Source organism: Zootoca vivipara, chromosome 1, assembly GCF_963506605.1.
Source record: "Zootoca vivipara chromosome 1, rZooViv1.1, whole genome shotgun sequence".
Taxonomy (NCBI): domain Eukaryota; kingdom Metazoa; phylum Chordata; class Lepidosauria; order Squamata; family Lacertidae; genus Zootoca; species Zootoca vivipara.
Window position 1 is genome coordinate 113,183,804 of NC_083276.1, and position 72,089 is coordinate 113,255,892.

At 42.1% G+C, this 72,089-nt stretch overlaps 1 protein-coding gene across 3 annotated transcripts; it reads left to right on the forward strand.

Annotated features, from left to right (window-relative positions):
- Positions 1-16,857: 16,857 nt before the first annotated feature.
- CWC22 (CWC22 spliceosome associated protein homolog) lies at positions 16,858-51,198 on the forward strand. Of its 3 annotated transcripts, none has more exons than XM_035133810.2 (20): positions 16,858-17,058; positions 18,182-18,306; positions 20,118-20,185; positions 20,614-20,730; positions 20,907-21,146; positions 22,878-23,006; positions 25,740-25,908; positions 27,604-27,657; positions 28,816-28,951; positions 29,047-29,253; positions 29,380-29,442; positions 29,997-30,101; positions 32,095-32,176; positions 34,237-34,297; positions 38,324-38,401; positions 39,783-39,935; positions 40,568-40,695; positions 42,703-42,804; positions 43,415-43,623; positions 48,161-51,198. In XM_035133810.2, exons 2-20 carry the CDS (start codon positions 18,280-18,282, stop codon positions 48,694-48,696), a joined length of 2,664 nt encoding a protein of 887 aa, XP_034989701.2. In that variant the 5' UTR covers positions 16,858-17,058; positions 18,182-18,279; the 3' UTR covers positions 48,697-51,198. The 3 variants fall into 3 exon arrangements, with proteins under 3 accessions (XP_034989701.2, XP_034989709.2, XP_034989694.2); XM_035133818.2 differs by having other exon boundaries at positions 17,014-17,058; positions 18,247-18,306; XM_035133803.2 differs by lacking the exon at positions 16,858-17,058 and having other exon boundaries at positions 17,065-18,306.
- The last annotated feature ends 20,891 nt before the right edge of the window (positions 51,199-72,089 follow it).

The following is a 72,089-nucleotide window of genomic DNA, read 5'->3' on the forward strand; positions in this document are numbered from 1 at the left end:
ACGCTCAACAACTTTTGGGGTGATGCATCAGATGCAGAACACATGCAGATGAGCATGTGATTAGAGCGCTGCTCCCTGACACTCTGAAAAGTCCTGCAAGCTGCCAAGTTCAGCCTGATACAAGCTGCGATCTTTGTGTGTGAAAGCACCCGGAGCGTTGTTGTTTTTTGCAAGCCCGGGGGGGGGGGAGAGAGAGAGAGAGAGAGAGAGAGAGAGAGAGAGAGAGAGAGAGAGAGAGAGAGACTGAAGTGTCAGGGAAACAAATTAAGTTATAGCCAGAAAGACATACCGGTAGATGTTTCTCCAAGATTTGTTTGTGGAAACTACTGCCATCTTGTGGAAAATTCCAATCATTACAGGCACTCCTTTTGTCTCTAGAGAAATGATGGAAGAATTCATTGCATACCAGCTCCTGCCAACCTAGCAGTTCGAAAGCACATCAAAATGCAAGTAGATAAATAGGAACCGCTACAGCGGGAAGGTAAACAGCATTTCCATGTGCTGCTCTGGTTTGCCAGAAGCGGCTTTGTCATGCTGGCCACATGACCTGGAAGCTATACGCCGGCTCCCTCAGCCAATAATGCGAGATGAGCGCGCAACCCCAGAATCGGTCACGACTGGACCTAATGGTCAGGGGTCCCTTTACCTTTACCATTATTATTATTCCCCACCCATCTGACTAGGTTTCCCCAGTGACTCTGGGTGGCTTCCAGCATATATAAAAACCATAACATTAAACATTTAAAAACTTCCCTATACAGAGCTGCCTTCAGATATCTTCTCAAGGTTGTATAGTTACTTATTTCCTTGGCTCACGGGTTGCATAAGTCCATACCCTCCAACATTTCTCCAATGAAAATAGGGACATCCTAAAGAAAAACAGGACATTACAGGATCAAATAAAAAACTGGGACGGCTTCTGCAAATATGGGATTGTCCTTGGAAAATAGGGACACTTGGAGGGTCTGGTACGCTACTCAGAACTAATAAGGAAGTCTCACCCAAAGGCTTACAATATAAACAAGTTGTGTTGGAAGTAGGTCTGAAAGCTTCATTGCTCATGAATATTAGAAAAGGGATTGAGTTTCACTGACTGCAAGAACCATCTGAACGGCCAATAAATAATCAAGTCCATATAAAAATAACAGAAGAAGGGGGAGAGATTGAGTGAGACCAAGGAAGATGTAATTTCCTTAGGTTGTAGCACCATCTATTGGACATGCTGACATGACCATGACACAGGCCTCGTTTCTCAGAAAGACGTTTTGGGTAAAATGTGGAGAGCATTTCCCCATTATTACAAAATCTGTACAAATTAGGAAACTGACACTAATTTCAGACTTGCGTTTCAGGCTCACTTCTTAAGAAAGTGAGTATACCAGCCATTCACACAACATGAGGTGGAGGAATTGTCAAACACAGCAGAAGAAAACATTTTTTTAAAAAAAATAAAGTATCATTGGTAGGAGAAAGCTAGAGAGTTCCAGAAAAATGTCTACTTCTGCTTCATTGACTATGCAAAAGCCTTTGACTGTGTCGACCACAGCAAACTATGGCAAGTTCTTAAAGAAATGGGAGTGCCTGATCACCTCATCTGTCTCCTGAGAAATCTCTATGTGGTACAAGAAGCTACAGTTAGAACTGGATATGGAACAACTGAGTGGTTCAAAATTGGGAAAGGAATATGACAAGGTTGTATATTGTCTCCCTGTTTATTTAACTTATATGCAGAATTCATCATGCGAAAGGCTGGACTAGATGAATCCCAAACCGGAATTAAGATTGCCGGAAGAAATATCAACAACCTCAGGTATGCAGATGACACAACCTTGATGGCAGAAAGTGAGGAGGAATTAAAGAACCTTTTAATGAGGGTGAAAGAGGAGAGCACAAAATATGGTCTGAAGCTCAACATCAAAAAAACCAAGATCATGGCCACTGGTCCCATCACCTCCTGGCAAATAGAAGGGGAAGAAATGGAGGCAGTGAGAGATTTTACTTTCTTGGGCTCCTTGATCACTGCAGATGGTGACAGCAGTCACGAAATTAAAAGACACCTGCTTCTTGGGAGAAAAGCAATGACAAACCTAGACAGCATCTTAAAGCAGAGACATCACCTTGCCTACAAAGGTCCGTATAGTTAAAGCTATGGTTTTCCCAGTAGTGATGTATGGAAGTGAGAGCTGCACCATAAAGAAGGCTGATCGCCAAAGAATTGATGCTTTTGAATTATGGTGCTGGAGGAGACTCTTGAGAGTCCCATGGACTGCAAGAAGATCAAACCTATCCATTCTTAAGGAAATCAGCCCTGAGTGCTCACTGGTCGGACAGATCGTGAAGCTGAGGCTCCAATACTTTGGCCACCTCATGAGAAGAGACAAATCCTTGGAAAAGACCCTGATGTTGGGAAAGATGGAGGGCACAAGGAGAAGGGGACGACAGAGGACGAGATGGTTGGACAGTGTTCTTGAAGCTACGAACATGAGTTTGACCAAACTGCGGGAGGCAGTGGAAGACAGGAGTGCCTGGCGTGCTATGGTCCATGGGGTCACGAAGAGTCGGACACGACTAAACGACTAAACAACAACAACAATCATTGGTAGGAAGCAGAATAGGAGGCAACAGAAGTCCTTTGAGTCCTCCAGGCAGCCTTGGCAATAAAAGATGGCGGTCCCCATTGGCCAATGCGGCCAAATTACCAAGCTGCTGAGGGGAGCCAAGACACTAACTGAAAACTCTCAACAATCTCATGTTTAAATGTAAGGCAACCTACCCAAAATTTCTTAGACCCCCCATGGGGGGGCACGTTGCCCCAACTGTGATTCTGGAAAAAATAGTCTGGGCCATATTCAGCTCAATACTAAGAAGCAAATTTGTTAGGATGCCCTCTAAGTGTATGTCAGCTTGCTGGGTATTTTATTCCTTTACTACTCCCACCCCCTGGGGATTTTTGTACCTTTATGCCGGTAGCAGAAACAGAAGGTTTATTGAGAACTTGGTGGATTGCTGTTAGACATGTTAGTTCACCAGTAACACAGGCCTCATATTCTTAGTTAGGGACTTTGGGGGTGGCATGTCATGCAGGAAGTCGTGTGTAAAATTGCCACTGACTCTGGAAGATACTGGGCATGCTTATACGTTTCTGATATTTCTACAGCAAATCATTCTCCAATCACCATTTGCTGTGGTCAGGCAGATGGAGAATACCAAATGTAGCTGTTCAGGAGACTAACACCCCAAAAGTGACATTATTTGGCTTGGATGTAGTGAATGGACATAAACGTACTTAGAGCTGCAGCCTTGCACTATACAGTGGAACCTAGGTTTATGAACACCTTGGTTTACAAATTTTCGGTTTACGAACGCCGTGGACCCATCTGGAACGGATTAATTCACTTTCCATTACTTTCAATGGGAAAGTTTGCTTCAGTTTATGAACGCTTCAGTTTATGAACAGACTTCCGGAACCAATTACACCCATGCTTCGGGTTAAGTACGCTTCAGGTTGAGTACTCCGCGGACCCGTCTGGAACGGATTAATCCACTTTCCATTACTTTCAATGGGAAAGTTCGCTTCAGTTTATGAACGCTTCAGTTTAAGTACTACGCGAACCGTCTGGAACAGATTAATCCACTTTCCATTACTTTCAATGGGAAAGTTCGCTTCAGTTTATGAATGCTTCAGTTTATGAACAGACTTCCGGAACCAATTGTGTTCATAAACCGAGGTACCACTGTAGTCCTATACAAGTTCAATGGAACTTGCTGCCTGGTAAGTGTGCATAGGACTGCAGCCTCTGCAGCAGAGGACCCCATATTTACTTACTTCCACTACCCTACTAATGATCTGTCTTGTAACTATCATTATCATGTAGCAGCACAAGTTTCCAAATGACTCACTGGTGTGGGGGAGAAGGCAACACATCTATTAAGTAAACATTACTTCATTTCCATGGCGCCTGAGCTTCTATCAATGTTTTATTGACATTTTAATTACCAGCACAAGCATAATGCACACCCCATGTTTTTTACAGCTTTCTAATCCACACCATTAGCAGTGTCCCATTGCATTCATAATTTTACAAAAAATAGAGTCAAAGAGCAAAGCAGGGTGGCAGGCCGGGGGAAGAGAGAGAACGGGCAGGGAGGGCAAGGTCTGCACCTCTGCTTTCAGAGCTGGAAAATCTCTAGGGTCCTTAGACTCCTTCTCCCAGCAGCCCCATCTCCCATCAACCCCACCCACCCAGTCAGCATGACCAATGGATAATGGGCTACAGGTTCCCTGCCCTTGACCTTAAGGCTGTTTCTCAGATACATCCCCTATGGACTTGCAGCATCTGCTAAAGGTCTTGCCTATACTGTAGATCAAATACCTGAAACAGAACCTTCAAATCAAATCAAACACAATGCTTTCAATGCATTTGGGATTAAGCCAGCCCTGCACAGCATCTCCTGGTTCAGATGTTAAGAAGAAATAGAGCTAAGTGTCATAAACTTGCTGAAGGCATCTTGCCCGCAAACTCCTAATGACCACTCCCAGCAGCTTCGTGTGGGTATTAAATAAAATTGGGGACAAAATAGTGCAGCACCCCCAACTGCCAGGGGACAGAAAAGCACTCCCCCAATGCTACCTTCTGGACTCGGTCCCGTGCTGGTAGGACCAGATCCACTATAGCACAGTTCCCCCCCCCCCATTCCCATTCCAGGAAGATACCATAGTTAATGGCATCGAAGGCCTCAGAGAGATCAAGAAGAATCAAGACATGCATTTATTTTGCTGGCAAGTTGGCATCAATTGCCTAATAATTCTTCAGAGAAACATACATTCTCTCTGTATGTGTGGCTGGTTGAGGATAGGGAGTATTTAAAGTACAGTATTTATTATATAGTCCCATTCCTAGTGAAGCACACAAGGGCAGCATTCCCCCCCCCCCAAAAAAAAGCTCCAACCTTTTTCTAAATCTTCTCTCACATCTGCTCTTATGTAGAAGATAAAATACAAAACCACAATGTCAGTCAAGAAGACCACTGGAAAGACTAGACAAAAAGAGGAGGTGGGCTAGACAGAGAGCAACTATTTTATCAGCATTGATTTGAATTGATTTCTTTGGTTGCAGACCTTTGCAATTTGGCTATGTTATTAAAAGGATGTAGTTATGTAGCAAAAAAACAACCCAAAATCCACCTTTATTATCTATAGTTTTTAAAATGACACCTGTTAACCTAATAACCTAATAACTTGGCATACACAATGTACCTGATGAAATCTATAAATATAACAGACTGACCCCAGAAAAATTGCAAAAGATACCGCCTATTAAAAATTGTTGAAAACTAACACATTTCCCATTTTTTCCTCCAGTTTTTGAACAAGTATATCATACATTTCTTTCCAATTTTGGCAAAAACTGCTGATGTACTTTATTCCGGTTTACCATGGAAGACAATCTTTCATTGGTTTGGTGAGCCTTTGAGCAGTGGTTATTATGGTTTTCCTGCCTCCATTAAAGCCTATGGCAGTAGCTACTGGTAAAATAAAATTGCATGGAATTTAAATTTTGAAGCAAGAATTTTGCCAGTACGTGTACTACAATGCTTGCAGAGAGAGCCACCTATCTGATGCTACGTGTAATGCCTACCCTACCAGTTACTGATATAAGAAATGAACAGCCGTGGGTTCTAAAAAGTGCCCAATCTAGTTCCACTTCTGTAGCTGGTTCAGTATGCCGTGTGGAGCTCCTTTTTAGAAAGGGCAGATGCTAAATGTAGCAAATCAATATTTTCTATAGAGGTAGTTTGAATTTTGCTTGGAGTAGTATAGAGGCATTCCCATCAAGCAGAAAACTTGCTTTTGCCTGAGGATTGAGCCAAAGATAATGTACACACCTTCAAAATGTTCTACATAAAAAAAGAAACATATGTAAGAGCCCAGATCTTTTTTTTGCTTCTAACATTACACAGCATAAACTCTTTAAGAGGTTCTTGATCTAAGACTGAGCCCTTATATGAACCTTCTGTCTTAGTATTATTTACCTTTCCTTTCCTTTCCTTTTTCAGGCCTTTTGTTAATTACAGAAACGAGCTGCCCTTGGCTTAACCTAGTTTTATTGGCTGAATCATCGTTTCGCCCTGAAAGCTCCACCGAGACTTCAGACATAAAGCCAATTTATTTCTAACCTGATCTTAATTTTTTTCAGAAATTTGCCAAAGGCTTACTTGAAAATTATCTTCATTCTGCATGGGGACTAAAAAAGGAAGAATTTTTGTACTTTTTGCAGAGACAGTAAAAGTTATGCTCAGACTATAAAAATGCACTGCAAAATGTATGGTATGGAGCTCAAACTGGAATGAATGAGTTCTGAAAGAGCAAACATGGCTTTGTAAACAATACAATAATTGAAAACCCAGTAACTTAAGCACGCCCAAAATGCAAGTAGATAAATAGGTACCACTCTGGCGGGAAGGTAAACGGCGTTTCCGTGCGCTGCTCTGGTTTCACCAGAAGCGGCTTAGTCATGCTGGCCACATGACCTGGAAAAACAAAAACTGTTTGTCTGTGGACAACCTGAGAGTCATCTGCAAATGGACTTAACTGTCAGGGGTCCTTTACCTTTACCTTTTTAACCTTTGACAAGATTTCTTTGTGAAAGTTATTTTTAGTGTTTTATTCAGTTTGCCAAAGCATGTGCAGGGAGATTTGTTTTCCAATAAGCCCTGCATTAATTGCACACAGTACTGTTTCTATTCCACTGCGGTCCAACTTCCACCAAAAACTACATTATTCATCTCGTTGTCCACTGCTGTAAAATTACATAAATTATGTTGTCATTAACTTATTCAATGCCATCAACTCCATTCCTTTCAGTGTAAAGGAAACTCAATGAAAATAGGGGGGGGGGCACAATTGCATATCATTTGTAGGCTGAAAGCAACAACAGCAAAAACCAGTCATATTTACTGGATTGATCTCTGGAACAAATACCGTAAGAGAACATATTCTCTTTCTCTCTCGGAATCGGGAGAGGCTATGTGGGTCTTGGACTGGTATCTAGGCAAGTAATTGAAGGAGAACCATGGCTCAGTAGACTCTGTAGTACAGCATACAAAGATTCCTGGTTCACTGCCTAGAATCTTAGATAGGGCTGGGAGAGACCCCTGTCCGATACCCTGGAAACCCATTGCCAGACAGTGTCAGCAATACTTGGTTAGATGGAGCAATGAACTGCTTCAGTATACAGCATCTTCCTGTGTCCTTGAAAACTTCAAGACAGAAAGCTTGTAAGTCACAATATTTGGGCCAAATTAAACACTCAGGCCCCACATGGCCATTAAAATTGTTTCTGCATAGCAACAGTCTAGCAGGGAGGGAGAGGAATGTTATTTGCAAGTTTTTACCATCAGCCTGGAGAGTCTACTTTCCAATGCTAACACACACTGTCATGCATAAAGGGTTTTCATCAGCAGCTTCCGCTGAAGTGGTAACATATGAAAGAGCCTTGAGTAACACATCAAACAGCCAAGAAAAAGCAATCCATTTGGCCCACCTCCCTGTTTCTTACTAGCAGATCAAAACATTTCAATTTAGGAAGGCCTTTTGCAAAGGTGTGTTACTGACTGGTTAAATACTGATGGTGGTTTGGGATTACATACTGGATGCTGCCAATTTGTCCTTTTTTATAAAGTAACTTTTATAGCTTTATTTATCTATTTGGTTTTGGGGTTGGGGGGGAGTTGTAGGGTTTTTTGTAATTTTGTATTTTTAACGCTACCTTCAACACTTTGGAGCAGAAAGAGTAATGGCATGCAATGCCATTCTAGTCATATTTACTCATAAGTAATCTAACTGTATTTGTTTGGAACCAGTTAAGAGTGGATAGGATCACGTAATAGTCACTTCAATTCTATGCCCCCCTGCCCCATTCCTAACCTTTATTAAGCTATTCTTTCCAAGAAGGGAGTAATATAATTTTCCAGTTTCAATCCATTAAAAATCTTGCAGCTGCAGATAGGATGTTTTCTTTATGATAGGTGGCATATAGTTCAGCAGCAGCAGTACTGGATTCTAAGGAAACTTAATATTTCAATATTTTTGTTATTATTCTAATAATTATCTTCCAGTATTTGGGGAACTGGGCCAAAACTAACAAAATAAATGTAAAAAAGGAAAAATGTAAAAATGTAAAAAGGAAAAATGTAAGTTTCTACACTTAGGCAGGAAGAATCAGCTGCACAAATATAAGCTGGGGAATGCCTGACTTGCATGTAGCACATTTTAAAAGGATCTAGATTTCTTAGTAGACCACAAACTTAACATGAGTCAACAGTGTGATGCAGCAGCAAAAAATGCTAGCGCTCTACTAGGTTGTATCAACAGAACTATAGTGCCCAGATCATGCTGGAATGTGTGCAGAGGAGGGCAGCCAAGATAATCAAGGGCCTGGAAAACAAGCCTTATGAGGAATGGTTGAAGGAGTTGGGTGTCTTTAGCCTGGTAAGGAGGAGACTGAGAGATATACTGTTATAGCCATCATCAAATATCTCAAGGGCTATCACATGGAAGATGGAGCAAGGTTTTTTTCTCCTGCTCTGGAGGCTAGGACCCAAACCAATGGATTCAAGTTACAAGGAAGGAGAGTCTGACTAAACATCAGGAAGAAGTTTCTGATGGCAAGAGCTGTTCGACAGTGGGACAGTCTCCCTCGGAAGCTTGCGAGTTCTCCTTCCTTGGAGGTTTTTAGCAGAGGGTGGGTGGACATCTGTCATAGGTGCTTCAGTTGAGAGTGCAGGGGGTGAATTAGATGGCCCTTAAGGCCCCTTCTTGCTCTACAATTCTGATTCTATGTATACCACAGTGCAATATGTTCTGTTCTGCTTTTTGCATATTTTTTGAATACAATTAACTTAATACACCAATTATTACAAGAGGCAGGTGCCACTGTAGCATAGCTTTGAAACAATGTTCTCTTACATTTGTGTTCAGCAACGATTTGTGGTGCTTTCTCTATCATTTCTCCTGCACGTCTATGTTTTGTGTTGTTCATGTCCTGAGCCCTCCTTATCATGTATTATTTTACTTGTTCCTGTTCACTATCATACTTTGGCAAGAGGTTATATATCCTAGATAATTGATGTTTGCTTTTCTTTATGATTATATTTTCTCCCTTATAAATCTTAAAACTTTATTTCAGATTTGGAAATATCCATACCAACGTATCTTATCATTCTGTATTGCTTCTTTGACTACTGAAAATTGAATCATTGTTGAATTGTTGTGTGCAGACACAGAAAGCAGTGCACCAGGTCAAGCATGATCTATTTCTTCAATGCGGCTGCGTCCCTAGAGTTGCTCATGCTACTCTTTATAAAGGAACTGACAAATATCCAATCTGTCCTGAGTGTTTGCATATGTGCCTGTAAGGAAGCTTGAAATTAATTTCATCTTCTTAAGCAATGTAGGAAGAATTTTCAGGATTTGGATTTCAAACAAATTTTTGGATGATATCATTCCTCGGCAATGAAAAGTAATACCAGAACTCATTACATAAAGATAGAAAATATCTATGGGTTACCCTTCTTGTACATATATTGTTTACTCTTTAAAGGTTTTGTTTTGGGGGGGAGAGACAGAGATTACTTTTAATCACCTTTTAAACCTCATTTGAAAGAGTACTCTTTTAAAACATTCTCGCTATAAACTTCTGAGAATCGATGGTGGGATTTGTTGTTTGTATTTTTCCATGTTCTGTGTGATTTCTTTGCAAGGGCAGATGAAAAGCATAATCTATAATGTCTCTGAAGCAGTGGGGAAATTGCTTGAGCTTCAGTGGCAATCAAGATGCAGAATCAAATAAATTATAGACACTGATTGGAGACAAGGCAGACCACTTTAGAAATCTGCACTTTGCAGTGAATTTTAATGGTCCTGTTCAACTCCCTGCTTGATCAAACCAAAGACCCATCTAGTCCAGCATTCTTTTCCCACAATGGCCAACCACAATGACATATACCGTGTTTCTCCTAAAATAAGACACGGTCTTATGTTTATTTTTCCTCCCAAAAACACACCACTGCTTATTTTCAGGGGATGTCTTATCTTTTTAATCTTGCCAGGTCCCACTGCACCTCTTGCCAGGTCCAGCTGGGCCGCGGCGCGCTGCGCCTCTTGCCGGTCCTGCTGCAGCTCTTGCTGGGTTGTGGCACGGCGGGTACGGCTGGGTCAGGGCTTGGCGCAGCGCACGCTGCTGCCCTTGCCAGCTCCCGCTCAGTCGGGGCTCGGCACGCTGCGGCTCTCACTGGGTCAGGGCTTTAGCACGGCCCGCGCTGAGGCCCTTGCCAGCTCCCGCTCAGTCGGGGCTCGGCGCGGTGTGCACTGCGGCTCTCACCGGGTCCTGCTGGGTCGGAGCTTGGCGCAGCGTGTGCTGCAGCTTTTGCCGGCTCCCACTCGGTCTGGGCTCCACGTGGCGCACGCTGCGCATCCGGTTCCGGCAAGGACAGGCATCTTTTCCTCTTCCTTACGGAAGCGCCATCCAGACCTGCTCGCACCACTACCCCGGTACGGCTTATTTTTGGGGTATGTCTTATATTTTGTTGCCTCAAGAAAATCATGCCATGGCTTATTTTATAGGCATGTCTTATTTTATGAGAAACACGGGTAGTGACATAAGATGCTGATTTCTAATAAGTCAAACCATTAGTCCATCTAGCTCAGTACTGTCTACACTGATCAGCAGCACCTCCTCTGAGCTTCAGGCAGGGTTCTTTAATCTGGGGATGCCAGGAATTGAAGTTGAGACCTTCTACAAGCAATAGAGACTATTTATCAATGTGCTGTCCAGCTGGTGTTCCCCAGCAACTGGCATTCAGAGGCAATATCTTATACATCTTATACAGAGGCAATACCATCAATGACTGGTAGCCATTGATAGCCTTATCCTCTGTAGCTTTGCTTTCAGACTGTACAGCAGGGTCTTTCGGAAGTGAATGAATATACAGACAGGGAACAGACATGACACAGCTGAGACTGCTTTGCAGACATCTGATTTGTGGGGAGCAGGTCTGGTGGCCACCTTTGACAGGGTTGTAGGTTTGAGCCAGACGTTGGGCAAAATATTCCTGTACTGCAAGGGAATGAACTAGATGGCCCTCATGGTTCCTTTTCAACTCTACAATTCTTTGATTCTTGGCCGGGACAGAATGAGCAGCAAGCCAACAAGAAAAGTTTTCCCCATTTTATATGCCCTTTCCAGATGAAAATACAGCTATTTCAATTCTAGTTGGTAGAACCTTAAGTGCAACCTTCACCGCCCTGACATGATTTGGGCTCAAACTATCAGCTTGGATTTCTCTTGAACTGAGGCAAGCTCATCCAAATCTGAAAACAGCTGTGTTGCGTCAAAAATATTGCTTCCTCCACCCTCATTGATCATGTAATATTTCAGCTGTCAAAACATTTAACTCCAAGCCACCAAGTAAATCATCAAAACAGACAGAACATTAACTAGACCGTCCATAGCTGCCAAGTTTTCCCTTTTCTCACGAGGAAGCCTATTCAGCATAAGGGAATTTCCCTTAAAAAAAGGGATAACTTGGCAGCTATGAGACCGTCATGTGAGGTTAGAGACCAAAAATGGTTAACTGCCTTTACCTGAATCTTCACGCTCATCCCCATAATGCAATGCTCCCCAGTTTAAAGGCAGCAAATGCAGATATTGTTTAGAGTTCTCCAAAATTGCTTTATTCCTTTTTCTTGCCCCATGCTGCGAACAGGTGTCCACAGATATAGGGCCATATGGCCATCAGTGAAGCAATTTCATTTCCCAATAAGGGTTTCCGCTTGGTGTGGGTGAAAAAGAGACATACAGTGTTTCCAAGCTGTCCAATCCAACGTCAGAGAAAAAAGGAACAAACAATTTCATGAAAAAAACGTAAGGACATAACAGTAGCCCTGTGACTGATTGTGAGTCTTCCTTTCAAGAACTGATTATAGTTTATATGGGGTTTTCAATCCAGGCACTGATGAGGTTAGTCAATGGGAAGGAAGCATAATGTGCTATAATTAGCTTTACCATGAGTTATCTAGAAAGAAAAATAAATTATCATTTGCAAGGTCACCAAGCACCGGCCAGAACCATGATTTTTACCTGACTACATTGTTCAGCCTCCAAGTTCTTAAATTCTCAGGGATGCAAGACCCACCAAACTGCACTGGCTCTACTCAAATACAGTATCTCAAGGTTGCCTCATGCAAATGTGGCTCACTGAACACCCTAAAAGCTGGACAGTCAGTATTCATCCCAAACAAAGGTGCAGCACTAAACTGGAACAGACAAACCTGGATTGTTCTAATGCAGGCTTCCTCAAACTCAGCCCTCCAGATGTAGGCCAAAAACATCTGGAGGGCCAAGTTTGAGGAAGCCTGTTCTAATGCTTCTTAAGCTGCAGCTGCAAAGGGGTCCATGGCTGCCCTCACCAAAGCCGAACAATCTCCTTACAATAAGCACCAGTACAGCCAGTACAATACAACCACTTCTCCTGCAGCATTGTCATCATCACAATACTTCGTAGAGACTGACCAGTGGTCTTCTTATACTATCACATGAGACCTTTATGCCTCATCACTGCTTGCTCATAAGCTCCCATTTAATTCAACAAAACTGAACCCATTATGCAGAATTATTGATATTTGTTTATTCATTTACGAGTCTTTATCGCATTCTCAGTCACTGCCCTCTGGCATATGCGGCTTCCCATTTCACAGATGCAGAGCTGTAACTTCCCTGCTAGAATGTTGTTGTTGTTCAGTTGTTTAGTCGTGTCCAACTCTTCGTGACCCCATGGACTGGAGCACGCCAGGCACTCCTGTCTTCCACTGCTTCCTGCAGTTTGGTCAGACTCATGTTGGTAGCTTCAAGAACACTGTCTCTCACTGCCTCCATTTCTTCCCCTTCTATTTGCTAGGAGGTGATGGGACCAGTGGCTGTGATCTTAGTTTTTTTGATGTTGAGCTTCAGACCATATTTTGCACTCTCCTCTTTCACCTTAATTACTCCTCACTTTCTGCCATCAAGGTTGTGTTATCAGCATATCTGAGGTTGTTGATATTTCTTCCAGCAATATTAATTCTGGCTTGGGATTCATCCAGTCCAGCATTTCACATGATGAATTCAACATATAAGTTAAATAAGCAGGGAGAGAATATACAGCCTTATTGTACCCCTTTCCCAATTTTGTTTCCCTGCTAGAATAGAAGGTTGTTATTCAGCCAGCTAATGCTATTTTAAAATTGCATAGAAGCACTCTCTTCCTTTTAAAAATGCACAAGTCAATTCTGCCTTCAATTACATCTGCATAAATCAGGGGTGAGGGCATTATCCTGATAAATCAGAACTACTCTGGTATAAAATCAGCAGAAAGGTCAGAAACATTGGGATTAAATGACACAAAGGATTGAGGATAAAATGGGAACCTGTTTTAATTCCAGGCCAGGGCACCATTTCAAAAGTAGGCCATTAACCATCTAACTGCAGCTCCACCAGCCTGTGGGAGTGACCTGATGTTTCATTAACGACGAGCAAAGTCATTTTGCTTCCTTTCAAATTTACTTAAACTTACTTAAAGCATCACAGTTAAAAACCTAGACACAAACTAGCAGAATGGTACATTTTATGTTACAGAATGTTGTTTGCCTTTCAATCTGTTTTCAATCAAAACATCTGGCTTTGCTAAGTAAAATTATGTCCTTCTGTCAGAATATTTGATTTGACGTGACACAGTACCAGGTGGTAGAGCCAAACTCATGTTAATACAACATGATTTAAATAGGTTAACATGGCGAATTCTATATTAATGCATTTCTGTTATCCCCTGAAGAAGCATGCATCATACATCAGAGCACACTGTTTTCATATCAAATAAGCGCAGCACTGGACTTGGAAACGTAAAAAATCCAAAAAGCAGCAAGTGTGTTGAGCTTCCTGTTCCTTAGATCTTTATTTTGTCTGAAACAGAATTATCACATGTTCCCCTTACCTGGGATATGGTCATCTCCTATGACAATTCTATATAAATCCAGATGGAGGTGCAGAGGAACAGGAAGCACAATACACTTGCATTTCCTGTTCCTTTGAAAACACCATCTCACTGAAAATGACTGAAGCTCAAAGCCCAGTGTACCACATGGAGAGCTCTAGTTGCCTTGAATGCTAAAGTCGCCTAGCTAAGCGGTAGGCAAATTGCTCTCATCTGGATACTAGATAAAGAAGTTGTCAACATGACTAGTTAAATGAGCAGCACTGAGTTTTTAATAATGCAAGCCATTTTAAAGGTCTTCAAGTAGAACAGTAGACTATAAATAAAGAATATTAGCTTTGACCACATCCATATTCTAAAACCAAGATCTAAGTATTTGCCTCCCAGCTAAAGCTAGTTAGACTGTAATTAAGAGAACAATCCTTACTTCATTTTATTTTGCTGCTCTTTTTCTTATACATCTTTCTTATACATCTTTCAGAGAATCAAGAAAAGCACCACTAGTTTCAGAAATAAATATACTTAAATTTATGGGGTTAATTCTTAGAATCATAGAATCATAGAGTTGGTTTTGCTGCTCTTTTTCTTATACATCTTTCAGAGAATCAAGAAAAGCACCACTATTAAAGTTTCAGAAATAAATATACTTAAATTTATGGGATTAATTCTTAAATTGATTCATTAAAAGACAGAGTATTATTCAGCTAAAATTTATATAAATGGTTGGCACTGTAATTTAAAAGCCTACTCCGTCCACAGGAATTCATGAGCAGGTACCAACTTTATTTGAATAAAACATGACAGAAAAAAACCTAAATTTAGTTATGAATAACTACCAGGTTATACAGTTGATTGGAACATACAACATGCAGATGGCCATCCCCATACTAAGAAGTTGATTTATTAATTTACATTATATCCCACCTTTTCCCTCAAATTGAGATTCAGGATAAATACACCTTGCCTCTAGCGCACAAACATCTAAATCAGAGATGGGGAGCTTGTGGTCCTCCAGACATGGTTGGACTCCCATAATCCATGACCACTGGATGTGTTGGTTGTAGCTTATAGTCACAGGTTCCCCATCCTTGATCTCAGAGAGTGCATCTGACTAATATGGCACCATACGGTGCACATCTTGCCATTTCTCACAATGCAGGTGCCGAGATATATTTTTAATTATCCATAGCATATTGTGGAATAATTAGGTTTTATACAAAGCAGAACTAAGTAGACCTTTCATTGTGCAAACAGAAAGATTTCTGTTTGCATAATGGAGTATTTGACTGCTCTCCTCATCCCACATCACCCTAAATCTGTCCTGGGGATTCCCCCAACCCTCTGGGGCAGATTTGGGTATGTGGGGGACACATCATTCTGCTCACACAAATATTTTACTGAATACCACCCACTATATTTTTCTAGTATATTTTTCAGCCTGAAGAGGAAACACCCTTTAGCAAATACTGTAGCAAAAGTGGGGAAGCTGGCTTTCAGCTTTCATCCTTGGTTTGCCCTTGAAAGGTAAGTCGCTATGACTGAGCAGAACTTTTGTGTAGGTTTTAGAAAAACTAATCCAGAGCTTATTAAAATATGTAAGCAAGACTTGTACATTTCTAGGTGCTGGGAAATATTTTGCCACTGCTGACTTCAGTAAAGTGAACTGGGTAAAGTGATATGAGGTCAGAGAAATACAATTAAAGGAAAGGCACATTCATGCATTCTGCTGCCACAAATTTTTTTGCAAATGAATCCTTCTCCTCAGTCAGATTTCTATAGATTGTTTCTACAGATGCTTTCTGTATATACCCACTGCATAAAGCATTTGGTCTCGCCTTTCAGAAAGAGAATGCAAAGGGTGGCATTCTTGCAGCGAAAGAGTGTGCTGCTTCATCAGCAAAATGGGTTATAGCTATAGCATCTAAGCAGATGGTTGTTATATTTCCTCCTATGAGATAGATGTTAAAACAGTGCTTCTGCTAGACTACTGAATTGGGGCAATTTCATCAACATCTCACAATATTTAAATAAAAATGCTAATTAGCAACCCCAGCATATTCAGCACAGAAAAGAGTTGTTTGAAAAACAGCTCACTGAAAGAACATAGTTATCATTCTTTTAGTATAATTTTTGTTATTTCTGTTATTATCTGCATTTCAGATTAGACGGGGTTTTTTTTTAGCTAAGGGTCCTCCCCTTCCCGTCGAGTCTGGTTGTAAAAGGTTAAGATGGCAACATTTCTTTTTTTTACTTGAAAATATGAAATATAAATTGAACAAAAATAAAGTCTTAACACTAACATTCTTTTCAGGCCCAGCGCTTTGCCATCTTTACCATCATCTCCGTGATGCAGGCTGAGACGTTCAGCAAAAGTCACAGTCTGCTAACCTAACAATGCAATTCTATTTATGCTTAAATGGGAATTGACGCTTAAATGGGAATAAGCCCTGTTGAACATATAACGGGTCTGAAGTCTGGGGCTGCCACACCTGTGAGCACAATGGCACCCTCAGAGGATTCGTACAACTGGACAGGTGGAACGCCCCAAGGAATGCAGGGAAACGTGGCCGACGCCGCCGGCAAAGGATGCCGGGAACTGTAGTTTCATTAAGAGCAGCTCGAAAAGATCCACCTTCGCTGTTAACAGGCGACTTAGTGACGTCAGCGCCCGCCTCCTCCCCCTCCCCAAAGGTTCCTGCGCGGGGCCGGGATATCTCCTCATAAAACGGGTACCAATCTAACTAAACGTTCATAGATTAGATAGATAGATAGATAGATAGATAGATAGATAGATAGATAGATAGATAGATGATAGATAGATAGATAGATAGATAGATAGATAGATAGATAGATAGATAGATAGATAGATAGATAGATAGATATCCCGAGAGCAGGAGAAAGAAGCCCAACGGCTTCTCTCCGCCTCACCCGCGCGCCCGGAAGTCTCGTGTCGGGCCAGCTTGCGAGGCAGCGGAAGTGACGTTGTGGCCATATATGGGCGCATGTTATGGCGGACTCCGTGAGGCAGAGGTAAGTTTTAAGGAAGGGAAGCGGGGCGGGAGGGAGGATAGAGCTCTCCTCTCACATCCCTCCGCTTAGAATCTTCAATTCTGCTCCGTTCCTTCCCCTTCCCTCCGATTTATCGCGGGAACGGCGGGGGGGGGGGGAGAGGATGGCGCGTTCCTCTCGGCCGCTGCTCTTCCTGGCCTTGGATTGGCGGAAGGCCCGACTCCTTCGCTTCTCCTCAGACTCCTGGCGGGGGGAAGGTCTCTTCTACGCCCCGCGTTCACGCGTGAACGTCCCCCAACGAGGCCGGGTCCTGGCCCCTTGTGGGGATTGCCAGCTGGCTGCCTTGTCACCCTGCCACAATGCCCTGTGGGGTTGTGTCAGCCGGTTTCTTTCCCTTCCTTCAAAGGCCAAAACCAGCTGCCAACTCGTCCTCCCCTTCCTGGCGGGCTCGCAACCCCCCCCCCAAAAATTCCCCTTTTGGGGATGGTGGGGTTTGGTGGCCTGCCAGCATCTGGAGGGTTATGCCCCCCCCTTGAGGTACACACCTTTGTATTTCCACATATGTCACCACCAGCCGCACCTCAGGAAACCTAGAGTTTATATATATGTGTATAACTTTACTGATTTTACTGGAGGGTTTCGCAGCTGCTTATTCTTTTGCAGGATCTATATGCCACTTGATCAACAAAAAACAAATTAACGTTTTATTGCACTTGTTATTTCAGGCTGTATGTTGCCCTAGGCTCCCCCCTTTTTTGCACAGAAGGGCTGCTTGTAAATGGACCAAAGAAGTACAGCTTTAGTTCTAGTCATGATGTTAACAACCACCCTGTTTTAGAGATATCTGTAGCATATGGCGATGGTGGCTGGCAAGTGGTGTAAGCTGCATCTTTGTTGTCTTACTTCCGTGTAGGTTAATTACACCGGATAATTGTTCAGATACTTAACTTACAAAACTCTGCAAAGTGATGGTACTGTACTAACTTAAAAAAGACACTAACCAAATTCATTTGTTGTACAAACCAGGTGATTTAATTTTTGTTAATAGAAATATTAGCTTGTTTAGGTCTGCTTTATTTTCAAAATGCTCTTTTTAAGAAAGAGCAATTTCAGAAAGTCTTGCCTTTTCCCCCCTCCTTTCTAGATGAGCTATTTTTGCTGGAAGAATAGCAGGATTTCCCCATATTGATTTTTGTACTTTGACATTAGTAATTCAGAGCTTGAAGTGGCTTGACAGAAAAAATGAAGAGTGGAGTAACACAGATAAATGTAAGTATTTTGATGAGTATGCTCTATGCTGGCTCCAGGATTTGGGGGCGTTCTCAGACAAGACACTTTTCAGTGAGTCCACATCACCTAGTCTTCATGGTGGTGCTGTGGTCTAAACCACTGAGCCTCTTGGGCTTGCTGATCAGAAGGTTAGCGGTTCAAATCCCCATGACAAGGTGAGCTCCCGTTGCTCTGTCCCAGCTTCTGCCAACCTAGCACTTCAAAAGCACACCAGTGCAAGTAGATAAATAGGCAGGAAGATAAACGGCATTTCCGTGTGCTCTGGCTTCCGTCACGGAGTCCCATTGCACCAGAAGCGGTTTAGACATGCTGGCCACATGATCCGGAAAGCTGTCTGCGGACACATGCCAGCTCCCTCTGCCTGAAGTGAGATGAGCAGCGCACCTCATAGTCGAATTCAACTGGACTTAACTATCCAGGGGTCCTTAACCTTTTTACCTGGTGATGGTAACTCCTGCTTTCCAGAGATAGATGACGGAGGAACCGTAGTAGCAGCATATATTGGCCGTTAGCTTCCATGTAAAATATTGGAAGCTGTTCTGTACCAGGTCAGAACATGTGGTAAAGAATTGTTCGTGTTGATTGGCAGATTTCACAACCCAACATGAATACCAGAATTGAACCTGCGGGACCTTTTGCATCCAAAGCATGTGCTCTGTGAATGAGCTATGACTCTTTTCCCCATATAAGAGCTACATGTATATGCGGTCAATACAGATTCTACTTTCACACATAGTGGTGTGAATATTTCCCCCAACACTCTGTAGGTAAGCAGGCATAAGTGAAACAGTTTGAACCTATGAAAGAATGTATCATATGAACAAAAGCTAGCCATCAAGTGTCTTATCTCTTTGTCACTCTTTGTGTAATATAAAAATGGCATTTTGCATGTCTAATATGGATATGGCATTTTGTGGAGAACAGTTAGAATGCTAAAGATGGTATCCAGATACACGGGTAAGAGGGTTTCAGAAATAATGGCCTTTCTCCCCTGCTCTGTTAAAGGACTCATTTTCTCAATTGGATGCCGCCTTTTCTGTTTGGGACTTAGTGAATTGTGAGAATCGAGTTGATATAAAATACTTGGGTGTGAAGGGGAATAGGGACTACTCAGTGAAGTAGCTCTGTTCCTTCAAGGACTTCTGGCTGTGCAACAGAATCTCTTTTCCCTCTCCACTCCCTCTGCGTCCCCTAAATCTGTTCTGAGAAACTACTTTGTTGGATGCTGTCCTTTGGTGATAGACAAAAACAGCTTGCATAAAATGCTGGTGGCAGCACAGTTGGAGTTGCTGTATCCTGCATTGCACCACTTTTTAAGAAAATACAGTGGCTAGAATCCAAGCAGCCCTCTGGGTGCAAAGTGCTTTGGCTTTATAATGAAAGGATTTGCCTTTTTAAATTTTCAAACTGAAACCCTTTGTCTGGCAGCAAATCCCCCTTCAGAGCATTCATCAGTTGTCTGGGGCAGCTTTATTGGGGTGTGCAAGGAGCTGCAGTTGGAAAAGTTTTGTTAAGTGACTGGAAGTTGCATACACATTCATTTAGTTTCTATGTAAACAAAGGCGTTCACTTTAATGGGACCAGTACTTTGGAATGCTCTCCCATCAACATAAGTTGTTCACCTATAATTTGATATTTCATCTCCTAGTGAATGAAATGTTTTTGTTTCTCCAAGCATCTTTAAGAGAAGAGGATTTGAAAATACTGTTACAAATGAATCAAATACTGTTCTTTGCATCCTGGCTGGTACTGCTCATCCTTGAAATATCTAATTTATTTTGTATTTAAAGTCCGGTTCTAGTTATGAAAGGAAGGAAGATTACAATCCTCGCCAGAGAAGTTCTTCTCCAGAAGACGGGTATAAACATTTTTTTATGATGAGTTATGTAGTTAACATTTGATAGAAAACAACATGGGTGTGGGGAGAAGTATTTTCCTATTATAAAAGCTCTGAACCTAATTAAAACAATAGCAATATTTGGGTTTCAGACTTTTGGGGAATAAGTATCATGTGTGTTCTGTTTTAAGCAATGAAAACGAAGATCAGTATTGCAACAGGCAAATAACTTTTGGAGAGGAAGTAAGTTTGAACTAGTTTGAGGATGGCATGCAGAGGACAAGAGCGGCTGGGAAACCCTTTGCACTAGCAGGAGTCCTTGTGCTGGCTCCCAGCCCCTAGCTTCGAAAGCTATGTGGTGTCTGCAGATACAACAATATGTGTTTGTGTGTAGGGGGGAGACTTTGTTTATAAATAGCTGCTAACTTTTGCTCTCAATCTCTGCATAGGCATGTAGAGCGTCAAAGGTCTCAGTCACCACAAGGCAAAAGTCATTCAGATTACAGGAGATCTGACCAAAAACATTCCGAAAGGGGTCGTTATGGAGACAAATACACCGAATCAAGGTAAATGTCTGGAGCTGCTAAAAACAAACACTAAAATGTTCAGGTTGCAGTTGGTTGCTTCTGTTCTCTAACGTGATTTTTAAGCAAAATCAAAGCTACAGCATGTCACTTACTAATGTATGTGATTGGCAGCTGTTTCTGCGCTTAATAAATCTTTGGAATTTTCTGTCTATTAGCAGGAGACAGAGGCATGAAAGAGAGAGGGAGTCTGACTGGAGAAAGTACCGAAGATCCCCTTCGCCCGACCGAAGAAATGCAGCTGAGAGAGCAACACCACAGAGCTCTCTTTCTCATGAGGAACCCCCTCCAAAGAAGAAGAAAGAGGATTTGGATCCAATTCTCACCCGCACTGGGGGTGCCTACATTCCTCCAGCCAAGCTTCGGATGATGCAAGCACAAATCACTGATAAAAATAGGTGGGCCAAACAAACACATTTCACATTTGTGATTAACTGATTAATAGTATTGGACAAGATATTATTTAAAGGTGGGGAGAAAAACAAAACAGTATAAGATTTAGTACTTCCTCCTTGTCTCTCTGACACACATATACACACATACCCCTTTTGTGCAACATTATGCCCATTGAAAAGTTCAGAATTAAAAAGTTTGCCACAATTTTGTGACATTCTGGTTGGTCCTAATAAAGATACTGCTCAGCCGTCGACTGGGGAATTTTTAACTGGCCCTGCCCAAAAAACTTGTAGAAATTGGCTAACCAGGAGCTGCCATCTTGGAGGAAAGAGACAGAACTGAGAGCTGGCAAGGTTGGCTGCAGACTTGCTGAGCAGACCCACTGAAATGAGTAATGACCCATTCACTTCAGTGAGTCTACTCTGACATGGGTGGCGCTGTGGTCTAAACCACTGAACCTCTTGGGCTTGTCGATTAGAAGGTTGGTGGTTCGAATCCCTCCGAGGGGGTGAGCTCCTGTTGCTCTGTCCCAGCTCCTGCCAACCTAGCAGTTTGAAAGCATGCCAGTGCAAGTAGATTAATAGGTACCGCTGCGGCGGGGAGGTAAACGACGTTTCCGTGTGCTCTGGTTTCCATCACGGTGTCTCGTTGTGCCAGAAGTGGTTAAGTCATGCTAGTCACGTGACCTGTGGACAAATGCTGGTTCTGTCAGCCTGAAAGCGAGATGAGTGCCGCACCCCATAGTTGCCTTTGACTGGACTTTACCTTTACCTTCTGACAGAGAGAGTAGGGTGGTAACCCAGCTGCAAGTTAGCCTGAGTGGCGGCAGAGACGTTTGTTGTGTGCTGAGAGGGACCTGTTAAGACAGTTTAACTTTATTTCAAAGTCACCTTGGGAGTTTCAGATAACCCAGAAACAAACCTGTGTATCTCAAAATTGGTCATTGTTTGGAACTTTTGACTTCACTTTTTGGTACCTGCTAAAAATATTTTGGTTTACTCAAGCCTATCCAGACATATAGAAGCTGTTATGAGTTTTAATCTTGTTTTAGCATATTGTTGATACAAATTGAATGTTTTAAATGTTTGTCGGAAATTATTTTTTGCTGATATGCTATTTTATTACTTTTGTAAATGGCTTTGAGGTTTTATTACAGTCGAGTGGTGTGGAAATGTTACGAAATAAATGACAAATGCTTCGTCACATGAGAATAAAACCAAAGGTTTAAACAGAGTTCACAGAATCATAGAATGTTGAGTTGGAAAGGAACATGAGAGTCATCTAGTTCAACCTCCTGCATCTCAGGAATCTTTTGCCGCTTTGTGGGGCTCGAACCCACAATCCTGAGGTTAAAAGTCTCATTCTCTACCGACTGAGCTATCCTAGCTGCTGGGAGCCCTGATTTGTTCTGGACATGCCAACCATATGTGTGAGGCACACTGGGGTGAGATGCAAATGGGAAAAGTTGCCCTTCCTGGTTGTCTCTTGTCATGGTTTTCTTATTCTTATTATTGCAAAAGACAGATCACTATTTGGTGGTGTAACTATTCTGAAAATCATTTACTCTGGTAAAATTGAAGTGAAAGGAGGCAGGTAGATATTTATTTTTGCACACCATTCTTGCAATACACTAACTGAAAAGTCCTTTTGTTTATTTGGTATTCTAGCCGAATAAGCAAATACATTCCTTTCTTGTTCTCTTAATTTTTATCAATGATTTGTTTTGAAAACAGTTTAGCATATCAAAGGATGAGTTGGGAAGCACTGAAGAAATCCATCAATGGTCTCGTCAACAAGGTGAACGTTTCAAATATTGAGAATATTATCCATGAGCTTCTTCAGGAAAATATAGTCAGAGGAAGGTAAGTATCAAGTTCTTGATATGCAGTCTTCTCATCTGAGAGTTATTGATTAAGTCTCAGGTCACTTGTTAGAAGTAGTCTGATATTCTCTTGGTCAGCTGCTGTTTGAGTCATGTTAGGATTTTCATTTTAAATATGAATGACTTGTTGAGGGTTTGCAGAAAGATCAAAGTATAATCCTGTGCAGACTTACCTGGGAGTAAGTCCCTTTGAACTTGGAAGGTTTTGATCATACTTGTTTTTAGAGGCTTTTTCACTAATGAAAACTTTGATGTATGGTTGAAAACAGGCTTTCCAAAGCAAACGTACCAAGTGATTTCTATTTGTGTGTTGCATAATTATTATTTTTTAAAAGATTTTACTTTTTTCCCAATCGAGAATTTTGCTGCAAAACTTTAAGAAATAAGTTTTCATCTTGTTAAAGTTTTTTTTAAAGAAAAATATGTTATTGAATCTTTTTTTGGTTTACAGAAGTGCATGCCTTGTCTCTTTTTCAGGTTGCAGAATCTTTTTTTACATTTGAAGTGATAAGTTAATGTTGTGTACAGAATAAAGTTGGGGGAAAGAGAAGGGTGGGGTGGTAATGCTTGGTGTATATGTAGGGTTTTTATCTCACCTTCACTTAGGTAGGTTCTCTCTATTCATTATATTTCCTTGGTGGCGAGAGAGGTTGAGGGAGTTTTCTGATCCATGGTAATGAGCATGGTTTGTGGTCACTAGAGCGCCTAGGGCAGGAACCGTTAATGTTTTGGCTACATGATATTTTACAAAAAGAAAGAAAAGTGAAGATGTCAAGAATGAACCTGGGGCTTTCTGCATGCAAAGCATTTACCTAAGTGTGTCATGCATTGCAAAGTTTACTGTATTAAGCTGCTTGGGTTTTCCTTCAATATAAGCCAGCAGTGCTGACCTGCTGACTGCTCCAAGCTCCTGGATCACTTTAGATTGAGGGACCAGTTGGTGAGAACTGTAAATTTTATAAATCTAGTATAGCGGCTTGAATGTTGACCAGTGACCAAAGAGAATTCTCTGCTCAGCCATGAAACTCCATGGGTAACCTTGGTCTAGTCACTCTCAGCCTGACCTGTTTCTTGCCCTCTGTTCCTTGGAGGAAGAGTGGAATACAAACACAACCAATACTTTGCAGAGTTCAATCTTCTGAAAAGCAGGACTTGTGATTAAATCGCCCACCTCTTGTTCTCAAGAGCCCTTCCACTGATTTTTCCAGGAAATGGCAATCAAATGGAAATAAAACCCATGTTCCGTATAACGTTTGCTCCTGTAATAATGGACCGTTTGGCCATTTGAGCTCCCACTCTCTTCTTAAGTCATGATTAGCGGCACAGGGAAGTGACTGTTCAGTCACAGTTGCTCCTTCTGTAGAGGAGTAAACAGTGGCATCATATGAACTCCTAATCCAGGAAGATCCACACCTGACAGATTCCCTAAGTACAGTGATTAAAACATAGATTGTCAGCAGACATTTTTCTGCCGGATGTCAGTGGCTTGTTAAATATCTACCACCATCATGAAAATAACTATGTGCTTTAATTGGGGAGCAAATTATATTTGCTGTAATTAATTGACTCTTGCATCTTTAACATTCACACACCATGGTTTTCGGATATCATGTTTCTTTGAGAAGACATTTTTTGTGTGTGCTGTAGCTGTGCCATTTTTCTAATGGAGCCATACAGCAGGATTATGTTATTGTTTCCTTAAAGGCACATGGGTAATAATTGGGGCTCTTTCTTGCCTTTATTTTTTTAACAAAAAAAATTATAGTAATTTTCTCCAGTAGACCAACGATGATGTTTTTACAATAGTAGTGCTGCAGTTGGTTTTTCCTAGTATTCTTTGAAAAAAGCAGTAGATTGTGAAACGAATCTTAATCTGTTAAATGGAAATATTAATGCACACTTGAATAATGAGAGTGTAGTTCTCAAGGGATTTCCAATAATGTATACTTGTCACTGATTAGGATTTGTGTATGAGAGGTTTTTTGTTTTTGTTTTTTAGCAGTGATTTTTATCATCAACTGTTGCTTCTTGAAACATGATTGTAGATTAATCTGGCCTATTCACAGAATAACATCTGAGCTTTTGAAAGGCTAATTTTAATACAGACATGTATTGGGGGATAGTGGAGCAGGAAAGAAGATGGAAACCCAAAAGCATATGGGCTGGGAGACCTGCTCCCTGCCTTGCAGACCTTTTTCCACCTAGTCTGGGAGGGTGTGGCATGGACTGACTCCAGCTACAAAAGCTGTGGCTGCTAAACAGACTCTCGGGTTGGAGTGTTGTTTGAAGGTGTTGTCTTGGGGGCAGGGTTGTTGTTGCTGTTGCTGTTTGTATCTTTATTTTAGATCTTGTGATTTATATTGAAATCGTTCTGTTTGGTTGTGTATTTTTTAAAATGTTTTAGCCTTTATTTATAACCCCTTTCATTACGTTGTCATGTATTTTTCTTTTCATGTTGCAATCTGCCGTCAGCGTGGTTTGAACTGTGGAAAGGTGGCAAGCAAATAAAATTGTTTGTATGTATAAGTGAGCATGATCTAGCTGTGGATGATGGTTCCATGTTGATGGAATTGAGTTCCAGAATAATGCAGTCTAGAAAAGTCACCGGCCACCCTCAAGCTGCTAGGATAAATTCTGCTGTACAAATCACATAGTTTTTGTTTTTTTAAGTTTTGGTAAAGCTGCTTCAGCACGTCTGTATTTTCATTCATAGGGGATTGCTATCAAGATCTATTTTGCAAGCCCAGAGTGCTTCACCTATCTTCACTCATGTTTATGCAGCGGTAGTAGCAATCATCAATTCAAAGTTTCCAAATATCGGAGAACTGATTCTCAAGAGGCTCATTTTAAATTTTCGCAAAGGATATAGAAGAAATGATAAGGTATGTATTATTACCATGCAGGTGATAGGGTAAGATTTATTGTGCTTCTTATAGCCTGAATACTGTTATGGGGAAGTGTCATTGTGTTCACTGAGATTTATTTCTGCATTAGTGTATTTAGGATTTGAGTACAAATTATGTGGGTATCAGGAGAGCTGAAAGTCATAAAATGTCAGGAAATTTTGAGGCCATGGGGAGAAAGCGGGTTGGGGGGAGAGAGAGAATAAATAGAAAAAAATTAGGGAAATCTGATATAAGTAGTATGGTACATATTTTCTCATTAATTCTAAGTCAACTTTACTGCTTTAAGAACATAATATTTAATGGCTTGGATCGAAAGGTTTCTTGTGCTAACAGAAAGGCAGTAACACTTGCACAAAATAGACTCTAGGGGGTGTTTAATGAGAGAGCCAGGGTCTGTTATGGGGAAAGTAACTATGAACAAAGTTCTTTCCTGTATTCAACCCATTCAATATAACTTAGCACAATTTCCCTCCTCTTTTCTATATTTATTACATTTTAAATTTTAAATTCCTTAAATTTAACATTGAGAGTAAGTCCAAATACGTTCAGCGTAGAGATGGAGTAGGAAGCTGTTGCACCCTAAGGCGCCAAGTATTTATTGGAACTTGTTGGTTTGAAAAAAGAAAGAATTTAAAATGGAAACATAGTAAGCAGAAGAGTGTCTTATGACATGGGCTTAGAGACAGCCCCTCCAATCAGCATTTTCCAGAAGAAGTTATACAGAAAGTTCTGCAATTCTGTGAGGTAACAGCGGGTTGGCTATTTTTATAAAAAGCTATAATCCCTCTTTCAAACTGTTTCCACATCTCTTACAATAAGTAGTTTCTATCTACAACAGGTTTGCATTTGAATTGTACGTATCTGCAATATACAGCGTTTGTAACTTCCTCCTGCTGTAGATTATCTTACATAGTTATTCTAGAAAATATTTTGAGGGAGTAAAGGACAGCTAAAAACAATATTTTAACTATGGCTTTCCCTTATATGCCCATCTAGTAAAAATGGTTTGTGAAAACACCCTTACAAAATAAGACTGCAGTTGACTTCATCCTGATAACCAGTCCCTCCAAAAAGCAGTTTTTTGAAATATGGCTACATTGAGTAAAAATGATTCCACCTTAACAATGTTATTGTGTGACTAGGGAAGTGCTCTGTGTAGCATCATTTCTACATCAAAAATGATATTGGACTTGATCTCTTACGTAATGAGAATCCAATAGTGCCAGATCATCTAAAAGTTTCCTGAGCTCTCATCTGCAGCAAGATACATTATTTGCAGCTTCCGCAAAGCTTGTTTTCTGAGCTCACTGCATGGCAAATGTCCTGAAACGACCTAATTCCATTTAATCTTCATCACCTACTCACTGCAAAGTAATCCTATGTTTGGAGGAAGACAAATAGTCATCAGATACATGTTACTGACGAAAGTTGTAACCTTCCTGAGGAAGAAGAGGGGCTGCTGGCACATCTCCTTTCTCACTTGCCCAAAATAATAGTAATAAGAATAATGCCAGTAAGAGAAAGCCCTTTGAATTATTTGTGCAAGTCACATAGAACCTCTGGGGTAGTTTGGGATTTAAAGCCATACTAACAGACATATCACTTGCAGTAATATCTATGAAATGGACATATCACTTGCAGAAATATGTAGCTTTGCATTTTGTTTTGCAGCAACTTTGCCTGACAGCTTCCAAGTTTGTGGCACATCTTATGAATCAGAATGTGGTAAGATGCTCTGTACTACTGATAATATATTTGCAAGGATTCTGGCTTTTAACATTGCAAGGGTTTGTGATAGGATTTTGTCATTAAATATGTTTATGGCATTTGCATTTCTCTCCCATAGTGTAATGCTATCTGGGCAGCTTTCAGTAAATAAATAAGAAAGCACTTTAAATAGAAAATAGAACTATAAAAGCAAAATACAAAAAAGAAAAGAAAAATACCCAACTCATTGTACTATGGCTCTTGCTAAATATTGCTTGCAAGCCTTTGCTCTAGGGCAGACTTTCCCAACTCACATCAGCCATGGCCAGCATGACTAGTGGTCAGGGATTACAAGCCACTTATGCATGTTCAGTATGTGAGTGACTGTGTATTGCACCAAACCCGGAAGTGACCCGGAAACAACATAAGGATGTCACTGAAGCATCACTAAAAGGGCGGAACGGGGTGTTTGCAGGCTTTTTCACTGACTTTTCAATTATATGTTATTTCACCAACGCGCACAATGCCTCAGAACGTAACCCCCACATAAACGTGGGGGGGGGGGAGATGCCTATTTTATGTTATTTGTTAATTTATATGCCACCCAATTGCTAAGATGGCTTCTAAGTGGTTGATCCACCATCATCTTGGTGAATGATGATGGTCATATTCCCAACAACATCTAGAAATTTTGAATTTTTCTCTGTTTGGTTTTATGTTGGTTCCAATGTACATGTTATTTAATTATTGTTCTACATCGTTTTGAGTTACTTTTGTAAAAAAAGAAGAAGTGACCAATAAGTTTTAATAATTAAAAGCATAATAATAATAATAATAATAATAATAATAATAATAATAGGGCACCAGGTTGGACAAGGCTTATATAGAGAGCTATTTCAGGCACACCCATATACCAAGTGGAAATTGACTTTGAGCAGTAAGTTCTTTAGCCTAAACTGCTCTTGTAACTCACATGAGCGGCAAAGTTGATTGGAGGGCTGCCCTTTACGAAACACATCCAAAGCTCCTTTCGGGACGCTGAACTTGTAGTGCCTTTCTCTGAAATGATGCTACGCTTGTTTTGTGGACTACACATGTCAGATACACGCAGTCAAGGGATTTATTTTGTAAAAACAAAAAAAAATTATTTGTGTTGTTAACCTTCTTCCTGCTAAGGCTCACGAGGTTTTATGCTTGGAAATGCTCACATTGCTTTTGGAGAGACCGACAGATGACAGCATTGAAGTAGCAATTGGCTTCCTAAAGGAATGCGGCCTCAAATTGACTGAAGTGTCTCCTAGGGGTGTTAATGGTATGTATTTATCGTTGCTGTACAGTATTTCTTTCCTGACCATTAGTTTTGTAGGAATTAGATTCACCTCAGTTTTTTTCTCCCCACAACCACAGCCATCTTTGACCGCCTTCGTCATGTCCTGCATGAATCTGAAACCGACAAGCGAGTTCAGTACATGATTGAAGTCATGTTTGCCGTGCGTAAAGACGGGTTCAAAGATCACCCGATAATTCCAGATGGACTGGATCTTGTGGAAGAAGAGGATCAGTTTACCCATATGCTGCCTTTGGAAGATGACTATAATCCAGAAGATGTTCTTAGTAAGTATGAGTAAGGAATGTTGGAATGAACTTTTCAGTCTGAATTCTTCGTTTCGTTTCGTTTCATTTTTAAAAAAATTGGCCCTGCTATAATTTTGGTAACTTGTTTTTTCTGTTTCTGTGAAGATGTGTTCAAGATGGATCCAGATTTTATGGCGAACGAAGAGAAGTACCAAACTCTGAAGAAAGGTATGTATGCCTAGCTAATTTGAGTTTGCACAGCTGTTCTAATGCAAGGATGGAGAGCCGTCAGCTGTTAGTCGGGGAGGCTGAGCAGCCTCAACAAAGCCTATGGCTTGCGAGGAGACCCTCCCCGGAGCCCAAAGAGGATGTCCTCTTTGAGCTCTGGACAGTCTCCTCACGAGCCACAAGGACTTTGCAGCTTTCTTCCCCATCTCCAGGTTCCTACATGTGCGGTCACCCGCAAGTGGGGAGTTGCTGCTTCCCACACCCCTCAGTGAACCCTTACTATCATGTCCTAGCACTCCAGTCTTATATATTTAAAGTTCTAATTCCTGTGGTTTTCTGGGAAACCTGCTATGCAATTCTGTGCATGTCTACTCAGTTGTAGGCTCCATTGAGTTCAGTGAGATTTACTCTCTGGCAACTGAGCAAGACTGCAATGTTTCTTGTTTTGAGGTTGAAGCATCTTCTTCCATAAACACGAGTTTCTGTACGGACTAGCTCCTCTAAGCAACCCAGCCTAGTATGATGTGCACTTAAACATGTTTTCTCATTTGTAGAAATTCTTGATGAAGGTGACAGTGACTCAGAAAGTGGTCAGGATGCTGCAAGCAGTGAAGAGGAGGAAGAAGAGGATGATAAAGAGGAGGAGGAGGATGAAGAAGGTAAAGGTGCAATTTAAAGAAACTCCTTGCCACTGTGGAAGTTAGTGTGACAAAACAGTAAACTGATTTTAGTTAATATTAAAATGTTGCTTCTATTTACTCCAGTGCAACTTCTTTGGCCGTTATTCAAATAGTGCATGTCCCATAACCTCTGCCAGATACTATTTGCATTTTGGGATGGTAGCAATAGCAAGCCTGAATTTAGAGGACTGTATTCATAGTACATTATTTAGTTGCCCTTACCCTTCTAAATGGCAACCCAGCCAGATGAGTGGGGTATAAATAATAAAATTACTATTACTATTAAATCAGGGCATTTCCAATATTTTATATTCGTGAAATCCTTCAATCCAGTTGTTGTTTGCTTAAATTTGGACCTAGAAAGTCCAGTGGGAGGTTTTTTTTTAACTTAGCCAACAGATTCCTGTTCCATGTCACAATCTGCATTTTGAAAGTCCTCTCATCTTCAAAAGTGGTTTGCTATTTGATGTGAGGCACTGGTGTTTGATAAGCCCAAACCCAATGTTTCCCTGGGGATTCAGAGCTACCTGTGTGGGTTTTTGTTCCAGCCTTTGACTTCCTTCAAATATCTGGTAGGGGTGGTTGTTTTTACCATTTGTCTGTGTTGTCATAATGAAATTACACACACTTTGTGGTTTTTCGTCTTGAATTGTAGCAGGATTTCCTGCCCCCTCCCTTTCCTGGTGCAGGTTAATTCTTTGTATACCGGTAATTCTTAACACTATTTCTAAAAGGTGTTTTTATTTTCGTGTGTGTGTCTTTGTCTTTTTCCTTTCCTCCCAAGCGTGGATGTATTTCATGCCTCCTTAGGATTCCTCTGAGTCTCTTCCTGGTTTCCTTAAATGCTTTGTAGGCATATTCTTTGTTACTCTGGAAATGTGAGAAGCAGCATATAGCATGTTAGCCAACAAGCTGATAAACTGAAGTTGTTGCAAGCAGAGAGAGGCTGGATTGAGTTTACAAACAAACTTTGAGACGGGTCTTTAGCATTTTCAGATTCTTCCACAGTGCGGTGTGTCTTCAGTAGGACTGTTGAGAAAGGAAAATAAACTTTTGCTTCCAAATTTAAAAAATGGCAATTACAGCACCCTGCCATTACTTGCATTGCTCGTATGGAAAATCTGAAATCCACCCCCATAAACAATAGGGCATTAATTCATTTCAGAGCAGCTAGTTTAGGACTTGGTTCCTGCATGACCAGCCAGATATCTGTTTGTAGGCCTGAACCATGGAATTATTACCAGTACAGGAAAAATTATCCTTTCTTTCTTTCTCTCTTTCTCTTTCTCTCTCTTTCTCTCTCTCTCTCTCTCTCTCTCTCCCACCCACCCCCCCCCCCGGTCCTCCCAAACTGTCAAGGGTTTTAACCATTAATCTCAATATGAAACCAGATTTACATTCCTAAATCACAGCTCCTTTTTGAAATTAACGAGGCAAGGCTCGTTAAGCAGTATTAGGTTGGTTTCCATGCACAAGGACACTGATAGGTTTGATATGTCTTTGTTGTGCTGTGAGCAGGGCTGGGTGATACCTGGTTTTCAACATCATCAGCTAAACATTGTTATATACTGGTGATATATCACGATGTCTGAAATAAGGATGTAACGATGTAGAAGCGAACAGGATAATGATCTGGTAACTGCTACTGCTTAGGGGGTCTAAAACTGATAACTGTTATTTTACGGTACATTTACTGTACATTTTGTCGTACATTTTACTGTACATTACAGTACAGCCGTGGCTGTGAGGGGGCACTAAGTCAGTTTGCCTATTGTGCTGGAACTTCAATGCTTTCTTCTTTTAACTTGAAATTAAATAAATACTGCCATTTCTTCCTTCACAAATAGTTTATTTGCATTTATATATTCCATAGTATATTAGCAGTCTTTGAAGTAACCAACCATTCCCGATTTTTTTAAACCATGAAACCTATTTCTGTCTGTCTCTCTCTTCCCTGCTCCGAATCTTCAAGGGCAAAAAGTGACTATCCATGATAAAACGGAAATCAACTTGGTCTCCTTCCGACGAACCATATACCTAGCAATTCAGTCAAGGTAAAATGAAACATAATTTTTGTTTGAAATGTGACTCCCTTGCACCGTGATTGCAAATACTTTTTGGAAGCTAGCAAGTTTTAGATCAGAGCGGCCCAACTTTTCATGCCACGGGGGCCGCAAGAGTCCTTCAAAATGGAACCCACGGGCTGCATGCTGCGTTGTCGCGGCCGGGAATGGGGCGAGGCCAAAAGTTGGCGGGCCTTCTCCCAGCCTTTGCACTGCCTTCCCAAAGCCCTGTAAGTGAGGCACTGGGATCTGTGAAGGAGACATGAGGCTCTGGCAGAGTCCTAATGCCCTCCCGCCTCCTTCCCAGTGCTGTATCTCTAGGTGAAAACTGAGATGGTATGGTTTAAATGGTATGGCTTTGTTCACACATAAAGCAGAACCCTGGTTTAATACTTTGCTGATGAGCCCAAACAAGCCTGTTTGAAGCATCTCCTTCTCCCACCCAGCTGGGAAGAGAACCTTGTCAGAGTGCAGTTTCCCTTTTTAAAGAAGTGTGACTTGGCTTGCATTCAAACCCTGGGGCCCTGCTTTAGAACTAGCACAAATCATTTAAAAAAGGTAAAGGTAAAGGTCCCCTGACAGTTAAGTCCAATCTGGAACGACTCTGGGGTTGCGGCACTCATCTGGCCGAGGGAGCCGACATTTGTCTGCAGACAGTTTTTCTGGGTCATGTGGCCAGCATGACAAAGCCACTTCTGGTGAAACCAGAGCAGTGCGCGGAAAGGCCGTTTTACCTTCCCGCCGGAGCGGTACCTATTTATCTACTTGCACTTTGATGTGCTTTCGAACTGCTAGGTTAGAAGGAGCAGGGACCGAGCAACGGGAGCTCACCCCGTCACGGGGATTCGAACCGCCTACCTTCTGATTGGCAAGCCCTAGGCTCAGTGGTTTAGACCACAGTGCCACCCACGTCCCTAGCACTAGTCATTACCCAATTTCAAATCCTGGGTTTTTAAAGTAGCCAGAGTTTGTTTCAAACCAGGCCTCCCTAGTTTGAACTTAATGCTAAGGATTCCCTAAAAAATGGAACTAACTCTGGCAAAGTTCTCTTCCAGTCACATGGGATTTGGGGGTGAAGGTGGAGAGAGAAAAATATAAATGGGGTGCTTTGCTCAAGCCGTTTCAGGCTCCTCCACCTAGTACTAAATGATGATTTAGTGTTATGTATGAACGCAACCATTTAACGTGTGTGTGTGTCTGTCTGTCTGTCTGTGTGTAAGAGGGAGAGAAGGAACACTGAAGAGGTTTCCTTAGTGTAAGGAAACTGTTAATTAACAGGATGCTTATAGTGTCCCCCTTACATCAAATATTAGTACTTTCTGTTGAAGGAAATTCTGAAACAACATTTTAAGGACATCATGTTCTCATTTGCTTAATTGCTAGACATTCTGCTTTCTGTTTAACATGATGTTATAGCAACCATGACTCATGAATGGGAGTTACCATGTTTTTAATCTGTCTGAAAATTATTGGTTTTGGCCATAGTTCATATAAAAAAGTTAAATGGCTAAAATATATATTTTTCAACATTAAAAAGATTAAAAGTCTGCTGTATTCTTTATGCTTTTTTAAAAAAATAAAATGACAGATTTTAAATTTTTTTAATGCTGTGGTGGACTTTCAGTAGCCATCTGTATCAGTACTGATCAATACAGCTTTCTTTTTAATGAACTTCTTGCAACTGTGCCCATGTTGGCATCCAGCAGATCTAAAGTCCATAGAGCAATGATGATCATTGGGATTATGTCTGATGAATGAAATGGAGGGAGATTTTGGAAGTTCTTATACTCATAAGGATTCTCACACCCTGGTTTCTCTTCAGATCATATAAATCTTTCGCCTTTTTCTCACACCCCAAAACACTGAAGCACAGCCAATTTAATTCTCAGCCTGGAAGACTAGCTGAACCTAGTGTTGCTTGGGTATTTCAACAAAGTCTGTTTCAGGCACACAATATTTATGCTTTCTAATGCAGAAAATACTGTTGTCAGCATAGAAATGTTTTAAGCTGCTGTGATTCTGGAGACAATTTTCCCCCTCCCTTTTTACAGTTTAGACTTTGAAGAATGTGCTCATAAATTGCTGAAGATGGATTTTCCTGAAAGCCAGACAGTAAGTCTTCCTAATTCCTTTTTTCTTTTCTTTTCCGTTTCTGGAATAAGCATCTTTCCCCCACCCCCTCATTCAGGTATTGACGTAACTAATCATATAGTATATGGGATAATGCACAGATCAGCTAAAATGCAATTAAAGCCGTTTCTTCCAGAGGATGATGGTGATGATTCTAATATTTATAGTACAGTCATACCTTGGTTTTCAAACAGCTTAGTTCTCAAACGTTTTGGCTCCCGAACGCCACAAACCCGGAAGTTACTGTTCCGGTTTGCAAACTATTTTTGGAAGCCGAACGTCCGACGCTGCTTCCAGGGCTTCCGGTTGAGTGCAGGAAGCTCTTGCAGCCAATCAGAAGCTGTGCCTTGGTTTTGGAAAGTCGAACAGACTTCCGGAATGGAAGGTCAAACCTCACCTGGTCAAACCTCACCTGGAGTACTGTGTCCAGTTCTGGGCACCACAGTTCAAGAAGGATACTGACAAGCTGGAACGTGTCCAGAAGAGGGCAACCAAAATGGTCAAAGGTCTGGAAACGATGCCTTATGAGGAACAGCTTAGGGAGCTGGGTATGTTTAGCCTGGAGAAGAGAAGGTTAAGGGGTGATATGATAGCCATGATCAAATATATAAAAGGATGTCATATAGAGGAGGGAGAAAGGTTGTTTTCTGCTGCTCCAGAGAAGCGGACACGGAGCAATGGATTCAAACTACAGGAAAGAAGATTCCACTTAAACATTAGGAAGAACGTCCTGACAGTAAGAGCTGTTCGACAGTGGAATTTGCTACCAAGGAGTGTGGTGGAGTCTCCTTCTTTGGAGGTTTTTAAGCAGAGGCTTGACAGGCATATGTCAAGAATGCTTTGATGGTGTTTCCTGCTTGGCAGGGGGTTGGACTGGATGGCCCTTGTGGTCTCTTCCAACTCTATGATTCTATGAATGTCTCCCCCTAACAGCTGCACCTTGCCCCAATTTATTTTATTTTAGCTTCCTCCCCCTCCCCCCACTGTACCGATAGAACATAGACTATTCAATACAGCATTAATATAAAAAACGGAGTTTGTTTTAAAGATGAGGGACTGTGATCACTCTTCCACAATTGAAAGGGCCATCTGTGCATTAGAGCTATCCTGGTAGCCCCAGGCCATGGCAGCACAGAGAAAACAGGTCTTTTAATCTAGAGTCAAGTCTGATCAACTTAAATCATTCCAGCCTTTTGCTTTGCAAACATACGTTGACTAGGCATACTGTGATATAAGATTGTGCCATGATGATTCTGCCTAAGCTTTACTTTTATACATTTTACTTTTTTACATAAAATACTCTTACACAACTGCATCTCATCACCGCTGACCCTACAAATTCAATAGATTAAGAATAGTTCCTTCTCAGTGAATTGCTAAAAATGTTAAGTCTGATTAGCAAGTGCAGGGAAGGGGGTTGGCAGCGTGGTTGTTTTGCACCAATTAGTCTAGAATGTAGAATCAAAGGCGGGGGAGAGAGAAGGGAAATGCTTTAAAAATTTATATATATATATATATATACACACACACACACACACACACACACACGCACTAAGAAAATGGTCAGCAGAACTAAGCAGATCACAGGGAGCCAACACGATTGCCTGCAAACTTTGCCAAGGAACCAGATGCTGTTAGAAGATTGCCTTTGACAATTTTGTCTGCTTTCATCTGAGGAACATCCTTGATGCCGTGAGAGAGAGAAGCGATCTGGTGGTAAAAAGCCTTCGGGGTAAATAGAAGCAGGTGGTAGTGACTTTGGATTAAAACTTGAGAGGCAGAATTTAGAAATGGCAAAAGATCTGCAGTTGTAAAATGCTCTGCATCTTCTGCCCTCGCTCTTCGGAATTTGCAACTTTGTTACCTGTTTCTGCCTCAACTGCCTTGAGATGTGTTGATCTTTTGCAGAAAAAAATGGCAACAATGAAAGAATCTTGCGGCACCTAAAGAAATCAAGACATTTATATTTACTTATAATTACAGTGGTACCTCGACTTCCGAAGGTTTCGACTTATGAAGTCGGCAAACCCGGAAGTCTTTTCGCCGCGCGCATGTTCTGCGCCTGTGCAGAATCGGCGAGTGCGGTCTGCGTAAAGCGCAAAATCGTGCTTTGCGCTTGCGCGCAATGGACGCTTCGACAACCAAAAGCTTCGACTTACGAAGAGTGCCGCGGAACGGATCGCCTTCGTAAGTCGAGGCACCACTGTATGTTTTAAGGTGCCACAAGACTGTTATTTTATTGATAGTTCTTTTTTAGTTGTCCAGCTGGGATAAACACAGTGCTCAGCCTTTAAGCAGAGGTTGGATGGCCATCTGTCATGGATTCTTTAGTTGAGATTCCTGCATTGCAGGGGGTTGAACTAGATGATCTTTGGCGGGTCTCTCTAATGGGGGGGGGGAATATAGCTGGCTAAGTTAAAGGTAAAGGTACCCCCGACAGTTATGTGCAGTCGCAGATGACTGGGGTTGTGGCGCTCATCTCGCTCTATAGGCCGAGGGAGCCGGCGTTTGTCCGCAGACAGCTTCCGGGTTATGTGGCCAACATGCCTAAGCCGCTTCTAGCGAACCAGAGCAGCGCACGGAAACGCCGTTTACCTTCCCGCTGGAAGGTATCTTCCCACTGATTTATCTACTTGCACTTTGATGTGCTTTCGAACTGCTAGGTGGGCAGGAGCTGAGACCGAGTAACAGGAGCTCACCCCATTGCGGGGATTCGAACCACTGACCTTCTGATTGGCAAGCCCCTACGCTTAGTGGTTTAGACCACAGCGCCACCTGTGTCCCAATTAATAGATTACTGCCCGGGGCGGAGCGCCCCCATTGTCCCTCCCTTCCTACGCCTCTGCACCTCCTCCCTCCCTCCTCCTGGCTTCTCCCCACCCTGCCTAGAGGAGGAAGGGGGCTGGGCTTTCGCGCGCCGCTCATCATCTTTCGTTCAAATTTTTTTTTTCAAAATATAGTCTGCCCCCCTCCCTGCTGAAAAAGTTTGAGGACCCCTGCTATACAGGATCTGCCGAAAGAGTTGAGCGAGTGAAACAAATGTTACTATTCAGCTTTGAAGCTGCCACCGAATCCCTGCTTTCCATCATCATATACAATAATAAAAAACATGTTAACATTTAATATTGAAGACGAGCCCTTTGGTCCCAGCCTCTCCTCCTTTCGGAAGGCGGAAACAGGAGTGTCTTTATAGGCAAATTTGTTTTCCTGCGCGTGGCTACTGGAGATACTCTGCTAAGAATCATTGTAATATTTAATTAAAATGTTAAAATATTTAATTACTTTAACCCACAGGGGATATTAAAACGTTGTAACTGCAGTTAAGAGAGCAGAAAGCAATTTGTTCTGCAAGTCATGCTGACTCCACCAGTAACAGCATCAGCACTTTGCCCTGTTTTATTGTATGAAAACTGATTGACTGCAACATTACTATAATAAAACAATGTAAGAAAGTTAATATGCGCCCTGATATATTAAACTAATGGCATATATTAGAAAAGATAGCTTTTAAGAGACGGATTAGTTTGCCCTCTCCACCACCACAAAGCAACAGTCTTTCTGAATATATTTTTGGTTTTGGTCTTGTTTAATATGGAGTAACTGTAAAACTGGCTTGTGTTCTGTCAACACAGTGTGTTGAAGAGAAATGTTTCAGTACGCTATATTGTAGCAAAAAGAATAAAAAGGCTAGGTCGTAATCCTTTACTAGTGGAAGATTAGATTTTTTTTTGGAAAAAATCCCTTTTAAAAATCCTGTTCTGAAAGTAAGTCAGAGTAGGTTGATGTACGTAGAATTGCCATTATTGAATCCCGTAGCGTTTTCTAACCTATAATTTGTTTCTAATGTATTTCACACTTTTATTTGGTGTGCAAATAAATCTCTGGCTTACTATTTTCCGTGTGTTTGCGGCAATATTATTGTGGGGTTTTTTTTTAAAAAAAAGATAAGTACTGTAATTAATTTCAGTTGATACATAGGATTTTATGAGTTTTTCCTCCTCCCAACAGAAAGAATTGTGCAACATGATCCTTGACTGTTGCGCTCAACAGAGAACATACGAGAAATTCTTTGGTTTACTGGCTGGGGTGAGTTGCTTGCTTCGTAGATGGCACACCTAATGCACAAACATCCCATTCAGCATCCTGCAAAAAGGGCTGGTTTACAAATGCAGTTTCAGCATTTGCAGAATGCAAGGTTGAGCCATCATAGATCAAATATCACAGGCAGAAGAACTTGGATATCACTGAATTTCACCTCGGCTCAGGCTAGAGTCTGCTCACGCATCAAGCACTGAATCAAGAGTATGCAGCTCAATCCTTATATAAGCATGTTCATCCCATAGAACAGACTGCATAAATCTGGTAGATTGGCACCATTCATACACAACCTTTTATTGAAATCTAGCAGGACAAGGTTAGTTAAGCAGAAGTGTTTTGTTATGCCAGATAGTCCAGGGACACATTTCCTTTCAGGATTAGTTGGGAAATCACATGATTTAAAAGCTGGCCATGATGTGTTGCAATTTTTTTCTTTTTTGTTTCCGAGTCAGGCCGGCTAAGTTGACATTGGTTTCCAGAGAGTTGAACTAGATCAGGGCAGCCCAACTTTTCCTATGAAGTGGCGGCAAGACCACTTCAACACAGAACCGATGGGCCACACACTGCTTTGCTGTGCTAGGAGGGGGGAGTGAGCCCAAACTTTGATGCCCCACCCCTTTCTGCTGTGTTCCCGAAGTCAACTAAGCAAGGCACCGGCTTTGGGGAGGAGGCCTGAGGGCTCGACAGAGTCCCAGGGTCCTCCCACTGCCTTTCCAAAGCTGGGAAAGTGCTAACTAGGCTTTGGGGAAGGAGTTGGGAGGGCTGGGGCAGGTGTCCAATGTTGCTGAGGGCTGCAAAAAAAGACCTAGAGACTGCCCTGAACTGGATTACCGTTAAGGTTTTCTCCATTGTTTTCAAGCCTTCCCTTAGCAACCGTGAGCTTTGAAGCATTTTAAAAATCAAAACCTGATTCTTATTTGGAGGAGTTTACAAAGCTGTAAGAAGCTCATCTTTAACTAGTGTGGAATTCTGTGCCATCCATAGAAAGGAAGTTAGGATCCAAGCCATTTTTTCAGCACTATTTCTATAGGAGTTTGAAGTGTTTTCTCTGAATAGAGAAGCGTGGAAGACAGCAGCGCATTAGGTCTTATGCCTGAGGCTCCCCCCTTGCTGCTTGAAAGGAAGGCACTGCTGCCCACCTGCAATTTACTGGCTTTCCCATTCATTCGTGTTCCCCGTAACCTTGCAAAGCCCCACCCCAAACATGGGGCAGAAGTGTCTTTGTTTTGCCCCCCAAGGAGCTTTAGGATCCAAGCCAGCATTTGAAAATTAATATACAATCTCTTCATTGTTTTCCCGTTTTCGTCCGCCATACTTCCATATTCAGTTTCTAAACTCTTCCCCCCCCACCTGTGTCCTGCATTTTCAGCGCTTCTGCATGTTGAAAAAAGAATACATGGAAGCATTTGAAGCTATTTTCAAAGAGCAGTATGACACGATACACCGGCTGGAAACAAACAAGTTGAGGAACGTTGCCAAGATGTTTGCGCATCTTTTATATACGGATTCACTTCCGTGGAGCGTGAGTAGACAGTGTTTCTAGGCATGAGTTGTTAATTTGCTTTCTGAAAAGGCAAAATTGATTTGTCTTCCAACACTTAAAAAATGTAGGTGGGATCTGCCAAAAGCCATACCCTGAGCTGAGCGCCAGGTTTGTTTGGGCACTGACAGGTGAGAGCTTTGAAGCCTCATTTCAGGAGAAAGTTCAGATAAACTGTTTGTAATTGAGACCGGATGTTAAATGAAGGGAAAGTGTCAAAGCTATGTGATGGCAGCTTCTAAGTCATCTGAAGTTGGTAGGAATTTGTTATTTAAAAGAAAGACCATGCACACATGCATGCTGGATCCAGGCATCGTTGTCTCTCGGCAGATAGATGCCTCTTGTCCAGATGAAGCTACTAATCTGGAGGAATCCCACTAGGAAGCTTCCCAACTCCCCCTGCCACTTTCCTCACTGTCCCCCAGCGTTCCAGAACCATGTAGGGGCTGGTGCTATGAGGTCACAAGTGGAGGGAAGAAAAGGCCAGAGTTGTCTCTGTCAGCTGGAGCAAAGTCTAGAACTTGCTCTTTGGGGAACAAATAATAAATTGGATTGTTTTAAGGCGGGGGAAGAGGATGTTTATTATTAACCCACTATTAACTTCCGACTTGTAGGTGCTTGAATGCATAACGCTAAGCGAAGAAACTACAACATCCTCCAGTAGGATTTTTGTTAAAATCTTCTTCCAGGGACTCAGTGAATACATGGGGCTTCTGAATCTTAATGCAAGATTGAAAGATGAGTAAGTAGAAGCTTCTTCGCACTGCAAGCTAGTTTTACAGTGTCTTGATGTGAGCAAGCCTTGTTCACTGTAATCCTTTGAAGCCGGTTGATTCATTGGTGACCTGAAGACTTGATTCCTGCAAGGCACTCTAGGTGGGACTACCCTTGGGACTGATTGGGAAGCTCTGGTTGGCACAAAATGCTGAGGCTGTAGTGTCGACAAAAGTCAGGCTGTTGCCACCACATAACACTGGTGTTTAACAGCTTGCACGGGCAGCCCTTACACCACCATGCCTGCTTAAGGGTCTCAAATTCATTTGTAGAGCCCTAAAGCAGTGGTTCCCAATTAGGGGTCTGGGGACCCCTGGGGGGTCCGCAGAATGCACCCAGAGGGTCTGTGGCCCCATCCCTTGCCTCCCCCCCAACTAAATTTTTGCATGGTGATATCACAGATTTATGATCTGTGTTTTTTTAGTATACCTAAAATCCTTTGCATATCAGGGGCTACCCCACATTTTGTTCAAAAGATTGCTTTGCAGAGGTAACTACCCTAGAGTTATCAAAGTTTTCAAAAGCAGGAGGTCCATGGCTTGGCTTTGTTTTTGAGACTCATAAAATACTTGTGTTCATCAGAAAATGGGCAGGGTGTAATATTCTTTAGTATGACATAAGACAGACATAGGGAAGTAGAGTGAAATGTGGAAACCGCCTCCTTAAAAACAAGACAGGTAAAAAACCTAACACATGCTAAAAAATTCCTAACACCCTCCCAAAACCAGGTGGAACCCAGACTCCAAATACTACCCCAAGAGAGAACCACACATTCTCCAAGCCATCATTATTTCAGTGGAATCTAGATTCTGGCTCAACCATATCCATGACCAGACCGTAATTACTAGACTAGCCTCATCCTTAATTAACTCACAAATGCCAGGCATTTACCACTGATTTTGTGTCAAAAAACAACACATCAACATCCTGGAGAAGCACAATAGCCATCACTTCATCTACCTCATTTTCCCCCTCCCACTGCCAGACCATCTACTGTTAGTTGGCATTTTGTTTTTGTTTTGCCCCCATCTGTAACCTTCACTTCATACGTTCATGGTAACACATGTTCCAAACCTTTCATTAAACTCCTGGCAAAACACTTTTTTACGGAAGCATCTTTTTAAAAGGTTGTAAATCATGATGAATCTAACCATCTTGTTGCTGTGTTGGTCCCAAAGAATGAAATGCAAAATAAAATGAAGAGCTAACATATGCTAGTGTAGAAATGTGGACAGTTGAAAAATGCAGAGGAGTTTTGATTGAGCAAAATGGGTAGATACTAACAATTCTTGCATTATTGACCAGTACTGTCTTAAGACTGGTAGATGAATATCATTCTTAATTTCAGAATGTTTAAATGCATGTTTTGTTTCAGTGTTTGGGGGGGAAACATGGGCAACTTCCCCAATCCCAAGCATTTGGCAGTAAATATATATATATATCTTCATAGCAATTTTCAAATTAGAGCAACTGTCAAAGATTTTAAGACTTGTTTAGGTACATGGTAAATTAGAGGTAGCCTTGCTTCTGTGCAATATTGATTTTGAAAGCAAATGTTTAATCATAAAACACCTGTTCCTTTTGGACAGAGCTGATCTATTGGCTAGCTTGGCATTACTTAGTGTAGTAAAGAGAAATATATTGATCGAGGCCCATTATTTTTGGACTTACAAAATTAACATTTATTATCCCTAATTGTTTTATGTTTGATATGAGGGACAGTTGTCTAGGGACCTAGTTGCCTTAAATCAGTTTAATATATATTTACATTTTAAAAGGGTCATAGATTGTATCTGTCTATGTACTGCTGCATAAATAGAACCATCCTGTTTTTGCTTCCTTCAGAATCAAAGTAGCTAAGAATATTTTTTAAACGACATTTCCAAATCATCTCTGGATCAAAATTGAATGTATATTTTTAGATTGCAGCTATCCAGCATTTTAAAGTATTGATGCCATGTTTCATCTTTAACAGAACTCTGCAGCCATTCTTTGAAGGTTTGCTACCTCGGGATAACCCAAGAAATACTAGATTCGCCATCAATTTCTTCACTTCGATTGGTCTTGGAGGACTGACGTAAGGAAATCCATTTTGTTACACAATAAAAGCAGTCAGGTGTTAACAGCGAGATGCTACATGCTAGGTAGATAACAAACTTCTTCTCTGCCTTCCCTGCCTTTGATGTCCTCACAGAGGCACATTGTTCAGCATGTGTAAAATCCAATGTGCGTAAGACCAGATTGTGCATTTGATATCGTAGGCAATCCCCGGGGTGGGTGGGTGTGGAAATCGCCAGTGTAACTGGCTCTACCTGCCCAGGTCCTTTTCAAACACACGTGGACATCTAGGAGTGCTGGATGGAGGGTGGGGAGTGTTCTCAGTCCATATCTGCAGACCATGTCTGCAGGACAAATCAGCGGCAGGTGTCATACAGTCCAGTCCACACCCCGGTATCGTATGCCACCATCTCAACAAGAAACAGAAAGTGGGATGGGGCTTCGCAGAGCAGAAAACAGAGGGTGGGACTTTGCAGACAGCGACTGGCTCAGTGGTACTTGGGTCATTTTTGTGAAGCAAAAACAAACAAACAAATGAGTTCACATTTGAGACACACAGCTGCGAGAAGTAATGCTTGGCCTTCGCACCAGCCAATTAAATTATAACGTGCTAAATGTGTTTTAACTAGCGATGAGCTACGTGAACATCTGAAGAATGCACCAAAAATTATCATGACGCAGAAGCAAGATGTGGAGTCATCAGATTCGTCTTCATCTTCAGAATCTGATTCGTCCGGTTCAGAGGATGACAGTAGCGACAGCAGCAGCAGCAGCAGCAGTTCAGAGTCCTCCAGTGAAAGTGAAACATCATCTGACAGCGAGCGCAGCAGTGACTCTGGTACTCAGTTCCACCTTTTTTTTATATTTACTCTGCATGCCCTGGTGCACATTAACTGAGGGGAAAAATAGCAGCGTCTATTTACTCATTTATTGGTTCCTGTATGCTGTTGATTTTAGGTATTTGAAACCTGCAGGAGTCTTTTCAACAATGCATTGTCAGCCTGAAAATGGCAGGCATAAATCTTTCCCAGACTATCTGGATAATGTTAGATATTTTATTTCAAAACAAAGCCCACTTTTTAAATCTAGGCAAATACAATGTTTGCATTTCAACCACAGCCCCGTGTGATTTCAGTAAGTCAGATCACCTTGTTGGGAGACTGATTTATGATGTATTATTTTCATAATTATTTACACATGGAGTTGTTAGCTTGGAAGTGAAAAGGATACATTGTAAAAAGAAATAAATAAATAAATATTGAAAACTAGCCCTTTTCTTGTTTGGAAAAACAGTTTTATCCCAGGGTGTATCCAAAGGAATATATCAGCAACACAGGGAAGGAAGCGATTTTGGCCAGTTCCTCTTTGCTTGCCTCCCAAATCTTCTCTGGAGATTATCTCCCCTATTCTGCTGACGGATTCTTTCCGTCAGAGGAGCAACACCATCGGTTACAAGCCAAGTTTTCACCGTTGGGGTGTGCTTTCAGACAAATTATCTGCCCAGTGTGAAAGTTGTGGTGGCAAACCCCCTTCCCCAACAATGGCCGATAGAAGCTAATTTGAAAATACATTCACCTTCCTGGGCAACATGCCCCCTGTGCCTATTTACTTAGAGTAAGTCCTGCTGTGTTTAAATGGGTCATAGTCACTAGTAAGTGTGTTTGGAATTGCAGCTTTAGCATACTTGTTTGAGTGGCTAGTCTGCAGAAAAACCGGATCTGACTTGTTTGCACAATCGAAGGTTTCGAAATGTGAGCACCTGGGTAATTAGAATGGCTCATGTCGTGCCTTGTAATAGGCAGCCAAACAAGCCTATAGCATGGTCATCGTATCATAGTTACGCAGAAGAACTCACTTCAAGCTGTTCAGCAGTGAGATACTGAACTATCAATGTGGACAACAGTGTGTTTGGAGTTAAAGGGTCACCTTTAATTTCTCTCTCCCGACCTTAGGCAGTGCCAATGTGTAAACAAGTTATTTTCTCCGCCTGTTTTGTCAATTAAAAAAAACAATAAGCAGGTCTTTCTCTGTTGCTGTGTATGTGTGTGCCAGATACATGCATCTGAAGCAGAAAATATTTATGGTAGCATTCTACCATTATTATGACTGAACGTAAAACAGCTTGTATTGTGTTTTTCTTTCTGGGTCCAAGGTACCTTTGCTGACAGCACAGTATATCTAGTAACTTCCATTCTATAATTAGTATTTTTGAGCAAGTATTTCTACTGACTTTTCATTCCAACTAGTTGAGATGAATTATATAATTGAACCTTATTAAGCCCAATAATGCCTGCTAGCCCAGTCTGGATCACACACGCAGTTAGCTGTGAGAGCAGATGATCGCCCAGCATGAGCTTATGCAGGCAAGAAGCATGCTGACTTAAAATAAATTAGATTTATCGGTGGGTTTTAAGAGCAGAAGTCTTCTGATTCACAAAAACCCAGTATAGGTTATGAATGCATGAAAAGCAGCCCTCTGTAATTTGCAGCGTTTGCTTTTTATTGCTATTACCAGGCAACTCATCAGTAACACCAGAGCAGTAAAGGAAGGCAGAATGGAAGCAGGGTCAGGGAAGTGGCATTTCAGCAGAGAGCCAGATGGCTCCTGCATAGACAGCTGCAGCAAGATGGGAACCAGGGAGGTCCTTGGTGACAAATTAACGGATTCTGCTAGAGTGCGCAGGGCTTGCTTTTTTTTGCTGTTCGGTTTTAATTTAATACGTTCCATTCTAATGTTTTATCCTTTTTCCCATCGGAGAAAAAAAGATACCCAAATGAAATGATTTGATAGTCTCAGCGGTATGCTCTGAATTGTCAGGATTTCATTCTTTTTTTTGTACACCACAAGCAGAAAGATTGCCAAAATGATGAAAAGCCAAGGGTACTTAGACTGTTTGATGCGAGAGTCAGCTTCTATTTTACTTGCAAAGTTTTCTGAAGAGAACTTCAGGCTAGTACCAGTTTGCTGCTGTTCAAATTGTACTTTTTTATCTTCGTGTAATTCTGCAACAGTGAAGACGTTGCATTATTTTAGAGGAGTCCTTCCAGAATGTCTGGCAGAAAATATCTAGAATGCTAGAATGTCTATCTAGCAGACGTACTGGGAGTCGAGACTTTGTTTTCAGCAACATTTAGACCTCCGGGTTGTACCAGGAAACTCAAGAAGATACTACAATAAAACTTGACTATTGTGCTAAAGCTATATTGATTTTACTCCACTGTATCTTTTTGTAAAGGGGAATTCAGGTCTTTATACAAATGCCTTCCATTGGGCTTTCATTAATGTATCTCCTTTAAAATCCCAGTGTCTCCAAACCACATTGAATTACTTCTCAAAATGCCCAGCATGTTAAATTTGCACTCCAGCATAAGGTTGGGTGGGCAGGGAGAAAACTGCACTAAAATTAACTTACAGTCCTACAACCAAGGGAAAAGTGAAGACTTCTATTTGAGAGGTCAGGCGACTGAAAATAAATCATCTGAAGGATCATCACCATTTTGAAACTTCATTGCAACTTTCAGTTAACAGTCAGACCATGGGACATTTACTGACAACTTACCCTGTTTCTCATATTTTAAGACATACCCATAAAATAAGCCATAGCAGGATTTTTAAGCATTCAAGGAATATAAGCCATACCCCGAAAATAAGACATAGTGATAGGCGCAGCAGCAATGCCGGCCGTGGCAGGAGGAGGAGGAAAAAAATAAGACATCCCTTGAAAATAAGCCATAGTGTGTTTTTTTGAGGAAAAAATAAATATAAGACGTGTCTTATAATATGAGAAACACGGTAATTAATCATATCACAACACAGCATAAAGGCTGCTGTGTTGGGGACATTATGGTCAGGAAGTGCTCATTTTATTGGTATAGCATAGAAGTTAAGAACATGCGGAGGAAGCCCAGTTCACACCTCGCTTTGTCACTGGGTGATTCTAGACAAGTTATATCTGTGATAAGGAGATAACAATACCTTACTGCTTCGTTGCAAGGACCATAGAGGCAATGTATATGAGGCATGGTGGTTTTGATCCAAAGTATTGTGAGACTCTTTCTGCTCATATAAGGAGACGTTTCTGCTCCCCCTTTCCCCCACTCCAGACCCTCCAAAGGCAGGTGGCCAAACATTTTGGCATAACTGTCCACTTCAAGGAGGGCTTTTTTTGCCACTGAAGAATGATCAGCCAATTCCTTGTTATCTAAAGACAGGAAGACTAATCTGGTCAGCATGTTGAACAATACATGCAGTAGGAAGAAGTACGGTCAGTGTTCAGTGATGTGCTGTGTAGTCATCTTTTCATCCCAACAGCGAGTCTGTTTACATATTATTGCTGATGGTGAATATACCTTGGCAGCTCATAATTTAAGTCCCAATTTCTAGTTGGAAATTCTTAAAATAGTACAAAGAACTGCATGCACATCCATTAGTTTAGGGCACATGCAAGCACTCTTGTTGCAGCACGGAGGTTACCTTGAGTACGCAGATGGGGAATAAAATGACTTTTAAGTAGTCTAAATTATTTGGCCCTCTGGATTTTGAGAGGAAAGTAAAATGGAGCTGAATTGAACTGTTTTTCCTGACTTTTAAAATCTAATGAAGTCTGTAGGAAATAGTATGAGCAATGTTGACATTACATAGAGTTTTCTTTTTCTCTGGGTCGTTGTCCAGATAACAGAGCAAGCTAAATATCTCCCACAAGTTTTGGAAAAACCTTCAGCAAAGAGAAGGAAATGGACACATCCACAGTTACTAACTCAAGCTCAGTACCCAGAACACAACTTGATAATATGATTGTCAAAGTAGCTGTAAAACCTCTGGTAGCTTGGATCGAAAGGTCTCACTGCCTGAAAAGAAAATATTCCTTATTGTCTATTTAGGTTTATTTCCCTCCTGTCTGCAGCTCAATTTGCTCCAGAGAGTTGAGAGACACACACCCCCCTCCCGGAATGGCTTAAATGTCTTTGTTGCAGTTGGGAATTGGTGGTCCTTCACTTTACTGTAGGTCAGGCTTCCTCCGCCTCGGCCCTCCAGATGTTTTTGGCCTACAACTCCCATGATCCGTAGCCCTTGACCTAAAGGCTGTTTCACACATACATCCCCTATGGACTCTTGCAGCGTCTGCTGAAGGTCTTGCCCAGGCATCCCCAAACTGCAGCCCTCCAGATGTTTTGGCCTACAACTCCCATGATCCGTAGCTAGCAGGACCAGTGGTCAGGGATGATGGGAATTGTAGTCTCAAAACATCTGGAGGGCCAAGGTTGAGGAAGCCTGCTGTAGGTTCTTTAAATGAAGCCAATATATTTTGATGTGCAAATAAAGGAATGCGAATATATTAACCTAAAAGGGTAAATTCTGTTTATGATCCTTTCAGATATGAGAAAAAGGAAGTCACAGAAGAAGAAAGCATCAGACAGAGACGCCAAGAGAAAGCAAGGAAGTCGAAAGAAACAGCTTGACAGGAAAAAAGAGAAGAGGCAGCCTGAGAGGGAAAACGGTGCTGAGAGGAATGCTGACAGGAATTCAAGAGACTTAAGTCGGAGAGATGATGCACCACAGAAACTCTCCCATGACAGAGATTATTCCGCTGACAGGAACAGCTACTGCGGTGGAAAGGACAGGGATCAGGAAAGAAAAACTCCTTCGGAAAGCAAAAGTAGCCAATCTAAGAAGAAGAGGGCCGAAAGGCAGAATTCTTTTTCTGATAACGAAGGGAGGGACAGTCGCCATGATAAGGATGGTGAACTCCACAGACGGAGGAAAGACAGATCAAAGTCTAGAGAGAGACCACGTAACTATCCCAATCCCAGGATGGATGAGCCCAGGCAATATCCAGACCAGTTTAAAGAGTCAAGGAGAGATGAGGGCAGGCGAAAGCACAGGGGCGATTCCCCATATAGGCGCAAATGACTCTAGTAGACTGCTTTTGAAATGCAAATGCTTCTGCCTTGTGGAGAAAGCTTTATTTTTTGCAACATACGGAACATCTTTAAAAGGACTTTTTGTACAAAGTACTTGTAAACGTCATTGGAATTTTGAATGTTTCCAGTAGCCCATCTTTCTATGATCGCTGCTTACAGGTTTTTGACTCCAGGAGCAATCAAATGTAGTTTATTTTGTTAATAAAACAGTCAAGCAATTTGTTTTACTGAAATATTGGTGCTTTACAAACATGTTTGTAAATTTTATTTATGTTCTTTAAAAGTGCTACACATTCCTTAGTTTTCGTTCTTTAGGTGATTTTCCAATTATGGTACAGACGTTTAAAAGTCTCATGTCAGAAATAACAAATCCCCTGTATATGTTTGTACTACAGAACAACATTGATAGCAGTTTTTTATTTGTTTTGATGAGAAAACTGCAACCTGCTGCTTAGAGTTTGAACATTACAGAACTCAGTTGTGTATGTTTACACCTGATAATCCCACATTATTCATATTCAGAGCTTCAAAAAAGATCAGAAAACTAATCTGAGGCTTTGGTTTCATCAAATCTGGAGGAAATAAGCATCAATATCTTAAAAATCATTTAATGGATCAAGTTCTGCTTTTGGGAATGCAGTTGAGAATAGATGGCAATTTTTAAAAGCTGGCCTACACAGCTGATAACATTTTATTTTATTTTTCTTTAGATATTAAAAACCTGTAGTTCAGCGAGTGCCAATACCAGAGTTCTCTTCTAGTTGAAACGGAACAGAGTCTCAGATGTTTTCAGCATATTTGGGCAAGATTGGATATGTCATTTGAATTAGGACTAAAATAACCAAAGATTCCTGGAAGTTTATTTGTTTCTTTTTTTAAAAAAAATGGATTCATGGGTTAGGAGAAATTTATATGAAGATCGCATATGGATTTCTTGAGTATTATTTCACTACCACTGAAAGTGTTTATAATTATGAAAAATGAGACAGTTGATATTTTGAATTACTGTCCTTCAAGGCTCAGTGTTATCATCTGGTGTCCTGCTTGGACAATGGATTTCCTCTTTCTTTGCTTCCCCCCAGCAATCTCAAAGTATCTGCCAAATCTGCTCAGGATGGTTGGTGGACCCAACCAGAGATATGGGGGGTGGGGTGGATTTTGCTCAGGGTTTTTTTTCTCTTCTGATTTTAAGATCACAACCCCCCTTTGTTTTGTTTTTTTTAAAAAAACTTTTTAATGTGGTTTGGATGAGCATTTCAACTGTTGCATCAAAATCAGAACTAAATGCTTAAAGATAATGACAAACCTTCTGGATACCAGCCATATAGATAATGGTATTGCTCTCTAATCTCGTTGAATAATTGACTCCCCCCCCCCATAAACATGAATAATCACTTCAGCTTTTCCAACACTGATGGTAGCACAAGTGAAGCGGCTTTGAATATTCTATCTCTGTCAAATATAAATGTGAATCAGTTGGGGGGGGGATCAATTCTCCAATTTGGGAGGAATTCAACATTGCTGTCTTTTGACCCTTCCATCAGAGCAAGCATTTCTGATTCCCAAACAGAACGATTACACCCTCCTCCCCTCTGCACTGTTCTGGGTTTTTTTTCTGACTACAAGGAGCAGAACAGCTATTAGCAGACCAGAAGTCCCTTAGATTGTTCACCTGTCTGTGTAAACTACAAGTTGACTCTTTTTATTCTCTCCCACTTGCCCATAATGCCAGTTGTTGGCCAAAATTCTCATTTGATGAAGTTGTGATTAAATACTGTATCAGACTTAACTTCAGCTAGGACAACTCGGATCTGAAGCACTTGAATGAATGGAATGGCAAACTCTCCTGTTTATTCTTTTCCCCCTCTTTGTACTTTTTCATGTAGATTTATTGGGTGGGATTCACCTAATTTAACAGCAGACACGGCACACATCTGGCAAGCTGAAATGATCGTGCAGATGCAATGTTTTCTCATTGTGCAGTGTTGAATTCCACTTGCAGTCTGTCAAACATGGACAGCATTTTTTTTACATCAGACATGCTGAAACTCTAGTCCATGGAGTAAATGTTTCTTTTAGCCTTTTAAGTGCCCTTTAAGATGCTCTTCGTTGTAACTAATACAGCTTATCCCTCTGCGGCAGAAATCCGTGTGACTTCTTTCACATAATGTATTGTTGGACACTGATGCAAAAAAAATGGGAATCTAATGCACCTTACTTGATGCAGACCAATATGCAGTAACAGCTGTCACAAAACTGGTTAGTCATTTCTTGCCCCAGGGACCTTAGTGTGAAAGGGGCCGGTAATAAATGTGCTACGAAGGCTTCTTGTTAAAGAATTGAAAACCTGAAAGCCCTTCAATGTGCAGCGCTGTTTGTGCAGCCATTGTCTTAATAGGTGTTCCAAATTTTTCTCTGTGCCTATTTCTGTTTTCAGATTTGAGGTATGAGTGTAATTGGTTCCGGAAGTCCGTACTTAACCTGAAGCATACTTAACTTGAAGCGAACTTTCCCATTGAAAGTAATGGAAAGAGGATTAATCCGTTCCAGATGGTCCGCGGAGTACTTAAACTGAAGCGTACTTAACCTGGTGAACTTTCCCATTGAAAGGAATGGAAAGTGGATTAATTTGTTCCAGACGGGTCCGCAGAGTACTTAAACTGAAAATACTCAAACCGAGGCATACTTAAGCCGAGGTTTGACTGTATATCATACTTAGCCATCTTAAAGTATGCACAGCCACAATTGGTTCTTCAAGTGTGTAGTTTTGAAAATTCAGCAGTTTGCATATTTGCAGGGGTGTGTGTGTTGTTACCCCAGATTCTTGCAAGGCTAGAAGGTAACCTACTGTACAAATTTAAGAGCCACACCCATTGTTCTGCCTGCTTTTGCCATTTTCGTGCATCCCCGTCCTCAGCCCCCAAAGGTTCCCCATGTGGCTCTGAGGCTAGAAAAAGATTCCTTGCCACCTACCGAGGGGTAAGTCTCACTGATCACCAATGGGTCTTATTGATGAGTAAAGGTGTTTATGGGGTTGCACTGTTTCGTGGCTTTGAAACATGGCCTCCTTTTGCAAAGCATTGTGTTTCTCTCATTGACCTCCTGCTGCCTTTGGATCTTTTACAGGAGTCATCTGAGGCTACAGCTAATTGCAGGTGGGTGCACACATCAAGATGGGACTTGAGCCTACCACGTACCCGTGGCAGTGTGTTCCACATTCTGCAATCTGCCTTCCCTTTGATTACAAATGTGGAGGTAATTGCCGGTTCGGGTAGAAAGGGCAGAAAATTATAAGTAGAGGTTACTTCGCTTTGCGGGCCTGTATAATCTAAATTGCTCTCAATTTCACACTATTTATAGCAGATCTTTTTTCCATAATTGCATTGGTTGTAGGTTTGTGTAGAATAGAAACATAAGCACAGAAAGCCTTGGAAGTGAGCTGCATGGAGTCTCCTGGTTGACTGTTTACAAGGTCAGCTGTGCAGTCTTTAGTTAAATCATTGCCTTCCTGAAAGTCAAGATGAATGTCAGTTTGAACTCTAGCTCAAACTTTCCTTTGTTTCTAAAAATGAAAGTTGTCAGGGCCTGTGGATGCCATGCAGACCTTTATCAGTTAAGCCCCAACGGCATACCCTCCAACATTTCCATCCCCAAACCAGGATGCGTCTTCCGGGCCACGCTCCCAGGTGAGTCACGTTACCCGCATGAGGACGCAGCCCTTTAAAAGTGCTTTGGGGGGGGGGGCAAGATCATGACGCCAAAAATGGCTTTGGTGCTCTCGTGCAAAAAAACCAATGTCCCAGTTTTTCTGGGATAGTTGAGGGGTACGCAATGAATGAAGCCTGTTGCAGTTTCCAATGGGTGGAAGAACATGTTCTGCCTATGTCCAGTTGTGATGAATGTGTGACCCACTGGACTACATCATCCCTGACCCTTAGCCATGCTGGATTAGGAGGGGGGGGTTGATGGGAGCTGCAGTCCCACAGTTTAAATCTGAATAGGCATGTATAGGACTGCATAGTATGTTCCCAGAAAGCAACAGGAATTGACCTACAGGCAGGAGTACGCAGACATGAACATAATGGGTTCATTAAACACCAACAGGAATTCCTAAACTAGCAAAACTGATTTCAACTTTCAACCAAAATAGAATCAAAACTTTTTTTCTGAAACAGGTACAGCTACCTGCACAAAACGGGGGTTTATATAACCAATACAAACAAATACAGTCGTACCTTGGAAGTCGAACGAAATCCGTTCCGGAAGTTTGTTTGAATTCCAAAACGTTCTAAAACCAAATTGTGGCTTCTGGTTGGCTGCAGGAGCTTCAGGTTAAGTACGGACTTCCGGAACCAATTACAATCAAGCCGTGGAAGCCCCACCGGACGTTCGGGTTCCAAAAGAACGTTCGCAAGCTGGAACAATCACTTGTGGTGTTCGGGAGACAAAACATCCGAGTTCCAGGGCATTCAGGATCCAAGGTACGACCGTAACAAGACTTTTATATATAGATATAAAAATAAGCAGCAGAAGCAGCATTTGAGTTTAATTACACCATGTGCTTGGGTGACTAGCAATGTGATCCCAAGGTCCGCGTCATTCCTCTTAGGTGCTTAACAACTATTAGATATATAGCTAAAGTTTACTTACTTGGCACAAGTCAACATTACAATTAAGCTCAGTCAACAGGAGAAATTGTGTAAGCCATGGAGGAGCTGCCTAGATTTCTCCTAAAACAATGAGCCAATTACTTTAGCTTTTATTTACTGACCACCCTTGAGTGGATGACTGTGGGTGTGGGGTACTGGACATCAGAAAGTTGTGAATCAAATATGTCATTTGTCAATGATCGCTGAGGTGCTTTCAGGGGTCTTTCTTAGGATATTTTACATCAATGGTTTATGGCCTCCAGAATGGCATAGGACACTTAGGCTGCAAACATACAAGTTTTTCCCCCCTAGAATTAATAGAGAGCAAGTACTTGTTTTTTTCTATGTAGTCCATACACAATCTATAGTTATTGCTATTCTTTTTGCCCCTGAAAAGTGCTTCTTGAGAAATGGGTTTTATTTCAAAAATGAAAGCTCTCTGCTGATTGGTTCTTCATAACCCCACAATGGGGAGTGTGCCCAATAGCATTGGGGTTGGAGGTATACCAATACAATTGCTAGTTCCTTCTTCATATACCTGGAGCATGTGCAGGGAGGGAAAGGTGTGGATAATCTAACCAAGGTGGGTTTTCAAATGCATATCAAGTAACCACATTCATCTCCATGGACAGCAGGATCTGGAATCAACCTAGATTGAAAGCAACATGTTGGATACAGGCATGTCTGATTCTGGTTGAGAAAAACATTTTTTGGTGCTACAAATGGGTTAGCGTGTACACAGCCTTTGTTGTTGTTTAGTCATTTAGTTGTGTCCGACTCTTCGTGACCCCATGGACCAGAGCTCGCCAGGCACTCCTGTCTTGCACTGCCTCCCACAGTTTGGTCAGACTCATGTTCGTAGCTTCAAGAACACTGTCCAATCATCTCATCCTCTGTCATCCCCTTCTCCTTGTGCCCTCCATCTTTCCCAACATCAGGGTCTTTTCCAGGGAGTTCTCTTCTCATGAGGTGGGCAAAGTATTGGAGCCTCAGCTTCAGGATCTGTCCTTCCAGTGAGCACTCGGGGCTGATTTCCTTAAGAATGGATAGGTTTGATCTTCTTGCAGTCCATGGGACTCTCAAGAGTCTCCTCCAGCACCATAATTCAAAAGTGTGCACAGCCTTACAACAGTACAATTCTATGCATATATTTCTGCAGTGCAGTCCTATGTACACTTAACCGTACCTGAGAGCAAGCCCTATTGAATCTGCTTCTGAACAGATGGTGATAGATTTGCACTGTTAATGAATGAAGTACACAATTGCACATGTTATCCAAGACGACCTTTGCAAGTGAGCATCCCTATCCATTTCAGTGTAGGGAGCAATTACACACGTGCACACACTCACATACACACACACACACCTGTGTGTGCACAAAACTGGCTCCTCCATTAAAATGGATGTTCTGAATGTGTCCCCTTTGCATATGGGAAATTACTAGATTAAGGATGATTAGTTCATCATTTTTTAAAAAATGCAATTGTCAATGTCAGGATGAATCTCGTAACAGTGCTCTTTTGTGCATGCTTACTCAGAATAAGCCCCAGTGTTTTCAATGGGTTTGCTTCGACATAGGAGTGCAAATGATGTAGTGTAGAGTAAAACTGTTTTCAAAATGCTAGCCCTATTATTTTTTTTACAATAAAAAAACAGTTTTAAATTATTACATGAAAACCATTCGTTCGGTTATACTTTTGCTTGCTTGGGAGATGGCCGTGAAAATCATTGCTAATGGAAAACCAAGATAAATAAGGTGCAGCCGAGTGTAATACACCAAGTTGTAAAGATGTACTTATGAAGGATTCTTAACTAGTCGTGTTGGATCAGATTCAAACTGAGTTGGTTGAATGTCTGTCCCATTGAAATCAATGGAGTGAGTTAGCCATGAGCCATGGCCCAATGATTTCACACCGAAACTAATTTACAGCCCAGGCCTATTTGTGTCTACTCAGAAGTAAATCCCATTGAGTTCAGTGGGGCTTGGAGGCAAAAGAGTTTATTACAGCGTTGATTGGATTGGATTGACTTCGGTGGAACTGAGTGCGTTTAAACAGAAATACCCTGGATGAAATCATTTGTGTCATACCTACGGCCAATTTTCCTTCCATTCGCTGCAGTAGTGAATCCTTCACTGGGCGTGACATGCTGACTGTTACACCAGCATTATGTTAGAAAACGATTACGTTAGAAAGCAATGTGCTTGCACAAATGTTTAATATGAGAGTGCCAAGCTCAGATACTACTGCATACTATTTATAAACTTAAAAGAGTGTTGAAGGTCACATGGGACCCCCACATATAAAGACTTGATAGAGCAATATGACTGTGATGCAGAACACTGTTTCTCTGAACAATGTGTAGCTGGTTATCCGTGTTAGTGAGCTGAGGATGTACTATATTTGAATGCTGTATTAAGCAATAGGGCATGCAATCCAACTCACATTGTTCAATGGCATTTACTTCCGAGTAAGGGTATATAGATCTAACGCCTTACAGCACAATCCTATGCATGCTTACCTACAAATTCGTCCTCCTAAGCTCAGTGCAGTGTGCTCCTAGGTACCCGCGTGGAGGGTTGCGGTCTTCCGTGCTCAACTGTGGAATTAATTTCCACCGCTTTACTTGAGATGCAGTTATGTGTGACTTGATCTAGATGGCTCAGTGTGAATGCAAACTATTTTTTGTATGACGGGAGTAAACAGTATACGCCTAGGAATCGATATTCAAAATACGTCGTGTAAGTAATCTGATCTATAGCAGATACTCTTAACCTCCAATGTACAATCAGTGGCCTGGTTTGCACAAAACGCTTGTTTGGCTTACGGAGCAAGCAAAACACAGGCTTTTGAAGAAAAGGTTACAGCCACTTTGGTCCTTCCTTGTTCTGCTGCTGTGCTTTGCTAAGCCAAGCCATGGTTTGGCTTAGCGTATGGTCCTGGTTTAGTGAATAAACCTGGTTTATCTCGCTCCAGACAAACCACATCCTGTAGCAAAGGTTTGTTGTATAGCATAACAGGAGAGGGGAGCAAAGTGGCTGCAATCTCTCTAGGGGCCCACATGTTTGCTATTTTATGCTAAGCCTTGGTTTGACTTAGTGTTATATGTGAACAATTCTGATGATTCTTCAACCTGCAGTAATAATGCAGTGTATCGATGGAGACAAATGTGAACAGTTAGTAGGATTGAAGTGCAATGTAGATTCTAGGTTATGATAGCAAAAAAAATGCCTTTCAGATACAACCCATGTTATATTAATGAATGTCTTACAGTAATAATATTGTACAGCAGGGGTGTTATCATATAGGAACAAAAAGTATTGCATATATATTTTAAATTATATGCATAGACATATAATGTAATGGCAATAACAAGCAGTTTCTCAGTGGGAAAGAAATTCAGGACACAAATGTATAAACGATTCTGTTTGAATCAATATTCTAAGCTACCTTTAGACTTGTTCAAGATTGCATCCCAACATGTGGACAGGCTGGGAGCAGGCCCAGCATGTCTCAAGCTGGCCCCATTCTGCCCATCATCTAAAACCGCTGGGGATAGGTTTGAAGAGACCAGCCTGTTCTATCTACATAGGTTCCCTGCACAATTCAGAGCCCTCTGACTGTCCCAGATTCTAAATCACACGATACCCGGTGTGTAACAGAGCAAGCTCCCTGCTTTAGACCTTCCCCACAAAACATACACATAAGCAATGTGGGAGGCAGTGAGGAACGCAACAGCAGGTGTAGCCCTTTATGAAAAAGAGAATCAGTAAATGGCCAGATAACTACAGTATTATTTTTTACATAGATATTTAAAATCTCCATCCAGTGGTCAGAGTGAGTGGTACAACTCATACAGCTTTGGAGCAGCAAAGTAAACCCTTAACTGAAGCGCATGAAATTTCACCCAAGGCTGGAACATGGAAGTAAGTCCCTTTGAACTCCATAGGGCTTACTCCCAGAGAGTTGGAGCCATTGGCTGTTTACATATTGCACATTTAAAGAATGTTGCTTTCCACAAAGAATCCCGGGAACTGTAGTTGACTCCCCACAGAGCTGCAGCTGTCTCCAACCTTAACAAACTGCAGCTCCCAGGAAGTTTAAAAGCATGGTGTGCGCACAAAACTAGTGATGTGGGCAAGGCCATCAGTTTGCTTTATGGTTAAATGGGGATTTGTCTCCAGCAGTCCCGAACCAACAGCCTATCTTACACAACACAATTACTTCATCTGTTGGTGGAGATAATAGGTGAAAAGAAGACTGTATCTTGATTAGGAAGAGGCCAAAGGCCAGAAATATTTCACCATAAACTTTAAGACAGAGGGGTTTTTATGTCATAGTTACACGTGGAACTGTAAACAGCATGTGATGTGGCTTTTTTTCTTCATGCTATTAAGGAGAACTACCATCTTCCAAGAGCAGAGATTGAAGTACAATGGAAGTGTTATCCAATCAGTGCTAAAGTGTTTTTCTTTTCTGCTGGTGAGCAGCAACAAAAAATGGATCAAGCATGGTACTTCTGTTGCTGCCATTTAGAATCACATTCCCTAGACAGCCTAAATATTTGTCTGACTCGCCTGATTTCAATTCAACCTCTGATTGTCTTCCACTCTGGGCTTTGCTCAAGCACAGTCCTCTCTGACTTTGCTTCCAAGGGCACACTTGTGAAAATTAGTCTCTCTCTTCCCCCACCCCCTGAAATCCTTAATACAGTACTGTACTTCTTTTTATGTGAGTAGAAGCTGGCTTCAGAACTGGAATGAAGCATGAGTTACAAAACAGCCAGGTGAATGTCTACTGCCAGGAAAGTAGTAGTACTTTGAAGAATTGTAAAAAGTTAAATCCCCTTCATGGATCAATGCCTTGTCGTGGCGAAGGGGCTTGAATAACTCAGAGAAGCTATGAGCTATGCCATGCAGGGCCACCCAAGATGGACAGGTCATAGTGGAGAGTTTTGACTAAATGTGATCCACCTGGAGAAGGAACTGACAAGCCACTCCAGTATCCCTGCCAAGAAAACTCCATGGACAAAGACAACAGGCATATAAAAGTTATGACACCAAACTGTGGGAGGTGTGCAGCTGAGGCTCCAGTACTTTGGCCACCTCATGAGAAGAGAAGACTCTCTGGAAAAGATCCTGATGAGGGCACAAGGAGAAGGGGACGACAGAGGACGAGATGGTTGGACAGTGTTCTCGAAGCTACAAACATGAGTTTGACCAAACTGCGGGAGGCAGTGCAAGACAGGAGTGCCTGGCGTGCTATGGTCCATGGGGTCACGAAGAGTCGGACACGACTAAACGACTAAACAACAACAACAAAAAAGTTAAATGTGGGAAAAGGGGAATATTGGAGTTGCATCCCACCAGCTTTTACTCGGAATAAACCCATTGAAGATAATAGCCCTGACATACTTAGGTCCATTAATTTCAGTGCATCTACTCTGAGTAAATGTTAGGGACACACCTAGGGTTTTAATAAACTATGTAATTAAATGAAAACAAAATATGTGTATGCTGTTTACTCTATAAGACACCGCTGAAGTGGACTGCATTGCTATCTTTTTTAAAAAAAAATATTAACACATAACAACGAAACCAAGCTAGCACTAAGACAACCTCTAACCATATAAAAGTTATATAAAAATAACATGCAAAAAACCCAAACAGTACTACAAACAGAAACCACCCATCACCCATTAAGAAACCTGGCCTTCATCGGTCATTATTTTATGTTTGTTTGTATACCACCCTGTATCCACAGGTCTCAGGGCACTTCACAAGATAAAACCACAAAATACATAATAAAAATAAATCTAAGAACCCAATAATCCCTGTGCCGCCGCCGCCACCGCCCCGCCCCCCCGTTATCTAAGCAATGAAAGAGTTCATGCTAGTTGGGCCTTCTCACGTAGCATTCCAAAACCAGGGAGCCCTGCGCTCTTGCAACTATGCATGTGTCTATATAAAATAAGAACACTCTCAGGTGGAATCTAGACACACACGCATATATATATATATATAAAGCTATGAAAATGGTTTTTTTAAAAAAAAATGTGTTTATATATAGAGCGAGCAGGGGTCAGCAACCTTTTTCAGCCATGGGCCGGTCCACCGTCCCTCAGACCATGTGTGGGGCTGCACTATATTTGGGGGGGGGATGAACAAATTCCTATAGCCCCCAAATAACCCAGAGATGCATTTTAAATAAAAGCACACATTCTACTCATGTAAAAACACACTGATTCCCGGACCGTCTGCAGGCCGGATTGAGAAGGTTATTGGGCTGTATCCGGCCCCCCGGCCTTAGGTTGCCTACCTCTGAGAGAGAGAGAGAGAGAATTTGCCATTAATCTCACTGCCACCATCTAGTGTCACATCTGTATAATGCACTTAAAACGCATTTAAAATTTTATATTTGCAGCTGTATAGCTGAGTCCCCGGTGTCAACCTCTCTGTAGGGCTAGAGTAGCAATCAGTTTTGTAACATGGTGCTGGTGCAACATGTCACACCTTGCAAAGAATCTGTTAGTGCAGCAGCTCTTTATGAACAGACCATAGGTGTGACACAAATGATTTCAATTAAAGTGGAAGGAATGAAGGTAGATAAAAGTGTCGGGGTGCATAATCTTTTACAATGAACAATTTTGTATTGCCCTGATCCTCAGTGATTTCCTGAGGATCTTGCAGTAAACATACATAGAACTGGGCTGCAGTATTTTTGGTGCAGTGTTATTTCAGCCAGGCATGATTTTTAAGCACTTAGTCTGGGGAGTATTTTGGCAAAAGGATTCTTAGAAGCATCAGAAAAAGTTGACGGTCATTGCTCCAGTGCACAACCTCTAGTTTTGCCAGGAGAAACAAAATGTATGAAAACAGTGTGTTTTCTCTCTCTTATTCTGAGTAATCTTTGAAGCAGCTGCTCCAGCATTTGCCTTCAATGTACACCACTTTACTATAAAAAATAAATAAAACTATGTTAATACTCTCTTCTACCACCACTAATGGTTTAAAACAGTCTGGCATGCTTGCTTCTCAAATCACTTGCTTTGCATTTGTTTAAGAGAACTTATCAATACAGCAGAGACATCACCTTGCCAACAAAGGTCCGTATAGTTAAAGCTATGGTTTTCCCAGTAGTGATGTATGGAAGTGAGAGCTGGACCATAAAGAAGGCTGATCGCCGAAGAATTGATGCTTTTGAATTATGGTGCTGGAGGAGACTCTTGAGAGTCCCATGGACTGCTAGAAGATCAAACCTATCCATTCTTAAGGAAATCAGCCCTGAGTGCTCCCTAGAAGGACAGATCGTGAAGCTGAGGCTCCAATACTTTGGCCACCTCATGAGAAGAGAAGAATCCTTGGAAAAGACCCTGATGTTGGGAAAGATTGAGGGCACTAGGAGAAGGGGACGACAGAGGACAAGGTGGTTGGACAGTGTTCTCGAAGCTACGAACATGAGTTTGACCAAATTGCGGGAGGCAGTGCAAGACAGGAGTGCTTGGCGTGCTATGGTCCATGGGGTCACGAAGAGTCGGACACGACTAAACGACTAAACAACAACAACATCAATACAGTGGAACCTCGGTTTACGAACACCTAGGTTTATGAATTTTCGGTTTACGAACGCCGCGAACCCATCTGGAACGGATTAATTCACTTTCCATTACTTTCAATGGAAAAGTTAGCTTCAGTTTATGAACGCTTCAGTTTATGAACAGACTTCCGGAACCAATTACACCCATGCTTCGGGTTAAGTACGCTTCAGGTTGAGTACACCGCGGACCCGTCTGGAACGGATTAATCCACTTTCCATTACTTTCAATGGGAAAGTTCGCTTCAGTTTATGAATGCTTCAGTTTAAGTACTCCGCGGACCGTCTGGAACAGATTAATCCACTTTCCATTACTTTCAATGGGAAAATTTGCTTCAGTTTATGAACGCTTCAGTTTATGAACAGACTTCCGGAACCAATTGTGTTCATAAACCGAGGTACCACTGTACTGCAATAGTGACCCAAAGCTCTGCACACAGTATGCGAGAGCCAACTCAAATTAAGCACATCGGAAGTTCATAGAATCATATTGTTGGAAGGGACTATGAGGATCAGCTAGTAGTAGTAGTAGTAGTAGTAGTAGTTGTTGTTGTTGTTGTTGTTGTTGTTGTTATACCCTGCCCATCTGGTTGAGTTTTCCCAGCCACTCTGGGTGGCTTACAGCATATCTAAAAAACATAATAAAAACACCTAACTTCCTGCAATTGCATGAATCTTTTACCCAACTGTTGGAATTCACTGGAAGAGTTAAACATGAGTGGAAGGCAGGCTTCTGGGTAATTCTGAAGCCAAGTACTGTACACCACTAGGCTATATAAGCTCAGCAGGGTGCATGTATCACAACTATCAATGCATGGGGCTACATCACTTTGACCCCATGTGCAGTGAACAAGGAGCATACCTTGGGAATGGGAACTTTGGTGATAGAAGGATTCCATCACAGGCCTTCATTTTATCTGCTCCTGTAGCTATGTTGCTGCAGAGATGCTCTGTAGAGTGAGAGCTCAAGCTAATGTACTACAGTGCAATGGGTCAGTGTGTCTGGCTGTTAACCAGAAGGCTGGTGGTTCATGTCCACCCAAGGACAGCTGTGGGCAAGATTCCTGCATTGCAGGGGTTTGGACCACATGACTCTCGGGCTGCCTTCCAATTCTACAACTCTATGATTTTGGGTTCTGGTCTTGCTGTGCTTCTCTTTTCCCATGTAAACTTACTGTTACCAACAGGGCCCCCAAAAGGCACAAGGATTGGTGCCTTGTGGAGACACTAACTCAGAACTTCATAGATGCAGAGTTCTGGGCAGTGTTTTATGCATTTTATTCCCACTATGAAATTTCAACCTCTCTTCTGGTACACCTCTGAATTTTCCATAAAGGTCTCCTACCTGCAGTGTCATCTGTGGCTTATTTCTAGCCACCAGGTTGCGTGTGCATGCACAAAGGATACATGCACTGACATAAGTGTTGATTTCCTAGGGTGGCATGTGCCAGGGCCCTCAAACCAAAAGAGGACTTACTGCCCCTAGCAGTTCCACTTTCCGCAGTGTCCAAGAAGATCAGACGCAGCCTAAGAGAATTGTCAGTTTGCATGTCCTATCTCTTCCAAGTAGGGGTGGTGATGCCATGCCTGAGAGCTCCCCAAATACTGGTGCCAGCACTAGATGACATCCTGAGGTTTACCTGACCATTGCTGTTCATCGATTGACAGCTTCAATCCCTAGATGCTATGGCCGTATTGTCAACTGCACATGGTCGTTGTGTGGCAGTGAAATTGCCAGAACTGTTGCTATGTAAGCTTTGGTTCCTACCGGCGCTTTTTTCAGGGGGAACTCACAGGAACACAGTTACGGCACCTCTCAGGTGGGCGCTATTGCCATTATAAGAGAACAAGGGGGGTGACTATGGTGAGCTCAACTTCCAGCACCTCTTTTTCTAGAAAAATAGCACTGGACTTCCTACAGATGTTGTTGTCTCTGTGGCAAGTTAAGCATAATCGTACAACTCTCTGATGCTGGCATTAGCTCTGCTGCAGTGTCCGCCCCCTTCAAATGTGTTTTAAGGGCAAAGCAGGTATACAGCAGTTCATTGGCTGTAGAGGGCAGCGTGTCACAGCATGCATGTCTCTGGCGGCATCTCACTTTGCTCATTTTTGTTCACTTCCCGAACCCATAACTGCCTGAGCATGCGTATTTATTATCCTCTGTCAAATGTGTGGGGGCAGGGGTGCCAACTTGAATAAAACATTGGGGGGGGCAGGTAACAACCGCCCCACATAATTGACCACAAGACGCAGCACACACACACACTATTTGAATGGCAATGCCCACCATAGCTGCCAAGTTATCCCTTTTTTTAAGGGATTTTCCCTTATGCTGAATAGGCTTCCTCGCTTGGCAGCTATGATGCCCACCCACTTGGGGATGGGGCAGCCCCTTCAAATATTTTATTGGGGGAGCCATGGGCATAGCCTGGATTTATTTTAGGGGTGCAGAACTGCGATGCAGTTGGCCAGTTAGTTAAGTATTTTTATTTATTTACTTGATTGGGGGGGCTGCCTCCCCTGACTACGCCCATGGGGAGCCGAAGGGACCTCCTTCCCTGGGAATTGGCTCCTATGGGGCAGGGTATATTTCAAAGGCAGCCGGAAGCGACGGAATTACCGTAAGAACCAGAAGAGAAGAGTCCCGCGCAGCTTTTGGGCACCGTGGATCCCTCTTGGAACAGGTGCAGCAGGAGGAAAAGTTGCAGAAGGGCTCACCTACTCAGCGTCTTCAGGAACACAAGACGGTGACTCCGGTGGCAAAGGTGGGGCTTCCCTTTCCCACCTTCCTCCTCGGCTACATTCTGACCCAACCCCCCCCCAACCCCCGCCAGCGCGCGCCTTCTCCCCTCACCTGCTTAGCGAGGGTCGTTCGGGGGCCAGACAGTGGCGGGCGCATGCGCTTGGCGGGGATCAAGCCGGCGCGCTGCTGCCGTCCCCCCGAGGCTGGGACTGGCGGCTTGCTGTTGGGACGGGCTGCTCCCCGCCCGCGCCCCCCGCCCTCCGCGTGCCGTAGAGCTCACTCACGCGCCCTCATACACGCACACAAACACATGCGGACCGGCTGCGGAAGCGGGGACGCCTCTCCCCCCCAGTCCAAAGGCCCGGGAGGCGGGAGCAGCAGCAGCGCCTGGTCGAGGTAAGAGGGGCTGGGCAGAGGGAGCTCACCTGGCGGAATTTGCTCTCCTCGCGTCAACTTTGGCGCGCTGAGGGGAGGAAGAGCCGCGGTTCGGAATGGTGCCTCTTTCGCCTGCTTGCTTGCTTGCTTGCTTTCCCTTCGAGGACAGGTCCCTTGAGGACCCACCCCACCCCTGCCCCCTCCCCCCTCCGTCCCGGCGGCGCGAAAGCGAGGCTAGCCCATCGAGCCGCGCGCGTGCCAACCCAGGCGGTGATTTGTCCGCTGGCGAGGCTACGGGAAGGGCGCCCAGCTGCTCCTCCAGGCAGCCGGAGAGCGAGCGAGCGAGCAGCATCCCGGGGAGGAGTGTGAGTGGAAGAGACGGCGAAGAGGCACCGGCGGCGGCAGGTCAGTGCAGGCTGTTGTTGTGGAGGCGCCTGGCCGCGCCTTCTTCGTACCTCTCGGCGCCGGGCGCTCTGCATTTCCTCGGAAAGTTTTGGCTGCGTCGGGCAAAAGCGTAAGAGCCGCTTCCTCCTCTCATGGACTTTGCGGGTGGGAAATTTCCCGCGTTCCCCGCTTCTCTCTCTCTCTCTCTCTCTCTCTCTCTTTCCCCGCTATCTGTCCATCTGTCTATCCCCCCCCCCCTATCTCCTCCTCGCTGTTTCAGGCGGGCGCGGAGTTCATCATTTCGCATGTCTCTAAATAGGTCATTGTCTGCAAACCGTGCCAGGTTTGCAGAAACCACGGGTGTGTCCCAGAAAGGTAGGAGAACTTAAGGGGGAGAACTGAAGAAGCATGGGATTTATATGGGGGGGGAGCAGGACACCCACCTGTCTTCTTCCTCTGCCTGCCTCTGCCTAGAAGATTGGGAATGAAAAGTCTCAACAACAGTTGTTTAAAATTACTTCCTTTTGACCCCGAGGCCCGAGTGGTCAGGAAAAAAACCCTGTCAAAAAATCTTTCTACAAATTCTACTTTTAGTTAACTTTTTTTATTTACTTGATTTTTTTGGAGAGGCAGCTGCCCCCTGCCCCCCCTGGCCACACCCATGGGGAGAAAAGTGTGTCCGTGTGTTTGGTTTGCTAAAGAGAGAGAGAAATCTTTGCTTGGAGGTTTCTTGTAGACTTTGGTTTTCATGTTGAAGGAGAGAGTTCGTTTTGGCAGTCCTCTTAGCCTCACTTGACTCCCAGCGCTTTTTTTTTTTTTAAAGCTCTGGTTGTTCTTGGAAGGAGCAATTTCCTTAGTAAATGAGGAATTAGCCTACTTTAAGGACTCATCCTTGATGATCTAATTACAGAGCAGAGGGGTGGGTGGGTGTGTTTGAGGTCTGAAGCTTTTGCAGAGAGGAAGGTGCAGGTAGTTGCCGGACCACAGGCTATGAGTCTTGATGCCAGGGCCGGTTCAAGACATTTTGGTACCTGAGGCAGACCCCCAAATGGCACCCCCTCCCCCCCCCCAGTGAAGAAGGGGTCAGGGAAGAGCTACACCAGGAACAAGGTGGTGTGTGTTGGGTGGAGAGATTGACAGCAGCACCTGCTGCCCTGGTTGACCCTGCTGCCTGAGATGGTCGTCTCACCTTGCCTTGTGGGTGGGCCGGCCCTGCCTTGTGCTTTAGCTGTTGATTTCAAGGGGCATAATGGTAAAGAAGAATGTGATATCTTGCTACCAAGTGCACTTTCTCTGGAGGAGGGGTTCTCAGAAACACGTGGCTCTCAGTAAGGGGACAAATCAAAAAGTGGAAGCTTGTTGCTGTGTTCTATGCTTTCAATAAGTTTTGTTTTAAATGCCCCTGAGCACAAGAAATTTCAGAAACAGCTGATGCAGCCGCAAGCTCTGTGCAGGATTATTCCGCAATAGTGCCTTGTCATCTACGGTACCAAGATGCACTAATTCGCAGACGATGCCAGCAGCAACAACGAAAAGTTATTTCCCACCCTAGCTGTGTCGTCAAGAAAAGTCTGAAGGTTATGGAGGATTTGTAACCTTATAATCAATTCAATAGAGTGAACATGGGAAGGCAGCCAGTTGTTGACAAAATAAGTTTGGGATAAATTTAGAAATGTTTATCTCTTGCTGAAACTGATGCATTTTTATTTTAACTTTCTCTTTGATGTCTCATGGCTTATAAATAAAAAACGAAGAATAAAATAGTGAGCTGCTGTTATCAGGATTGTAATATGCATGCATTCATGGCAAACATCATTACTGATTTATCTAGGGATACATTTATACTGACTTGGTTTATAAAAAGTAATGTTTAACATAAGGTGTTTGCATATCAGGTGGGTGTTGATTTGGAGGTGAGTGGGAAACGCAGCACTCCCAGTGTGAGGGCTCTGGGACTAGAAGGGAATGCTCTGGCGAGAAGCTCAAATAATTGGATAAAAGGTAGTACCGCATGCTGTCCCTGGATCCCTGCTTAGGAAACATCTGGCTAGTAAGCAATTGCAACACATGGTCTTCCGGACTCCACTTTAGTTAATTGCTCAAAGAAAGAGTACACGAGCTTCTCCCTTTTAGTTAATAGAACTCCTTCAGAGCTGTAAATTAATGAGTAGAGGGTCTCTAACATACTGGCCATCTCCTAGTCTTTGGCCAGTGTAATCATGTAATTGTGGAAAGGTTGTTTGCTTAGCAATTACAGTGATTTTTGTTCTCATAAAATGCAAATTCCTGTTTCAAAGGGTGCAAGGAAATAACTTTGTTAGAAATATACAGGGACTTTACCCAGCTGTTTAGTAGAACTCTCCAAATTTAAAAAGGTAAAATGTATGAATTCACACAATTATGCTGATAGCAAGCATTTCATACCTATGGCGCAAGGTCAGACAACATTAATGTTTACATTTTCCAGATAGCTATATTACTAGAAAGAAGAAATGGGAAAATTGAGTTGAAAAGGCATACTGATATGATAGTAACTATGGAGGTCAAGTGGGTTGTCTGACTAGAACATGTACCTTGTTGAGTTATTAAACATAAAAGTGTCTTGCCTTTAGTGTGGGTAGGAAATAAATATTTCAAATGTTTTAAATATTTCAGATATTAAGGTGGTGACGACCTGCATTTGGTAACAATTTGCTATCCTCTCCTGTGCATTCTCTTATCAGAGATAGGTAGTTTAGCTATCATTCCCATCTATTTCTCAGGAGTGAGTGCTGTTCATTAAGTAGACCAGGTGTGGGGAAACTTTGGTCCGCCACAAATTGCTGAACACCACCACCAGAGGATAGCTCAGTCATTGGAGCATGAGGCTCTTAATCTAAGCGTCATGGGTTTGAGTTGGGTGAGATACCTGCATTGCAGGGGGTTCGACTAGATGATCCTTGTGGTCCCTTCCAATTCTATTATTCTACCTTCTATCCAACTCTCCTCATCCCTGGCCATTAGTCATGCTTGCTGGGACTGATTCGGACCTGTAGTTCAACAACATCTGGAGGGCCAAAGCTGATGTCAACCAAACAGATCCATCTAAGCACAAGAGAGAGGTACCATCAGGCTCAGGAGAGCCCTGACATGTACACAATTACATAAACATTTAAAATTGTAGGGTAAGAGAGAGAGAGAGAGAGAGAGAGAGAGAGAGAGAGAGAGAGAGAGAGAGAGAGAGAGAGAGAGAGAGAGCCCATGTGTGCAGTTGCATGGAAGAAAGCAAAGGGAAAGAAAGAAGGAAGGGACACAGGAACAATAATCTCTCCTTAGGTGGTGTGACTTTCCTACTCTGGGCAACCTCCCTGCCTGAGAAGGGGATGGCTTTGAAGCTGCAGATCAGGCCAGCTAACAGCTTCAAAGGTTTTTCTTCCTCGAGCAGCATTTTGTTTTGCTTCCCCACTTGCATATAATTAAAAGTACCATAACAAGCAGGATAGTTTGTGAAAAATAAATGTTCACTTCTTGAATATAAAAATCTCATTTGCTGTTTGCACCCTTTCTCCCTGAGAATAAAGGAATATATTGACTCATAGGCACTTTATGTCCTTTTAGTTCCAAACTCTCTCTCTCTCTTTCTCTCTCTAATTTTAACAGTTTTACGCACATTTATTTCCCACCCTTCTTTTCCATTTCCCATGACTAATGAAGGCAAATAATGAAAACGGCCTGAGAGAGATGCTGTGGTAGATGACTTAAGCAAAGTTTTAGAAGGGAGAGAAATTCTCTCTCTCTCTCTCTCTCTCTCTCTCTCTCTCTCTCTCTCTCTCTCTCTCTCTCTCTCTGCATGAGAATTCATCTCTCTCAAGGAGTTTTAAGGATTTCCTATCAATGCTGCAGCCTTTCAGTCAGCAAATTGACCAGGAATTGTGTCGTTTTAAAGATTATACGGTCTGATTCCATAATGCAGTTTTGCCTAGCATCAGTTTTATCTGAGTCTACTTTACAAAGCAGCGGAGGCTCTTCGTCTTTGAGAAATTAGCTGCTGCCAGCATGTAATTGGGTACGGAAGTTCAGTAGAAGGTTATCCCTAACATACTCTAGTTAAGTTGCAAAGATCAGGCCTGCGTTATTTATTCAGAAGAAAAGAAAGGTGTCACAGTCTCAGCATCATTTTCATGCTTAAGTTCCCTTGTTCTTATGTGGCACCTTGCAGGCAGGATGCATTTAACTCGACTAGTGAGCTTTCTTCTGCTTTAAGCGAACAGGTCTACTGTTGATAAAGCTGAATCCCCTATATTTTTCTTAAGCATTCTAAAGAATGCAATAATTTGCTATTTGATTTCTGTATTTTAATATTTTATTGGAAGCCGCCCAGAGTGGCTGGGGGAACCCGGCCGGATGGGCGGGGTATAGATAATAAATTATTATTATTATTGAGATTTTAATAGTAGAATCAAATAATGGTGTATTGTGGTTGACATGCCCTGAGAAGCATATTGAAGATTGCGCTGAACCACCTTTTTTCTTATGGTTGAAGGTGGCTAACAATATGCAGGAAGACATGAAACATTCATTAAAAAGACACAGATCCAGAATATCATGTAAACTAAACTATTGAGAATTGAAAGTTTTCCTGAAGAGTGGGTGGGTGGAGACTATAAAGAGCCTTATTTTGCAAAAATAATGGTAATTTGAATAGACGCGCATTGAAGTGTATTGTGTTTTGCATTCTCTAAGTGACATTGCTGAGTTCTTTTCAGTGGCAACCCAAATGAGCAGCTCACTGCAGTAAATAGTTGAGGCTACAAAAGTGTCGGTGACAACTGCAAAGCCCTGCAAAGCCCAGAAACCCTAGTGCCTTTCTCAGCAGATGCAGACAATTAGATAATAAAAAAGCTTTCATCTCTCTTGTACTGGATGTCCAGTGAAAACATAATGCTGGAGATGGTAAGAGCAGTTTGACAGTAGCTAAAGGAGTGGCGGGTTTATACTTGCTCATAACTAAACGAATTTATTTATTTACAATGTTTTGTGTCCTGCTCAGTAACAGTGTTCTCTGGAAGGCTTACTATGATAAAACATTAAGGTATAATGACAACCAATAAAGCAATAAAAAGCAACATAAAATTTAAGTAACAGCAAGTAAGTTAGCATAATAAAGTACATAGCAGGTCTGTATTGTGTTGGTTAAGGTCCAAAAAGCCTGGGTTTTTTTGGGTGGGGAGGGGGGAGATTTTCACCTGGTACTCAGAAGGGTATAAAGAGCCTCTTTTTCGGAGGACACGCTATACTTGTGTGGATGCCTGACGATCATCTTCCAAAGCAACTACTCTATTCCAAACTTAAAAATGGAAAGTGTAATGTTGGTGGTCAACAAAGGAGGTTCAAAGACTCTCTCAAGGCAATTCTAAAAAAATGTAGTATAAACACAGTCAACTGGAAAACACTGGCCTGTGAGCGCTCCAATTGGAGAACAGCCTTTACCAAAGGTGTCATGGGCTTTGAACTCAGGATGAAAGGGAGAAATGTGCTAAGAGGAAGGCACGCTTGGGCAAACCCTCACCATGATCAATTCCTGCCCAGAAACATATGTCCCCACTGTGGAAGGACGTGTGGATCCAGAATTGGCCTCCACAGTCACTTACAGACTCATTGTTAAAACCCTGTTCTGGAAGACAATCTTACTCGGCTACGAGTGATCGCCAAAGAAGAAGAAGATACATGGGGTGTCATTACACATACAAAAACCCTTTCCCCTCACCTGACATGCATGCTCAGAGCAGGGACTCCAGCAGTGATCTCATTCTCAGAGGATTAGAGATGCCCAGGAGAAAAATGGGAAAATGGGGGTGATGCACCCCCCCACCCAATTTTCCAGGTTTCTTCCTCCTCTTCCCACGACCTTCACATCTCCAGTCTGGATAGGTACACGAGGGAGCAGATGACCCTTCATGAAGCTTGGGTGTAGGCCTTTAGGATTCTGCTTGCTTATTTAGCAAGAGTGGGTAGAAAGAAAGAAAAAAACCCATTATCCAAGGCTGCCACTCCTCTTCACAGCTTATGGATCACTCATAGTGTGCATTCAACTTTAAGCACTGAAAAGTTCTTGCAGTTCTGTAACATGCCATAGTTACACATACGATGCACAAAAGCTTTATTTTTTTTCCTGCCTTCATCTGTTTAAGCATTGCAATCAGACGTTGATTCCAGATTGGCACTGCTGCTCCCAAAGTGTTGTGGGTGTGGTATGGATCTGAGGGTCATCAGCATATTGATGGTCTCTCTCTCAAAATCTTCAGCTGGTCTCTTCTTTCAGTTTTGCATTAGTACAGTAAAGAAAAGTATCAGGTCAGTTCCTGCGGGACAGATATATAATCCCCCATCTCTACCGTCTGTTACAAAGTACCTGATTACAAATGTACACACCGAACCTATGAAGCACACTTGAGCCACATTCTTCCCCTCAAAGTATTCTGGGCAACACAGTTTGTTAAGGGTTCCTGTGAATTGTAACTATGAGGGGTAAACTGCAGTGCCCAGAATTCTTTTTTGGGGGAAAGAATGTGTTTGGAATGTGCTTTAAAGTTAGAGTGTGTACACAGCCCGTGTGAAATACTTTGCTGAAGACTATGCACCAGAGTATATCTTATGTGTAAAATTTGGTTTTATGGTGAAGTTTATTTGGTCCTGTGGGTAATGGAGTAAAAGACCCTTTTGATAATCAACTAGCCAGATGACTGCCGTCCTCAAATCTTTTTGGTTTTGTATGAGGGCTTTCCTTTATGGAATCACTGTCTCATTCCATTTGGGGTTGCTGGGTTGGTGTTCTCATTGCAGTGCTAGAATGTGTGGAAGGTTGAAAGAATTACAATAATTTCACAGTTGTGTCAAAGCAAAATAAAAAAATTCCTTCAGTAGCACCTTAAAGACCAACTAAGTTTTTATTTTGGTATGAGCTTTCGTGTGCATGCTTCGACTCAGACCAACACAGCTACCTACCTGTAACTTCACAGTTGTGTGTGATGCCAGGCAAATATCTCACTGGCTTGACATAAATTTGTAATTTATTTCTAGCTTGGTTGTTCTTTTGAGCCAAAGCTGATGTGTAAATGAGCATACATTGCCATTTGTGGTTTTCTCCCCCATTTTTAATACACAATCCAGTCAGTTAAGCACTTTTTTAATAATAAATTTTATTAGTTTTCAATTACAATAATCCAATAATAGCCACATTATAACAATGCCAAATTATAATACAGTTACCAATACCAATCATTCAAATGCCAAATTATGTAATTTAGGTGCCCCCCCCCCGTGTGCTAGAATTGATGGTTTGATGATTTACTTTATTTCTGCGTTCCAAAATCTTATTAATTTCAATTACACTCCAGTCAAAATAGCAATCCCTTATACAACAACTGCAATATTAACGACTTCCAATCGTATTGACACATTAAATGATTTATAAAGCTACAGGTGAAGCATTCAAACTATATCCTTGCTCTTCTTGTGTGCGGCAGTTATTCTGCCCATGATGTTTCTTTCTGTCCTTGTAAAATATTATGTCTATCTTTTCCTGGTTGTTGCTGTTCTCATTCATGCCTTGGGCGGAGCTAATATCCCATTGTTGTTTCCGAAGTTCTCCATAGTTAAG

What these genes read in the sequence shown, in the direction of transcription:
- CWC22 (XM_035133810.2), top strand. Translation starts at nt 18,280, where the DNA reads ATGAAGAGTGGAGTAACACAGATAAAT. An exon ending in GACAAATACACCGAATCAAG is followed by an intron (nt 20,731 to 20,906) that starts GTAAATGTCTGG and finishes TCTGTCTATTAG; the next exon opens with CAGGAGACAGAGGCATGAAA. An exon ending in CGAGCGCAGCAGTGACTCTG is followed by an intron (nt 43,624 to 48,160) that starts GTACTCAGTTCC and finishes TGATCCTTTCAG; the next exon opens with ATATGAGAAAAAGGAAGTCA.